The sequence below is a fragment of the Cydia amplana genome, chromosome 7, assembly GCF_948474715.1.
Source record: "Cydia amplana chromosome 7, ilCydAmpl1.1, whole genome shotgun sequence".
Classification (NCBI taxonomy): Eukaryota; Metazoa; Arthropoda; class Insecta; order Lepidoptera; family Tortricidae; genus Cydia; species Cydia amplana.
In genome coordinates, this window is record NC_086075.1 from 20,416,187 (window position 1) to 20,488,275 (window position 72,089).

Below are 72,089 nucleotides of genomic sequence, written 5' to 3' on the forward strand. Positions count from 1 at the left end.
GAGATACTTCAACTAAACGGAATAAATCGCATATCAACCTTTTACTAATTTAATATTGATTATTCATCTTTTTGTTTGTTCTTTGGACGGTAAATATTTCAAAAGAGCAAACGGTTTAGGCCAGATGCAAAAGTCCCTTTACACTTTGAGCCTGCCATTATTTTAGTTTGCAACTTTGCAAGGTCATTCATTCAACTGGAGTTATATGCTCGACTAATCTGAACCTAATTAGAATATCTAGTGTTAAATATATCTGCTGAGGCTACTCATGGTCCGCTTTGTCAGGTAGCATGCGGCGAAATGGGGGTCTCTAAACTAAACGTGGACATCCTACATAGTTTAATACGAAGTTCTAGTAAGTATATGTAGTAAATTGAAATAGCATTCGTTGAAAATATATTTAGCATTTCAAAGATAATAGTTTCGTATTGTACTGTTTCATGAATATAATCTTTTCAAAAAGTATTTTGTCGTGAACTGAAGATTTTTTCATGTAGGTACATACTTTTGCTGCCGATTGTACATGTTTCAAAACCATCACTCATCAGACTCATCATAACTAGGGTTGCCAGATGGTAGGAATTTGGCGGGATTCTCCCGATTTTTAGCACGTGTTCCCGATTCCCGACAAAGTGAAAATTGTCCCGAAAAACAGCATCACGTTATAAAACAATAATTTCAAGTTCCGAACTGTAGTTGAGCGGGCCAGCGACCGCGTCGAGCCCGTCAGCGCGCGCGCGTGGCGCGCGTGGCGAGATTGGGCAGATTAGCTGACGTAGTGCATTGGCACTACGTATGTACGATATTTTACATTATTGAATGTAAAATATCGTTGTCTTTAATAAAATTAATTTAATTTGAATGGTTCATTTTCCCAACTTAAGGCCCAAAATCCCGAAAAATTGATTTTTTTTCCCGATAATAGCGCCTTTCGATATGGCAACCCTAATCATAACTGTGCCCATATTTCCAAACAAACAATTGAATGAGAATCTTTCGTTTATCAATTTCTTAGGTAAACATTTTTAAGACCGAACAAATCAAAAGGACGTAACTTACATGTAGATTTTTTACAGGTATAAATAAACTGTACCGTCGCCATCAAAAATATCCGTGACTAATATAATGTTGTTCACTATCTTGTTCGATACCTAATACCCGAACATGACATGTAACTAACCTACTTCTACCCCCTTTTTAATTTAAGCACGTCGCTCATCTGTTGGCTCCTTATTACATTATAATTATATCCTCGAACTGAAAGAGCAATTATATTAAGGCCCCAGTACACAATGGCCCAGCGTGGGCCATTCTGGGGGACGCATTTATGCGTTAGAGGGAGCAAGAGATATTGCTATCTCATTCTACCGCACGGCTGCGTCCCTTGGACTGGCCGGCGATGGCCCATTGTGTACAGGGGCCTTTACAACGGTCACGGTGGGGTCGTGTTTATGCAACAGCTCGCTCGTGGTGTTCAGAAGCGCAGCTCGGCGTCGCCGCTGCCGGCGGCGAGCGCGTCCTCGTCGTCGGCGGGCGCGCCGCGCGCGTCGTGCTCGGCGCGCTCGTGCTCGGCGCGCTCGCGCTCGGCGCCGTCGTGCGCGTGCTCGTGCTTGTCGCGTGCTCGCTCCTGCGCTTCTTGCGCGTCTTCGCCCGTCTCGTTGCTCAAGCTGATAGCGTTCGCTGACAGCTTTTCGCCTGGAATAATTCATGCCGTAAGGTTTCATTTATCGTAGTTATATTAGCTAAGTAATACTTAGTTAATTTAACTTTAGTTTTTAGGGTAGGTAATTCGAATCAAAGGTCACAATCGGTCCAACAAGTTAATGTAATATAGCTAATAAAAAGCGGCCAAGTGCGAGTCGGACTCGCCCATAAAGGGTTCCGTATTTAGGCGATTTATGACGTATTAAAAAAAACTACTTACTAGATCTCGTTCAAACCAATTTTCGGTGGAAGTTTACATGGTAATGTACATCATATATTTTTTTTAGTTTTATCATTCTCTTATTTTAGAAGTTACAGGGGGGGGGGGGACACACATTTTACCACTTTGGAAGTGTCTCTCGCGCAAACTATTCAGTTTAGAAAAAAATTATATTAGAAACCTCAATATCATTTTTGAAGACCTATCCATAGATACACCACACGTATGGGTTTGATGAAAAAAAAATTTTTGAGTTTCAGTTTGAAGTATGGGGAACCCCAAAAAATTTTTGTTTTTTTTCTATTTTTGTGTGAAAATCTTAATGCGGTTCACAGAATACATCTACTTACCAAGTTTCAACAGTATAGTTCTTATAGTTTCGGAGAAAAGTGGCTGTGACATACGGACGGACAGACAGACAGACATGACGAATCTATAAGGGTTTCGTTTTTTGCCATTTGGCTACGGAACCCTAAAAAATAGCGTATATTCTTATTATTCTTAGGTAATTTATGTTACACAGTGGCCATCTTTATTTTGAAACAAACACCAATTATTTGAAATTTACGTGCAAATAAAAGGAGTCTTCTCCAAAGCATTGGACTAGGACATTTATGTATTAAGATTATTAGGAAGCACAGGTAAAAGTGGTCGTTGACTGACCAGGACACGTGGGCGCGCCCTTGCCTCTAGACCCGGGCAGCTCCTGCCCGTGCGCGTCCACGCACCAGCACACGCCCAGCGCGGCGTGGCACTGCCTGGAATATATTAATACAAATAGGTAGGTAGGTATGCAATTTTGTTCAGCACATCTCGCCAGTAAGTAAGTAAACGGTATCCCATCAAAAACATTACATGTAAAAAGGTGCAAGTCTCGCAACGCTTTTACTACAAAAAAGTTTTGAGATGTAATGTGAAACCAAGTCGGTTATTTTAATCAGTGCCAGGGGTTGTTAAAACCGTATCAATAAGATATCTTTAATCTATACATATAATAAAGCTGAAGAGGGTCGAAAGTCTGTACATGGAAGATATTCGAAAAAAAGTTGGTTGGGGATACTTAGAATCGATAACAGAACACGTTCTAACAGTTTTTAGAATTTTTGTCTGTTTGTCTGTTTGTCTGTTTATCTGTTTATCTGTTTGTCTGTTTATTTGACCGCGCATCACGTGAAAACGGCTGAACGGATTTTGATGCAAACTTTACTAATCTGTCAAGAAACTGCCTGGCCCTATTTTAGGCTAGAAAAATTCAACCCCTAAAAGGGGGGGTGGCCACTACACTCAATTAAGTTATGTTTGCACCTGAATCTTATGGCGCTAACTTAAGAAAGTGGTGCACACTTTTTTTTTGTGAATGTACTTTGTAAAAAAAACAACATTTTTCTTAGTCAATGTCAAACGTCTTTGCAAATACATATTAAATCACATTTATAGACGGGTCTATCGCGGGTTTATTGACAATAATTAACATTATGTGAAGTGGGTGGTTTGAAAATATGATGTCTACCCCAAACTTTTTCATACACTTTTCGTCGGGTAGTTGCACAAATCTCTGTTTTGAAATTTTGTTGGGACATCAGTTAGCCGCGACCATGACCAGTGAAACCTGTGTCGAAACGTCGGTAAATAAAGGTAATAAAATAAATTTCGAGATAGGCCCGTCTATAAATGTGAGTTAATATATATGTGTTCGAAACGCGAAAGTTTTTAAATAGGTATTAAGTAATTGTAAATGTCAAACAATTTGGGACTTGCATTTTAAACGCGTTACCATACCTATCCGAAAAAAACGAATTTTTCGCGAAATTCTCGCAACGTATTGAGGTTACAAGGTAGCACGGTCTCAGGAATCTGAGGAAGAATCGGAGACGTTCACGCAGTGCGAAGAACGGTTGACCGCTCAGCGGATTCGCACGACAGACGCGCTCGACGGTAAGTACTGCGGTGCATCAGCGGGTACTGGAGAGTCCAGCACACACATTAACCTACATTAATACTATTGTTCTGTGTTTAAGCACTGACAGCCTGGACGCTTCGGGCCTTCCTCCCTACGCGGAGCTCGGCCTTCGGCCTTCGCACTTAGACAGTTATACTATTGTTCTGTGATTAAGCACTGACATCCAGGACGCTTCGGGCCTTCGGCCCTACGCGGAGCTCGGCCTTCGGCTTTCGCATTAGATATCCACACCAAAATTCAACCATTGCGGCGGTGTCCCTGACATAGCCTCTCTCAATTTTTTCCATCAAAAAAATTCGCGCTCGCTACGCTCGCGTTTTTAACTTTTAAGGTTAAGCCTACTTTGATAAAGGTGGCATTCTGGGCATCCTACCGAGCGACTACTACTACGACGGACACTTCGGGCCTTCGGCTCTAAGCGGAGCTCGGCCTTCGGCTTTCGCATTTAGACACTGATACCATTGTTCTGTGATTAAGCACTGACATCCTGGACGCTTCGGGCCTTCGGCCCTACATGGAGCTCGGCCTTCGGCTTTCGCATTAGATATCCACACCAAAATTTCACGTAAACCACTGCGACTATGTCCCTGACATAGCCTCTCTAATTTTTTTTCTATCAAAAAAAATTCGCGCTCGCTTCGCTCGCGTTTTTAATACAATTTTAAAGGTTAAGCCTAATCTGATAAAGATGGCATTCTGGGCACCCTACCGAGCGACTACTACTACGACTTAAGCACTGACATCCTGGACGCTTCGGGCCTTTGGCCCTACGCGGAGCTCGGCCTTCGGCTTTCGCATTAGATATCCACACCAAAATTTCACGTAAACCACTGCGGCTATGTCCCTGACATAGCCTCTCTAATTTTTTTTCTATCAAAAAAAATTCGCGCTCGCTACGCTCGCGTTTTTAATACGATTTTAAAGGTTAAGCCTAATTTGATAAAGGTGGCATTCTGGGCACCCTATCGAGCGACTACTACTACGACTTAAACACTTACATCCTGGACGCTTCGGGCCTTTGGCCCTACGTGGAGCTCGGCCTTCGGCCTTCGCATTTAGACACTGATACTATTGTTCTGTGCTTAAGTACTGACAGCCTGGACGCTTCGGGCCTTCGGCCCTACATGGAGCTCGGCCTTCGGCTTTCGCATTAGATATCCACACCAACGTTTCACGTAAACCATTGCGGCTGTGTCCCTGACAACATTACTCCCATCTCTCAATTTTTTTTCTATAAAAAAAAATTCGCGCTCGCTGCGCTCGCGTTTTTAATACGATTTTAAGGGTTAAGCCCTACTTTAATAAAGATGGCATTCTGGGCACCCTACCAAGCGACTACGACTTAGGCCAATTTATAATTACATTTTTTTACACTGTTAAAAGTAATCCCCGGTACATACATATATGTAGATACTAGCTGTTGCCCGCGACTTCGTACGCGTGGATTTGTATATTGGTGGTTATATATGGCTGCTATTTAACTTATCACCAGATTTAGTAAAATTTAATACCAAAAAAATTTATTTTACCACCCTAAAATAATAAATGATCATTAAAATTATAACTCCATTTTAATGTGAAATGATTACCAATTTTATTACATTTTACTATCCTATTAAAGGAAATGACACCAAACTAATCATTATTAACCCAAAAATAGTAAATGATTACCAAATTTCAAATCCCATTTTAATGTGAAATGATAACCAAATTTTTACATCTTGCTATCTTATTAAAGAAAATGACATCAAAATAATCATTGTAAATCCAAAAATATTAAATGACCACCAAAATTAGAACCCCATTTTAATGTAAAATTATAACCAAATTTTTAAATCTTGGTATCCTATTAAAGCAAATGACTCCGAAATAATCATTTTAAACCCAAAAATAGTAAATGGCCACCAAAATTGTAACCACATTTTAATTAAAAATGTGCAAATATTTAATATATATTATCGTTATCCTAATAAATTAATTAATCCACTTCGTCACCTTTTTCTAGTAGCATTTTATTTCTGTAACAGTCGTAGTTCTAACAACCTAACCTAACCCACTTTTCTAGTAGCATTTCGTTTCTGTAAGGGTAACAGTTCAAACCTAACCTAACCCACTTTTCTAGTAGCATTTCTTTTCTGCTAGGGTCGCAGTTCAAACCTAACCTAACCAACTTTTCTAGTATCATTTCTTTTCTGTATGGGTCGCAGTTCAAACCTAACCTAACTCACTTTTCTAGTATCATTTCTTTTCTGTAAGGGTCGCAGTTCAAACCTAACCTAACCCACTTTTCTAGTAGCATTTCTTTTCTGTAAGGGTCGCAGTTCAAACCTAACCTAACCCACTTTTCTAGTAGCATTTCTTTTCTGTATGGGTCGCAGTTCAAACCTAACCTAACCCACTTTTCTAGTAGCATTTCTTTTCTGTAAGACCAAGACAGACAGACAGGGGCTAGTAATTTTGGCATCATTTTACTTTATTTGGTAATATGTATACATTTTTTGGTACCTAATCATAGTGGTTTAATTAGGTGAAAATATCGCATTAATTTGGTCTTCAAGATTTGGTGATCATTCAATATTTTAGGTAATCGTTCAATATATTTGGTATTTGAATACAATTTGAAGTGCAGTCGTAATTAAAACGGTGGTACTTTTGTAATTTTAGGCCTTATTTTTTTGGTGTTCAGTAATTTTTTTTGGTAAGCATGATTATTTTATTTAGGGTACCAAAGTATTTTTTGGTGGTCATTATATTTGTAGCCGTTAGCCGTTAGATATTCTACATTAGCTTAGAACATTATGCAGCAAAAGTTCGCAGTAGGACGGTTAATCATTTGTTAATTATTAATATTATACAACGCATGAGACTCTTTCACAACCTACGAAGTTTCAAGCCCCTAACTGAATAAAACTGTTCTCGATATAATCCCTCTCAACCCCCTTAGAAGATTTTCATGTCCTCTGTTTAATAAAACCTACTACCTAACTACCTGTTTACGAAGTTTGAAGTTCCTAGCTTTAGGTAAATAAAATTTGAACCCTATACAAACTTTCAACCCCTTTTTAACCATTTTAGGAGATGAATTTTTAAAAACGCTGAAATTACTTTTCTTGTATTCTAATACTAATATGCCTTTATACAACGATTCAAGTCCCGCACTCAAATAAATGTTTGACCTCCATACAAATTTTCAATCCCTTTTTCACCACCATGGGGATGAATTATCAAAAACTCTGAAATTAGTTTTCTTCTCTTTTGATAAAATACCTTTTTACGAAGTTTCAAGTTTGTAGCTTTAAATAAAATTTGAACCCTTTACAAACTTTGAACCCCCTTTCGACCCTTTAAGAGATGAATTTTAAAAACGCTGAATTTACTTTTCTCGTATTTTAATAATATGCCATTTTACAAAGATTAAAGCCCCGCACTCACAAAAATGTTTGATCTCCATACAAACTTTTAATCCTTTTTCACCACCTTGAGGGATGAATTTTAAAAAACGCTGAAATTAGTTTTCTTCTCTTTTAATAAAATACCTTTTTACGAAGTCTCGAGTTCCTAACTTAAAATAAAATTAGAACCCCATACAAACTTTCAACCCCTTTTTAACCCTTTTAAGGGATTCATTTTTAAAAACGCTGAAATTACTTTTCTTTTTCGAATAATATGCCTCTGTACAAAAATTCAAGCCCCGCACTCACAAAAATGTTTGATCTCCATACAAATTTTCAACCCCTTTTTTACCATCTTGAGATATGAATTTTCAAAAACGCTGAAATTAGTTTTCTTGTATTTTAATTTAATATCTTTTTGCAAAAGTTTCAAGTTCCTAGCTTAAAATAAAATTTGAACCCCATACTAACTTTGAACCCCTTTTTAACCCTGTTAGGGGATGAATTTTACAAAACGCTGAAATTACTTTTCCGTTCTTATAATAATATCCCCAAATACAAAGATTCAAGTCCCGCGCTCGAAAAAATGTTTGATATCCATACAAACTTTCAACCCTTTTTCACCACCTTAGGAGATGAATTTTCAAAAACGCTGAAATTAGTTTTCTTGTATTTTAATTTAATATATTTTTGCAAAGTTTCAAGTTCCTAGCTTAAAATAAAATTTTAACCCTATACGTTCTTTCCACCCCCCTTTTTAACCCTGTTAGGGGATGAATTTTACAAAACGCTGAAATTATTTATCCTGTCTTCTAATAATATCCCCAAATACAAAGATTCAAGCCCTGTGCTCGAAAAAATGTTTGATATCCATACAAACTTTCAACCTCTTTTTCACCACCTTAGGGGATGAATTTTCAAAAACGCTGAAATTAGTTTTCTTGTATTTTAATAATATATTTTTTTACCAAGTTTCAAGTTCCTAGCTTAAAATAAAATTTGAACCCTATACGAAACCTCAACCCCTTTTTAAACCTGTTAGGGGATGAATTTTACAAAACGCTGAAATTACTTTTCCCGTCTTCTAATAATATCCCCAAATACAAAGAATCAAGTCCCGTGCTCGAAAAAATGTTTGATATCCATACAAATTTTAAACCCCTTTTTCACCACCTTAGGGGGTGAATTTTCAAAAACGCAAAAATTACTTTTCTTGTATTTTAATTTAATACCTTTTTGCAAAGTTTCAAGTTCCTAGCTTAAAATAAAATTTGCATCCCAAGACGAACTTTCATCCCCTTTTTAACCCCCTTAGGGGTTGAATTTCCAAAAACGTTGCAATTACTTTTCTTGTAATCGGCTATTATGCCTTTCTAAGAAGTTTCAAAGCATTTGTAATGGATTCAAACTTTCAACCCCTTTTTAACCCTGTTAGGGGATGAATTTTCAAAAACGCTGAAATTACTTTTCCCATCTTATAATAATATCCCTATATACAAAGTTTCAAGTCCAACACTCACAAAAATATTTGATCTCCATACAAACTTTCAACCCTTTTTTCACCACCTTGGGGGACGAATTTTCGAAAACGCAGAAATTAGTTTTCTTGTTTTTTAATATAGTACATTTTTACAAAGTTTCAAATTCCTAGCTTAAAATAAAACTTGCACCCCATACAACTTTTCATCCCCTTTTTAACCCCCTTAGGGGTTGAATTTTTCAAAATCGCTTCTTATCTCTTGTACACTTTATAAATTCAACCTAGTGTACAAATTTCAACTTTCTAGCTTTTGTAGTTTCGGCTCTGCGTTGATGAATCAGTCAGTCAGTCAGTCAGTCAGGACACTTGCATTTATATATATAGATTTAGTTGTGCATACATAAACATAACTGTAAATAAAGTGTAAATACTCGGCCTCAAGTTTTTGATATTTATAATATTCTCCTTTCCTGTAATCTTACTTCTAACTAATATAATATTAGACCTAAATTCGAAAGTTTGTTAGGAAGTATGGATTTCTATGTGTATAAATCTTAATTTTTCATGCTCAGAATGATTTGACTGGAGGACAGAATTGGATGATATTTGCTATGGACATGTTTTGGATAGGTACACTCAAGAACGTAAAAATACAAAAGTAGTACTGTATTGTCCGTTATACACCTTTTTTTTTTTTTTTTAAGAGGGGAAATGCTTTAAGCATACCACCCGGCGCGGGGACGGGCCGGGATGGTTATGTGGGACTCCCTGTTGTGAGCTAATGAGACCCCAGGTTTACCCACTAAAACCCCTCTGTTGCCGCCTCGCTGCTATAAGGCGAGGTCCCAGGAACGCCGAAGTACTCTTCCGCAACCTCACCAGCGGCCGTCCGGACTCGGACCCGACTCTTGGGGAAATCACCCCTTCACCTCATTGGGCGCGTTGGCTACACATCGCGCCCGCCCACGCAGGGGTCCGTTATACACCTACTATAACTCTGTGTCGTTTAAATCACGTCTAATATTGGAATAAGGGCGAAAAAAACTATTGGTTTTGGAGTGTAGTTTTGTTTAGTGGTAAGTACCTACCTAATTGTAAAATATTTTATCTGGACTTCAGTCCGCTAATCGTATCCATCTGTCAACTTTACTTCAAGTTCCGCCTCCAGGGGAGAGAAAGAGAAATTAGGGATGAATTAGCTTACTGACACAGACCGAATTCCACGCGGGCGGAGCCGCGGGCACAGCTAGTTTGTAATACGTATAATGATTTGGCATTTAGCGGAGCCATGGGGAGTTTAATATCTACAGTTCAAAGACGCTAAGTGTTACCTGCTGGGCCTTGGCCGTGTGTGCTCTAGCCAGAGCGAGACAGGGTCGCGCGGCGCGGCGCAGACAGCCGCACCAGCCTGTATAGTATGTTACCTGGGTCGGTAGTAGCCGGCCGCGTCGCATGCGGGCACGTATCCGCCCGCCGCCCTGGCCGCGTGTGCTCTAGCCAGAGCGAGACAGGGTCGCGCGGCGCGGCGCAGACAGCCGCACCAGCCTGTATAGTATGTTACCTGGGTCGGTAGTAGCCGGCCGCGTCGCATGCGGGCACGTATCCGCCCGCCGCCCTGGCCGCGTGTGCTCTAGCCAGAGCGAGACAGGGTCGCGCGGCGCGGCGCAGACAGCCGCACCAGCCTGTATAGGGTAACGGCACCAGTGGCCAGCCAGGTACCAGTGGTCAGCCTTTTGAGTCGTTTATTGGTCATAAATATCTGGTATATTCGTTTAAACAAATCGCGAGTACTCAAATAGGAGCTTTGATCCCTTATTGGTTAATACGTCACACGACAGGCGCGGTGAGGCAACGGGGGGAAGAAATATACTCGTTCATACAGGTGCTGTTTGTCGACCAGTGCAATAGTGTCATGTCCGCCATATTTTTTACTGCACGTGGTGTTCTCTTAACAGGTAAGAAAAACTATGTTTTAATGTTAAAAGTTATTGTTTTTGTTAATGATTGGTTTATTTATTAGTTTATCTAATAAATTTCATTATATTTGAATGAAAATATCAATATTTCACTTATAAATTGAGGGGGCTGGCCACTGGATAACACTTTTTTCCAAAGAATCCAGTTCCCAGCCCCCCACGGCTGACCTTTGGGTGATTCGTTTATTTTATTATTTTCGAGCCAATGCGACCGTCAGGACCGTTAAATTTACATTTTCAAATTTAGTTAGGCATGCCCTAGTCAATTTAAAGTAAAACCCAGTAGTCAGCCGCATTTGAAATAACGTCTTAATGTGGCTGAGTACTGGGTTTCGCGGATCCAGTACTCAGCCATTGACCTTGCTTGGTACGTCGCCGCTAAAAATATGTCCACATTTTTAAACTCTATCTCATTGAAATAAGGTTCAAAAGTGTATACATATTTTTGACGTTAACTATAGACAGCTATCATTTTGTTTTTTCCTGGTCAGTATATGACTTTGTTTATTAATTATAATTAGATCTGCATAGACTCAATTAATTATTGTTTACCGAATACCTACTAGGAACATAATTATATATTACCTGATTTACCTCGTTAATTTTGGACGGATTAATTATCAGAAAATAAATATTGCGATTCTTAACACTGATTTAAACTTTCACGATTTTTACACATTATTAAATTATACAACGGGACTTAATCGCGTATCTAAGTTTTAAGATTTACCTCCGACGTTTCGAGGACGGCGTTGTCCCCGTGGTCTCGGAGAAGACTGGCTTAAGTTGACATCAGCATCGTCTAACCGCGCGAGTTTTTCGAACTACCCGCACTTGGTCTTGTTTATCCGCTTGAACGTTTTGCGCACTAGGGATGTCACTCTGAAATCGAATATCGTTAGTGTTGTGTGTCGACAGAGTGACATCCCTAGTGCGCAAAACGTTCAAGCGGATAAACAAGACCAAGTGCGGGTAGTTCGAAAAACTCGCGCGGTTAGACGATGCTGATGTCAACTTAAGCCAGTCTTCTCCGAGACCACGGGGACAACGCCGTCCTCGAAACGTCGGAGGTAAATCTTAAAACTTAGATACGCGATTAAGTCCCGTTGTATAATTTAATATTGCGATTCTTAGTTTGCAAGAATAGTGTTAGTTAATTAAGTACCTATGGCCAACAAATTTCGTGTCATAAGAATTGTATGTACCCATAAGAATATTTTTTTATTAAATAAGTAACATCGTTGATTTTGATATATGCAAAAAATTATAAACTAAAATTAAAAACTACAACTAACTACAATAACGATAACAAAAATTATAAAGAAAAAAAATATTATAATATCGTTGATTTGATATAAATATTAGTGATTTTGATCTACTTATTATGAATAGCTTATATAGGCTGAGTACTGGGTACACAGAGGCTGCTTACTGGATTTTGGAGGCTGACCACTGGAGAAAAGTGCCACTTTTTGTTTAAACTTAATTAGAGATATTATAAAGAGGTTTGTTATTTTTTTTAATACTTTGTTTTAAAACTATGATAAACAATTGATCTAACCATGTCATTTGTTTAATTATCCGACTAATTTTGTAGAAATGCCAAACGTTCAAACTTAAAAAAGTCGTTATAAGGCTGACTACTGGTGCCTTTACCCTAGTATGTTACCTGGGTCGGTAGTAGCCGGCCGCGTCGCATGCGGGCACGTATCCGCCCGCCGCCCTGGCCGCGTGTGCTCTAGCCAGAGCGAGACAGGGTCGCGCGGCGCGGCGCAGACAGCCGCACCAGCCTGTATAGTATGTTACCTGGGTCGGTAGTAGCCGGCCGCGTCGCATGCGGGCACGTATCCGCCCGCCGCCCTGGCCGCGTGTGCTCTAGCCAGAGCGAGACAGGGTCGCGCGGCGCGGCGCAGACAGCCGCACCAGCCTGTATAGTATGTTACCTGGGTCGGTAGTAGCCGGCCGCGTCGCATGCGGGCACGTATCCGCCCGCCGCCCTGGCCGCGTGTGCTCTAGCCAGAGCGAGACAGGGTCGCGCGGCGCGGCGCAGACAGCCGCACCAGCCTGTATAGTATGTTACCTGGGTCGGTAGTAGCCGGCCGCGTCGCATGCGGGCACGTATCCGCCCGCCGCCCTGGCCGCGTGTGCTCTAGCCAGAGCGAGACAGGGTCGCGCGGCGCGGCGCAGACAGCCGCACCAGCCTGTATAGTATGTTACCTGGGTCGGTAGTAGCCGGCCGCGTCGCATGCGGGCACGTATCCGCCCGCCGCCCTGGCCGCGTGTGCTCTAGCCAGAGCGAGACAGGGTCGCGCGGCGCGGCGCAGACAGCCGCACCAGCCTGTATAGTATGTTACCTGGGTCGGTAGTAGCCGGCCGCGTCGCATGCGGGCACGTATCCGCCCGCCGCCCTGGCCGCGTGTGCTCTAGCCAGAGCGAGACAGGGTCGCGCGGCGCGGCGCAGACAGTCGCACCAGCCTGTATAGTATGTTACCTGGGTCGGTAGTAGCCGGCCGCGTCGCATGCGGGCACGTATCCGCCCGCCGCCCTGGCCGCGTGTGCTCTAGCCAGAGCGAGACAGGGTCGCGCGGCGCGGCGCAGACAGCCGCACCAGCCTGTATAGTATGTTACCTGGGTCGGTAGTAGCCGGCCGCGTCGCATGCGGGCACGTATCCGCCCGCCGCCCTGGCCGCGTGTGCTCTAGCCAGAGCGAGACAGGGTCGCGCGGCGCGGCGCAGACAGCCGCACCAGCCTGTATAGTATGTTACCTGGGTCGGTAGTAGCCGGCCGCGTCGCATGCGGGCACGTATCCGCCCGCCGCCCTGGCCGCGTGTGCTCTAGCCAGAGCGAGACAGGGTCGCGCGGCGCGGCGCAGACAGCCGCACCAGCCTGTATAGTATGTTACCTGGGTCGGTAGTAGCCGGCCGCGTCGCATGCGGGCACGTATCCGCCCGCCGCCCTGGCCGCGTGTGCTCTAGCCAGAGCGAGACAGGGTCGCGCGGCGCGGCGCAGACAGCCGCACCAGCCTGTATAGTATGTTACCTGGGTCGGTAGTAGCCGGCCGCGTCGCATGCGGGCACGTATCCGCCCGCCGCCCTGGCCGCGTGTGCTCTAGCCAGAGCGAGACAGGGTCGCGCGGCGCGGCGCAGACAGCCGCACCAGCCTGTATAGTATGTTACCTGGGTCGGTAGTAGCCGGCCGCGTCGCATGCGGGCACGTATCCGCCCGCCGCCCTGGCCGCGTGTGCTCTAGCCAGAGCGAGACAGGGTCGCGCGGCGCGGCGCAGACAGCCGCACCAGCCTGTATAGTATGTTACCTGGGTCGGTAGTAGCCGGCCGCGTCGCATGCGGGCACGTATCCGCCCGCCGCCCTGGCCGCGTGTGCTCTAGCCAGAGCGAGACAGGGTCGCGCGGCGCGGCGCAGACAGCCGCACCAGCCTGTATAGTATGTTACCTGGGTCGGTAGTAGCCGGCCGCGTCGCATGCGGGCACGTATCCGCCCGCCGCCCTGGCCGCGTGTGCTCTAGCCAGAGCGAGACAGGGTCGCGCGGCGCGGCGCAGACAGCCGCACCAGCCTGTATAGTATGTTACCTGGGTCGGTAGTAGCCGGCCGCGTCGCATGCGGGCACGTATCCGCCCGCCGCCCTGGCCGCGTGTGCTCTAGCCAGAGCGAGACAGGGTCGCGCGGCGCGGCGCAGACAGCCGCACCAGCCTGTATAGTATGTTACCTGGGTCGGTAGTAGCCAGCCGCGTCGCATGCGGGCACGTATCCGCCCGCCGCCCTGGCCGCGTGTGCTCTAGCCAGAGCGAGACAGGGTCGCGCGGCGCGGCGCAGACAGCCGCACCAGCCTGTATAGTATGTTACCTGGGTCGGTAGTAGCCGGCCGCGTCGCATGCGGGCACGTATCCGCCCGCCGCCCTGGCCGCGTGTGCTCTAGCCAGAGCGAGACAGGGTCGCGCGGCGCGGCGCAGACAGCCGCACCAGCCTGTATAGTATGTTACCTGGGTCGGTAGTAGCCGGCCGCGTCGCATGCGGGCACGTATCCGCCCGCCGCCCTGGCCGCGTGTGCTCTAGCCAGAGCGAGACAGGGTCGCGCGGCGCGGCGCAGACAGCCGCACCAGCCTGTATAGTATGTTACCTGGGTCGGTAGTAGCCGGCCGCGTCGCATGCGGGCACGTATCCGCCCGCCGCCCTGGCCGCGTGTGCTCTAGCCAGAGCGAGACTGGGTCGCGCGGCGCGGCGCAGACAGCCGCACCAGCCTGTATAGTATGTTACCTGGGTCGGTAGTAGCCGGCCGCGTCGCATGCGGGCACGTATCCGCCCGCCGCCCTGGCCGCGTGTGCTCTAGCCAGAGCGAGACAGGGTCGCGCGGCGCGGCGCAGACAGCCGCACCAGCCTGTATAGTATGTTACCTGGGTCGGTAGTAGCCGGCCGCGTCGCATGCGGGCACGTATCCGCCCGCCGCCCTGGCCGCGTGTGCTCTAGCCAGAGCGAGACAGGGTCGCGCGGCGCGGCGCAGACAGCCGCACCAGCCTGTATAGTATGTTACCTGGGTCGGTAGTAGCCGGCCGCGTCGCATGCGGGCACGTATCCGCCCGCCGCCCTGGCCGCGTGTGCTCTAGCCAGAGCGAGACAGGGTCGCGCGGCGCGGCGCAGACAGCCGCACCAGCCTGTATAGTATGTTACCTGGGTCGGTAGTAGCCGGCCGCGTCGCATGCGGGCACGTATCCGCCCGCCGCCCTGGCCGCGTGTGCTCTAGCCAGAGCGAGACAGGGTCGCGCGGCGCGGCGCAGACAGCCGCACCAGCCTGTATAGTATGTTACCTGGGTCGGTAGTAGCCGGCCGCGTCGCATGCGGGCACGTATCCGCCCGCCGCCCTGGCCGCGTGTGCTCTAGCCAGAGCGAGACAGGGTCGCGCGGCGCGGCGCAGACAGCCGCACCAGCCCGCGCGCGGCACCAGCCCGGCGCCCGCGCCGCAGCCCGACAGGAACGGCCGCAGGCAGCGCTCGCGCGCGTCGTGCCCTGGACACATTGGTAACATTTAGGGATAGCTCCTTCATTATCTACCCCTTCGCAATGAACTGAATTAATATAATACTCACGAAGCGCATACAGTTCGGTCGACGACAACATCCCATCCCCGTCGGTGTCGAGGTGCGCGAACATCCAGCGCGTCTCCGGCTTACAGTCGCGAGGGAACCCTGCACAAAGTATAATCTTTCAGTTAGTAGTTCAAACAATATTACCTAATGACCATTAGGTGAGTTGAGCGCGAAAGCCGCCCGTTTGACATACGTACCACGTCGGTCGGGCGGCGACTCGCCAGCCTCGTCCATGAGCACGGAGAACCAGTCGAGCAGCCGGTCGGCCATCTTGTCGGGCGCGCAGCCCTCGGCGGCGGGCGGGGCGGGGCGCTCGCGGCGCCGCGCCGGCGGGGCGTCGTCGCGCGCGGCGGGCCGCCGGCCCCGGCGCCGGCCGCGGCGGGGCCACTCCTGGGTATAGCGACACACATAACACGGCAAGCCTCAGCTATTACGAGTCAAACTTTAACTCCTCGAGCTGTGCCTCGAGTCCCAGGCGGTTGCCGGCCATAAACGACCTTGAACTGGTTTTTTAGAATACATTTTTTTATTGCCACCGCTGACCCAGTAGGTATACTATACGCGTATTTCGGGCACACGGGCCTGCGAGCGAGCATTCAGGTTTTTGGGCGCATAACAGCTAGGCGTGGGAATTCGAATTACATACCTATATAATAGGGGGTTTGATAACTTTAACGATTAATAAATTAAAACTAAATTAAAAAAAATTAAATTTAAAAAATAATAATAATTAAAGAATTGTAATACTCACGTCATGTTCAGATGAGTCCTTTGCGCGGTGGCGGCAGGGGCAGAACCCGCGGCATGCGAGCGCCACGGGCGGCGCGGGCCGGCGCACGCAGTTGTGCAAGTCGAGGCGGCAGAGGGATGAGTATGTTCGGTTGTCGGAGCCGCATAGGAACTGCACACAAAACAAAATAGACACAAGTTGCACTATAATATGCATAATTGGATAGAAACACTTGCGTCACAGTCCAAACCAAAAGGTTGTCCGAACGCTGACGCGGTCAACATTGCACATGTTTGTTTTCTCCAACGGCAGTGGACCGTTAATTGTGACTATAGGTAGGTATACCTAGTCGGAGAGGGTGTAATGCTAGGCGCATTCAGCAGCAGAAAATAATCAAATTATCAATATCGTCACTCTTAATATTTTCCTAAAACAAAAGTATACCCAGGATCATTTTGAACACTTCGGTTGCTTACTTAATAAGTTTTGACACCCGCTTATTACTTCTTGGTACATGCAGTAGGTATACCTGTGCCCTTGGCACGGAGCCGCAGCCGACGCAGCGCTGGTCGCCGGCGCCGCCGCCCGCGCCGCCGCCGCCGCCTGCGGGTGCGGACGACTCATAGAACACGTCGTCCTCGCGGGCCGCTTCGGAGTCCGCGTTCACCACCACATCTCTGCAACATCGGAGATGGCAGTCACCTCGCCTCGCCAGTAAACAAAGGAACCTAGATCATTAAAGGTACCCGCCAGTGCCGCATGGCACATCGCACACAGTAGACTCAGTAGAAAGTACCTAATATGTAAGTGCACTTACATAGGACTCTTCTACTGAGTCTACTGACTCTACTGTGTGCGTTACTTGGGTACATAAACAAAGAGGCTGCTATTCCTTGAATTCCAAAGTGTAAAGTGAGTGCATAATACTGTTTATCAATTACAACGTAGGTAATAAAATGCTGGTAATCGTCGACACAATTTACTGACCAATCGTAAATCTTGTTGTAAAAGAAATAAGGTCTATCAGTGGCCAGCTATGTATGTTGATGTTAGTAGAGTAGAGTCACACCAAGATAGCAACGCAGACTTGGCAAGCGACGGAGTGTGAAGGTGCGTAAACATTAAATGACTATGAAAATTAAGATTACCTATGACGTTAATTTTACGAATCCGGGTATTACAATCAATCAATCGATCAATTGCCGCCAGGTAGCAAAAGTCGCATGTGTGATATCGACGAGTAAGGCTCATTAAACAGAGTCTATTAGACTTTGGTTGGTACATGTACATACCCGTTGCGCAGGAGGCGCGCGCGGTCTGCGCAGAGCGCGGTGCGCTCGTCGCGCAGCACGCACTGCTCGCGGCGCGCGCACACCAGTGCGTGGCACAGCGGGCCTGCAACCACACAACAATTGGTATTTAACATGCTCATTTCGATTTCAATTTTGACAGTAATATTTGCATGAATAAATGCACAAATCACCTTTCATTTAATCGAGTAAGTAAGATATCGTTCGTTGATGTCTTTTGTTCCAGTTCCTCCCTTTGGTTTTAATGAATACGTTTTTCAATTGTATCTTAAGTCTGAACCAAAATAGATAGTAGATCTAGTATTCTAGATCCACTTTACTTATATACTTGTATACGTACTGTTCGGGTCATACAGGTACCGCCGCGGGCGCCGCGCCGTTCCCTCCTGCAACACAACCTGCACCGTCAACTCAAGATCACCTCTGCTTCATTTGTTACCTATTTAATTTATTTATATTTTATTTCACCACACCAGCTGGTAAGACGAGCTATCTTGGTTGTTCAAAAACGGATGAGAAAGTGGTATTTTGTAACATCCACATTGGTTTCGCTTGCTCATCAATATTAGCTACTTAGAGAGATTAAAGAACAACTTAGCCCCCTTCTAAAACAACAACTATTGTTTTTATTTCTCAAACTCGATGGATGGCCCATATGAATGATGATATAGTTCAACCGACTATCGACTCTAATATTTATACCTAATATAAAAGAGTCGATAATCGGTGGAACTATTAAAATAGTTGTACCTAACGACTTATTTCCAACTTATTGCATTGGTTTCTTTAAGTGTGATTTAACCCATGACAGAATTAATTAGTTTTTGGTCTAGACTCCTTGAGCGGTTACGGTTACCTACGTACGAGCTCGTTTTGCTACTCATTTTAGTGAGTAGGAGTGAGTTTTTGCCAGCGGGTCGAAAACGACCCATTCGGGAATCTAGGTACCTATGGGTTAACTGAATTACCCAAAACAGAATACCGCTAGCTACTTCTGCTGCGGACTGTACATAATATAATAGCTACCAACAGGCCCAACCCAAGGGACGCATTGGCCTCGCATAACTCACGCTCCATCAACTAAACTATAGGCTCTATAGTCCACGTGCATACAGAATCAACGTGGAAGGAACATCTCGCGACGCGTTCATATGTTCATAATTGACGAACGAGCGAAGCGGTCGGTCCCGAATTTATTCTCTTTAGCGAAAATACGAAGGCTGAGCCCGTAATCCTCCGGGTCACGTACAAAGGCGCGCTAATTAGCGCTCGTATTTACCACAAACACTTCAACATATAAATACCTGCAGCAATACGTTTATGTAGGTATGTAATGCGCAAAATTGGTTTCGTGAAAGTCGTGAAACATTTTTGCCCTGGACGGGTTTTGCTTATTGAGAAATGAACACAATCTAAGTAGATACAGAGCGGATAAAAAGGACAGTTCTAGGATTTTAATTCGTAGATTACCTACTATTTATTTACTCTACAACCCACTTTTGATAGATGTTTATCTGGTATCATTTACTAAGTATCCTCTATTCTCCAGGGCAAAGATTGTTCGTTTCACGGTTTTCCTCTTAACGATTTTTGCCTTTAACCGGTTACGATCCCAATTCACAGAGCATTATTGAAGGACAGGGGCGCCCCCGGCCGCCATTAGCTGTAATTGATTCGACCCTGAACTAGAGGTAAGGTTGCTACCACATCGTCGTCGAACTCGAAGTCCTGGTCGACACGGCGCGCGGCGGCGGGCAGGCCCAGCGCGACGGCGCCCAGCAGCGCGAGTAGCACACCGCGCATGGCTGCTGTGTGAGACGGTCGGTCGGCGTGGAGGCGCGCCGCACACTGCGGCTCGCGCACCCACCGCCAATCTAAGGAAGGTTGGAAGGATACCCACCGTAAACTGACCGCGGGATCGCTGGCGAGTAAGCGTGGGCGAGGTCGAGTTAAGCTGGCCAGCTCACAGCGCAACCTTTTTGGTGAATAGCAATGAAGGCTGCGCACCTCTTGTGCGTTGCCTTCAGGTTGCCTTCATGAACGCCGCCTCCTAGAGACTGTTTTCGCAACTATACCTAAAAACTTCTACACATTTTATTTGTGCTTGTACCTTAGACTCTAGAGAGACTAGCTAGAGAATGCCATGAGCAGCCATGAGCCATTAATTTAAAACTTATAAAAATATTTGTTTACTTATCGTGTTAATTAAGCTTTATTTTAGCAAACTGAAGCTTAAACACGAAAAATATTGGCCATCATTTGATTACTTTCCCTTTCATTTCTATCCTTCAAAAAGCTTAATGCCCACTAACTTTGTTTTCTAGTAGCAGTTGGTTCTGTGCATGAAGGTCGCGATTCTAACCTAAACTAGTCTACTTGTCTCTTGAAGGATATAATCAAAGTTTAGTTGTATCCTCCAAGACTTGTCTAGTAGCAGTTGGTTTCTATGAAGGTCACAGTTCTAACCTAACCCACTTTTCTAGTAGCAGTTAGTTTCTGTGAAAGTCACAGTTCTAATAAATTAACCTAACCCACTTGCCAGATTTTTTTTTGTATGCTTTCCAAATGATTTAATGGCTTATTTATTGCAATCCGTTTTAAAAACGGCTCATCATTCAATTACTTCCCAAAAATATCAGTGCGCACTTGCGCAGTATTTCCTAAATTTTCTACACGGCCGTTTCAGACCTATTAAATAAGTAAATAATAGTTATTTACGATACAAGTGCGGAAAAGAGGAAATTCGAAACGAGTGGCTAATTACCTATTCGCACCTCATTCGCACGCGTATCGTACAACGTTTTACAGTACATATGCCCCTTTGAATATTTGGCATAGCAACGAAATATGCTTATTTACGCACTAGTGCGGGAAAGTAGCACCATTATGTACTGTAAAATATGTTTTAAAATAAGGTAATATAAAATAAAAACATATAACAAAATATGTACATACATTAATGACATAAATAATTTCAAGAATGATTTTATTATAATTGAACCTATAATAGTCTCTGTGATACTAGGTATTGTAATTTCTGGATATATGTAGCGCTGTTGGTTTTCCATGTACTAAAATAAAATAAAATTATTTACGTCATTCCTGTAAGTATGTATGTATGTTGTAATCGTTGTAATATGTTAATTCCCTATTCTAAGCGTCGTCTACGGTAGAGTCGCAATCGAACCCATAATGAAACAGTAGGTACCCCACTAAACTTATACTATACCACTTATAGGTCCATGATACCACTTATACATAAAGTGTCTTATCTACGCGCGCTCTACTCCCGCTCGTCCCAAGGCATCCAGTTTTCCCTCCCTCCCCCTGCACACTCCCCCGCCCCCCTCGCGAGCCGCCATCCCGCTGCACCGCGACTCCAGTCACGACTCCGCCGGGGCCGCGCAAAACAATCGATGTCTGATGATGCCGCAGAGGAATTAAACCGGATTAACTTGCAGATGCGTGTGTGAACTACTACAAATCTTACAGATCACTATATTGGTAGCCTTTGAATATGCGTCTGTTAGGATTGCAGAGATCAGGTTGTGCTGGTTGGTGCGTATTTGCGATTACGGGCGGCGCGGCGAGCCGCCACGGCGCCGCGCGATCGATCCGCGGCACGCAGCCGCCGCGTACGTCACTGTTGCGTACGGATCAGGGATGTTGCGGATGCAGATTTTTTGACATCCGCGGATGCGGATATTTAAAGGCTCACATCCGCGGATGCGGATGCGGATGTCAAAATTAGGTACTTAGAAAACGTCAAATATTACATTTTTAGTATATTTTTATTTAAAAAAAAAACGAAATTTTAGTTTTTGAGCAAGAATATAGGTGCCCTATATTTAATAAACAGGCCGCGTAGCCAACATGCCCATCGCTTTCGCTCCGTAGCGATCGAAACGCAACTATCACTGTCGCACTAATATGAAAGAGTGATAGAGAGACACAAAGCGTTTCGTTATCGAAGCGATAGCGATTGTCACCTTGGCTAGGCCGGCAGTAAGTTGGCAGACTTTTCTGGATCTAGACGATTTCGTTATAGGTAATGACGAAATTACCTAGCACTTACGCCGCTGCTAAGACGTTCCTGTACCGACTTGTTCGACATCCGCATCCGCATAAGCTCCGCATCGATTTTATGCGGATGCGGATGTTGAAAATAATGCGGAAGTTCCGCGGTTGCGGATGCGGATGTTCGCAACATCCCTGGTACGGATTGCAATCTAATTCTGCGGCGGTAGCACGGTCGCATTTTTATCGCTTGTTACCACGCCAGTCACGTTCTAACAAGTATATTATGTCAGTGCGAAAGTGACGGGCATAGTGATAGGTGATAAAAATGGAACCATGCTGCGCCCGCTGTATTGGATCCGGGTTGTTTTGAACCTGGATTCGGGCTCTCCCAATAAATCCCTCTTCTCTTCACCTTAGTCCATTGCAATAAGGTGAAAAAATGTATATAGGTACCTACATAATTTATGAACTCGACTGTACAGCCCTTGTAAATAAGGCCTCGTAGATTTGCATTTTTTTTTCATTGCGGCTTGGCCGTTTCGTTACTACAAAAACTTTATTTACTGTATATTAAAAATAATTAATGTAATATTTTTTTCACCTTACGCCCATGTGACGGTAGCGAAACGGCCAAGCCACATATTTTGACTAAGGTGTAGAGTTTGTGAAGTTAGCGCTTGTAGAGTTAGAAGCTTATATATTGCTGGCTCTACAAAACATCTGATAACTTTTTGACAGCCTTATTATGGGTTCGTCTTGGCAACATTTTACATGAAAATGTTTTTGGTGGGATTACTTTTTAACATTATACATCCTCATATTTACAGTCACTTGGTAATCTTGGTATGTATTTTGGAATAATCTATTCAGTCATTTTCAATTTAGAGCAGTACAAGTCAACGTGGATTGTGAAATTTTTGAACGTTTTCTAATAATTTGTTAGACCAAGTAGTGAAAACGTTACAAAATGTTATATATTTGTGATCTACTTACAAACCTCTTCCATTTGGTACCCCACATCACATGGTATGCTTAAAAGAAAATAGTTATTTGTACAACAAGAGATCAAAGTTTGATATTCCTTCGAGTGCTTATTTTGAGTCCCGTGCAAGCGAAAGATTCTATAATAGATTCACGAGCGTAGCGAGTGAATCTAATTTAGAATCTTGAGCGTAGTAAGGGACTCAAAAGCGCACGAGATGTAAATAACTTTGATCTCGTGTAGTACACAACATTTCTCACCTCAGCAGTGAGAACATATTAGAGAACCCGAAAAATGTATTCCTTCTTCATCACTTACCTCTATTCACTCATGTTTTCTTAAGATATACCAACAATTAAATTTTCACCTCAGCAGCTCGAACAAGGGTACTTTGCTACTTAAAAACAGTGAGCAAAATCGCATTTTGCTCATTTTGTTTCACTCAGTGAGCAAAATGCGATTTTGCTCACTGTTTTAAAGTAGCAAAGTACCCTTGTTCGAGCTGCTGAGGTGAAAAAGTTTTTACTGCCGACTTTATTACGTCACAGCAACTACCCCCACCATGCACTTTCGCGCTTGTCATCTCATATATTTGAGTTTAGGGCATTACACTGAATGCATCAATACAATTTACCCATATCTGAGATTCGAGTTCTAGAAGACTTCGTGAACGGGCCGGGCCTCTATAACGGCTCGGCCACGACATTGAGCGACTTGTGACGGCGGCAGCGACAACCATAGGTGAGAACGACCTATTACTTACATTCGCTGCAGGGCTATAACCGCGAAAATCGAAGTTCGCAAATTGCGGGCTTTTTTCTCTGTTACTCTAATTATGCCTGTAATTGGAGTAAAAGAGAAAGATCCCCGCAATTTGCGAAAAACGGTTTTCGCGGTAGCCCCTCAGACACGTTTGACTGAAGCTGAGCCAATCGTCTTAATATAAGATAAGATTGTCAGATTTTTTGCGCAATTTTTAATTTGTTTTTGCAGGTGATTTGTATTTGTTGTAACTTGATAAATAGACGCAAACTCGGACAAGGCAGTGGCGTCTCCACGCCGTCTACAAAATAACCCCATTACAATAAATGTACCACTAGTAATAATAAGTTAGTGCCGCCGCCCCGCCGGCGCCGCGCCCGGCACCGGCGACCGGCGGCACCACAGACAAGACATCCTCTAGACTGAGCATAGTAACACTACCCCCTCTGCCACTTATACGGTAGTTTTACTCCATCTTCGAGTCAATCCGGTGCCGTGATTGGTCCGTGTCGATGACGGCACGGGATTCGCTCACCTCGTCCTCCCGCACCCCCGTATTTTTGGCAGCATTGGTTTCATGAAATAATTGCTTTAAACTCCGTCTAGAGGATTCCTAGTCTATGGGCGGCACACACGCGCCGCATAAACAAACAGGGATGCCCGAACTCGTCCGCTATGTCTTTGTCTACATATTATTATTGTGGCAGAATAAATAGAGGTGTTTGTTATAGATAAGTTAGTATGTGGCGCACCGTCAACCCCCTCTGTTTAGGTTCCTTTGATAATGGTTTTGTTAAAACGAAACAGGAGCTGAGATTTAAATATTTTAGTTAAATATACCCGTCTCGCTAACGGAAGCGGCTCCTAAAACTAGTGCGATGAGGACAAGGCGAAAAATCCTGCGTAAAAATCTCAAAAATCGAAGTTTCGTACTCGACTGTTTCCTCCTCCAAAACTTAAGCAATCGTAACCAAATTTGGAAATCTAAATTATTATGAAATTATCTGTGTCGGACCGTTTTGCTTTTTTGATTAATTGATATCAGTTTTGAATACCACGCCTCTCATTGCGGCATAGTCAAATAGGCCATTTTTGAAGGGCTAAAGCGCCTTAAAAAACAAAAATATCAAAAAAAGCAAAACGGTCCGACGCAGATATTGACAATATTAATCTGTGTTGAAAAAATCATTGCTCTAGCTTCAAAACCCAGGGAGGAAACAGTCGAGTACGTTTGTATGGAGAAATGACCACTCCTGTTGCCTCTTAATATTTTAGCTATACAGGGTGTCCCAAGAAGTAGTGATATACTGAAGCTGGGAGGTAGAGGACCTAGAGGACAACTTCAAGGGCGCTTAAAAAAATAAAACATACTGGGTAATTTTATCTTTCTTGGCATTATTTTTCTTTTAATTCCATTCAAAGATTTAACGATAGTAAATGTTACCATTCTGAATTGGCCTATGTATCAGCTTAGCACACAAAAAAAATCAAGCATCTACCGCAATAATTCACGTCACCATAAATAAAAATCTCATCGTACTCGGCGATAGGTGAAAAATTAAAAAAAATCATAACTCCGAAAATACGATAAATCGCGGAACATACATGGGGGTGATTCAGATAGCCCTCTAGGTCCTCTACCTCCCAGCTTCAGTATATCACTACTTCTTGGGACACCCTGTATTATGTATGGTAGAAATGTGTCACGGGTAGGTCACGGGTTATTTAAAATAGACTGAAATGATGGGGGTTTTAAATTGTTTGAAAACGTATCCCTTTTGTATGTTTTCCATAAGAAAACGAATATTAAAATCACCCTCGCACCAGTCACGTCGCCAAGCGTAACCTTTGTATCGGAGCATCGTTAAACAAGTCGCTCATGTCGCTCGCAACAAAGTACATATACCTACGCTGCTCTGCCTGCCTCTCTGTACAAGTTAAACCTAGTAAAGGCAGTGGTCAATTAAATATGTTCCTATCATAACATATCGTACCGTGACATTTCTAGTCAAATTACTTAATAAGCTTTGAAATAAATTAAAAGTGGAAAAATTCACTGTCTCGGGTGGAACTTGGTCGTTCGCAGACGTTTCTATAAAATTAAATTACTTAATAATTAGTATTTGTATTGGACCTAGAGAACACACACGTGACTTGGTTTTAATATCAGAAAGGAAACACCACATCCAAAATATTTTGATTAATTATAATAAATACGCATTAACAACACCCTACCATTTGCACTTAAACAATAAGATAATCACAACTCGACGGTCCCGTCACCGGACTCTCGCGGCTCCGTAACATACGAGCTCCTGCAGGCTCCGACGGGAGTCTACAGGCTCCGACGGGAGTCTACAGGCTCCGACGGGAGTCTACAGGCTCCGACGGGAGTCTACAGGCTCCGACGGGAGTCTACAGGCTCCGACGGGAGTCTACAGGCTCCGACGGGAGTCTACAGGCTCCGACGGGAGTCTACAGGCTCCGACGGGAGTCTACAGGCTCCGACGGGAGTCTACAGGCTCCGACGGGAGTCTACAGGCTCCGACGGGAGTCTACAGGCTCCGACGGGAGTCTACAGGCTCCGACGGGAGTCTACAGGCTCCGACGGGAGTCTACAGGCTCCGACGGGAGTCTACAGGCTCCGACGGGAGTCTACAGGCTCCGACGGGAGTCTACAGGCACCGACGGGAGTCTACAGGCTCCGACGGGAGTCTACAGGCTCCGACGGGAGTCTACAGGCTCCGACGGGAGTCTACAGGCTCCGACGGGAGTCTACAGGCTCCGACGGGAGTCTACAGGCTCCCACAGGCTCCAACAGGATCCCACAGGCTGCTACAGGTTGGCGAGGAAGTGCCACTTGTCCACTGTAACAAATAAATACAGATAACTAGCTGGAAATCATAAGTTCAGAGGGTCTACCGCGAAAATCGAAATTTCGTTATCTGCCTCTCAATCGCTGGAATATGCAAGAGTGATAGAGAGGAGAGAATCTTCGCGGTAGGCCCTCAGGTGAGTCAGGACTTAGTAGGTACTTTAGCTATTAAAAACTTACTTTGTTTTACAATTTATTTTATTGACATTCAAAATGTTGTGATTTGCCCCGGTTGCCCGATTACGTTCCTAAAATGTACAGAATAGATTTTGAGCTCCCATTTCCGATCAAAATGTTGACCACTAGTTAGCGAGACCGGGAACATAGATGGGTGCGAGTGTTCGACAACATGGCGACGGGTCTCCGAGACGAGGCGACAGGAGAAAATATCTAAATGGCGCCCAAATTTGAAGATGGTCCTATGTAGTCCGAACGCGGCGAAGCTATACTTGCGGATTCCAGATGTCCAAGCATAAAATAGTATTTTGTTAAAACTCAAGAAGGCGGCGGTTTTAGCCCGGGAGAGCTGAAAGCATGGCGAGCGCGTAACTATCTCGCCGCGAGCGCGCAATCACTCGCAAATGGCCGGTGTTATTGAGGCTCTTATGTGTAAATCAAGAAATCGATTGCGCGCTGTACTCACCGCCGGGCGGGACGGACTGCGGCAGGGAACGTGGCGGCGCCTTGGCCAGCACGGCGGCCGCCTCCGACCGCTCCACCTGCCCCGGGGGTCCGACTTGCGCGCTGTACTCACCGCCGGGCGGGACGGACTGCGGCAGGGAACGTGGCGGCGCCTTGGCCAGCACGGCGGCCGCCTCCGACCGCTCCACCTGCCCCGGGGGTCCGACTTGCGCGCTGTACTCACCGCCGGGCGGGACGGACTGCGGCAGGGAACGTGGCGGCGCCTTGGCCAGCACGGCGGCCGCCTCCGACCGCTCCACCTGCCCCGGGGGTCCGACTTGCGCGCTGTACTCACCGCCGGGCGGGACGGACTGCGGCAGGGAACGTGGCGGCGCCTTGGCCAGCACGGCGGCCGCCTCCGACCGCTCCACCTGCCCCGGGGGTCCGACTTGCGCGCTGTACTCACCGCCGGGCGGGACGGACTGCGGCAGGGAACGTGGCGGCGCCTTGGCCAGCACGGCGGCCGCCTCCGACCGCTCCACCTGCCCCGGGGGTCCGACTTGCGCGCTGTACTCACCGCCGGGCGGGACGGACTGCGGCAGGGAACGTGGCGGCGCCTTGGCCAGCACGGCGGCCGCCTCCGACCGCTCCACCTGCCCCGGGGGTCCGACTTGCGCGCTGTACTCACCGCCGGGCGGGACGGACTGCGGCAGGGAACGTGGCGGCGCCTTGGCCAGCACGGCGGCCGCCTCCGACCGCTCCACCTGCCCCGGGGGTCCGACTTGCGCGCTGTACTCACCGCCGGGCGGGACGGACTGCGGCAGGGAACGTGGCGGCGCCTTGGCCAGCACGGCGGCCGCCTCCGACCGCTCCACCTGCCCCGGGGGTCCGACTTGCGCGCTGTACTCACCGCCGGGCGGGACGGACTGCGGCAGGGAACGTGGCGGCGCCTTGGCCAGCACGGCGGCCGCCTCCGACCGCTCCACCTGCCCCGGGCTTCCCGCAACTGACACGTTCATTCTGCACATACAACCAAACTTTTCTCGAATATTTATAATAAATTAGACAAGTATATTATACCTATGCAGTGTTGGCAAAAAATCAATTCGAATTGACGATTGATGATTGAGGATTGACCGATCAATTCGAATTGACGATTGACGAAACTAATTCTAAATCTACTGATTGAAGATTGAAGATTACTAATCGTTAATTCGAATTGATCGGTCAATCCTCAATCATCAATTCGGATTGACGATTACTTTGTATGTACCTGCCTAATGTCCTTTTTATTTAGGCCATTTTTCGAAACTGACCAAATGCGTTCAAAAGCGGTGTCTGAGTTTACCAAAGGTTCCGAAACATGTTTCCGACGGCAATATGAAGGATGTCGTTTTTGGAACATTTTCGGGACTTTCCTTGAAATTAACCGATAGCGTTCAAAATCGATATCTGAGGTGCCCAAAGGTTTCGAAACTTGTTTCCGAGGGAAATATTGAGATGTACATTTTAGTGACATTCTTTGAAAGTGACTGCTTGCATTCAAAATCGATATCTGAGGTGCAAAACACGGTTTCAACGGCAATATTTAGATTCTACACTTTAGCCGCGTACTTACTTTACTACCTGCATTACGCCACCCTGCTGATAACAAGATGCGGTCTAAGAACGTACGAGTGCGAAAGAGATAGCATGATTCTAATCCTTTTATTGTTCTAGTGGTGTCCAGTTTGAGTCCAGAGAGAGAGATAAGACATTCGGTCTTCAACCCTTGTCAATCGGTTAATTTCTAGAAACGTCCTAAAATGTCCCAAAAAAGGTCATTTCTCGGTATTACCGTCAGAAACATGTTTCGAAACCTTTGGGCACCTCAGATATCGATTTTGAACGCAATCGATTAATTTTAAGAAATGTCCCATAAATGTGCAAAAAAAAAGGAAACTCCCGTCTGTATTGCCGTCGGAAACATGTCACGGAACCTTTGGAAATCTCAGATATCGTTTTAAAGTGCCAACGATCAATGGTCAATCTAGATTGAGAATTGATTTAATCCGAATTGAGGATTGATGCGTTAATTCCAATCAATTCAATCGGATTGACGCGTCAATCAGAATTGAATCAATTCGAATTGATCAATTCGGATTGATCAATTCGGATTGACGCGTCAATTCGATTGATCAATCCGGATTGATTCGTTCAGATTGATGCCAACACTGTACCTATGTTTATCTAATACTCGTCCATGATAACTATCTTTATGATTACTGGATACGGGCCATATCAGCTGTCATAACTGCCTGCCTGATTATTAAATAATAACATTTTACCTCCACAAAACATATAACCCATTCTTCTTATTTCTCAAATGACCTCTGAACAGTTCTCCTTGACCCACGCCACGACTGTTATCGTATGCGGCGCGTCATCGTGAACCTTGTCGGCGTGCACACGGGTCGTAGGCGCCATTGGTCTGTAGCCGCGCGCGTCAGTAACGTCTCGCGAACCTGTGGGTACCGAGCTACTGACTTGTGACACGTGCAGCGCGCGTCTCTGTAAAGCTCGAGTTGTGTCGCGTTACATTACACCGAAACGTTACAAGTCAGTCGCCCCCTGTTGGCAGTCAAGCAGGCAGTTGAGTGTTTCTGAAGATGAGCGGGGAACGACTTACTTGTTGATGTCGGTGGCGTCGCCCACGTGGCCGGCCACCAGCTCGCGCCAGAACTCGTGCACCTGCGCACCACACAAGCGCCTACTGTTCAGACACTCAAACACGCACAAGGAATCAAATCTTCTGGTTATCGCATGTATTTTAGCGCATTTTACACACTTTTATTTAGTCTCACTGCCTATTATGTATACCTACCTATCCTCTTTGTATGGTGCTTCAAATCTTGTAACTAAAATTTGAACCACTTCTTGGTATCTGGTTCGGTTGAAATTTGGAGTACTATCGTAATTCCGATGACGATGCGATAATAATTATGCTAACATGGAGGTGATCTGATAAAATGGTCATGTAAAAACACAAACACGTCGACCTTACTCATTACGAATGTCTCAAGGAGTTCTGGATAGGGTTATGTAGCATAATTTCGAAAATCAAATATCCTAAGTACGAAATTCCTAAAGATAGAACATCGAAAATCAAATTGTCTAATGTACGAAATTCCTAAAGATGCATGTCCTAATCCACTTTTAATCTTTTTTTTTAATTCTGTTGTACAAGATGCCTAATGACAATACTTCGAAAGTCAATATGTCTAGTGCTCAAAATAGCTACGTATAAAAAGCCTAATGACAGTACTTTGAAACTCAATATTTCCGAGAACATTTTCTTCTTACCCCGAGTCAACGGAGCCCCTTTCGAGAGCTACGCGGGGCACCTTTTTCTGGGCGTTTTGCCCTTCGGGCATCTGAAGTTACCTAACGAACCTAACCTACCTATTGATTTACAGCCTTATTCGAACTTTAAGATACGTCAAATATTAGATATAGAAACGATATGGATCGGATATGTCAGTGTCAAACAATGTCAAAAGTGACGTTTCTTCAAACAATAACGTCACTTTTGTCATTTGTTTTACACTGACATATCCCACCCATACAAGTGTCAAAAGTGATGTTTCTTCAAACAAAAACGTCATTTTTATCACTTGTTTGACACTGACATATCCCATCCATACAAGTGTCAAAAGTGACGTTTTTGTTTGAAGAAACGTCACTTTGGACATTTCATGAACGACCAAAAGTCGTGATATTAAATAAAATTATCAGTTCTGTACGGAAGACTTATTTAAACTTAGATCAGCTAAACGTAGCACACATGTCGTTAGAAATTTCGCAATTTATACATTTTAAACTTAGGTCAATTGGACGTAGGAAAAAAGGTCGTTAGTATTTTCGTGCACTAGCAGTATTGTACTTTAGACATTTAAAACATAGGTTTATTAACCGTAGGACATGCATCTTTAGGAATTTCGTACATTAGACGATTTGTTTTTCGATGTTCCGTCTTTAGGAATTTCGTACTTAGGATTTTTGATTTTCGCAATTATGCTACATAACCCTGGATAGACATACAAATGAGAAGAAGTACAGTCAGCAATAAAAGTGTGTTATTGACAGTTATTTTGGTTTATTTCATCCACAAATAAGTATTTTTTCTACCTTCAGCTCAAATTGAACAAGCAAACTGGGCCTTGTCACGAGATATAGACTAGGAATCCTCTAGACGGAGTTTAGAGCAATTATTTCACGAAACCGATGCTGCCAAAAATACTGGGGTGCGGGGGACGAGGTGAGCGAGTCCCGTGCCGTGATCGGTCCGTTCAAAGACACGGACGTCACACAGACACTTTGACTCGAAGATGGAGTAAAACTACCGTATATTTGTGGCAGAGGGGGTAGCGCCACTATGCTCAGTCTAGAGGACGTCTCGTCCGTGTCACGAGATGGTATCGATCGCTCGCGAACGTCCAGACTCCGGACGAATCTCCCCGGAGCGAGTGCCCTCTCACCTCGTCGATGAGCTTGTAGGCGAACTCCCCGTCCTTGGGCTCGGCGTCGAAGGCGAACCGGTTCTGCGGCTTGCCGTCGGGCACCTTGTACAGGCGGAACCACTCCACCGTGGCCTTCAGCAGCCCGGGGAACGCCCGCTCCACGTCGCCCGCGTCGCGCAGGGACGCGGCCAGCGGGTCCCGGGAGTCTACGACGATTATATCGAGGTTTAACATCGCGGAACTACCTAGCGAGCTCGTTGTGGAGGGTCGCGACAGTTGTCCAGGGTAATAGCGCGGGGCGGGTCACCCATACGTTGGGGCGACCCGATTAAAATTCCACTCTACGAATGATCGAGAAGAGTATCTAGGTATAGGCATAGGAGAAATGGTGGTGTGAAGCGTGAAACGGCCCCGACCGCTCTGCAAATAGAGTGACAGCGACTTCTTTGTGATGCATTTATACACACAACATAAACATCAAATGTTATGCATTATTAAACAAATTCTATTTGTTCTTGTATATTATTTCAATAGTAAAACTAATACATTTTCCGAATTATTACATAAATTTACGCAGTATTTTAATTTATAAAAGTTACATTTGTTTATAGACGAAATGTCGGAAAACTTGAAAAAACCTGGAAGTTAATGATTTTTAGTATGTGATTTTGGGCAGATTTTTCGGGGTTTGTAATTATTTTATACTAGCTGTTGCCCGCGACTTCGTACGCGTGGATTTGTATATTGGTGGTTATGGTTATATATTCTACATTAGCTTAGAACATTATGCAGCAAGAGATTGCGGTAGGACGGTTAATCATTTGTTAATTATTAATATTATACAACGCATGAGACTTGTCTTTCACAACGTACGAAGTTTCAAGCCCCTAACTGAATAAAATTGTCCTCGATATAATCCCTCTAAACCCCCGTAGAAGATTTTCATGTCCTCTATTTAATAAAACCTACTACCTAACTACCTATTTACGAAGTTTGAAGTTCTTAGCTTTAAATAAAATTTGAACCCTATACAAACTTTCAACCCCTTTTTAACCATTTTAGGGGATGAATTTTTTAAAAGCTGAAATTATTTTTCTTGTATTCTAATAATATGCCTTTATACAACGATTCAAGTCCCGCACTCACAAAAATGTTTGATCTCCATACAAACTTTCAACTCCTTTTTCACCACTTTGAGATATGAATTTTCAAAAACGCTGAAATTAGTTTATTGCCCGTTTAAAATAATTCCTTTTTACGAAGTTTCAAGTTCCAAGCTTAAAATAAAATTTGAACCCCATACAAACTTACAACCTCTTTTTAACCCTGTTAGGGGACGAATTTTACAAAACGCTGAAATAACTTTTCCTGTCTTCTAATAATATCCCCAAATAGAAAGATTCAAGTCGCGCGTTCGAAAAAATGTTTGATATCCATACAAACTTTCAACACCTTTTTCACCACCTTAGGGGATGAATTTTCAAAAACGCTGAAATTATACTGGGTCAACCAAATCTTGTCAGTAAATAGGAACAAAAAAACTATACTCATCCTTTTCTTTCGGGTGCTAGTACTAGTGTTAGACAAAGATAGTATGATTCTCTCTGTCTATGTTTGAAATCAAACAGACCTTTGACACACTATAGTTTTCTTGTATCTTAGTTTCATACCTTTTTGCAAACTTTTAAGTTCCTAGCTTAAAATAAAATTTGCACATAAGACGAAATTTTATCCCCTTTTTAACCCCCTTAGGGGTTTAATTTCCAAAAACGTTGCAATTACTTTTTTTTGTAATCGGCTATTATGCCTTCCTAAGAAGTTTCAAAGCATTTGTAATGGATTCAAACTTCAAACTTTCAACCCCTTTTTAACAGTGGCGTAGCTAGAGGATATGGCGCCCGGGGCAGGCACCAAATTTTTTGCCCCCCCCCCCCCCCGCCCCTCCAAACGAAATGAACTAACGAAAGGGTTACTTTTTACTTGTTAAAGTTTACTTTTGATTTAGACAAATAAGTGTTTTTTTAGTCCATCGGTGGCTAACAAGCTTACGACTCACCTGATGGTAAGCGGTCACCACATCCTGTGGACGTCTACACTCCAGGGGCGTTACATGCGCGTTGCCGATCATTTTAAAGCTTATACACTTCTTTTTTGGAGATTTCCTTAGACTTGAAGATTCAATATCGCTTGTAAGTTTGGGATCATAGACTATTCATAGCGCGCCTTTGGACTGATTTGAAGGGACCAAGGTGGCATCTAGGTGCTCCTGCCCAAAGGTGACAGCAGTACTCTTTATATGGGATCTGTCCATGGTCGTACGCAGCATTTTTAAGGGGTGGGGCAGAAGTAGGGGAGGCTGGGGACGTTGTAACAGGGTATGGTTGAAACAGAGATTCTTAGCTTATGGTCAGAGACCAGGGTGGGACAACTGCCCCACCTTGCCCCACCGTGGGTACGCCTATGGATCTGTCTGCCCCAGAGTAAAGTATCGCCTCCCTTTATTGAGCACACCGAGTTTTTTGGATACGAGCGCAGCCTACCCAGCAAGGTGGCTACGAAATTATTGGACGCCACTGATGGAGATGTCAACACCGAGGCTCCCAATACTCCCTGACATGGGATGGGTTGTGCCTTGAAAAATGAGGTTTTCATAGCGGTAAACGCGCAAAATTGAGCCTTGGTGGGATTGAATTGGACTAAATTCTCCTGATCCCACACCGAAACTCTGGATAGAATGCTCGCAATACCTGACACAGATTTTTCACGGCATTCTAGTATCACAGAACGAGATGTTGACACGGCATGTGTTATACAGGTTGGTCCAAACCTTGCCGTCCAAAAATTTTTTTTAGATTCCTCACGCTGTGGGCTATCAGAATATGTATGTTAGCCGACTTTTCGTAGTTTTCCAATTATGATTTTTATTGTTATTACTTTTAACTTTTGTTCAGAAATTCCGGGGTGAAGCAATTATTTATTTAAAAAAAACTATTGAACTTTTTGAATTTTTCTTTTTGTAACAAACGGCGCAGTTGCTAAAAAAAATCAGCATCCTCACTTGGCTGAGTTGGGAAAAAAAGACAAACTTTTACGTTCAAGCATGTCAAGCTTAGATGTTGCCCTTACGTAAATAAATAAAAAAGCGGCCAAGTGCGAGTCGGACTCGCCCATGAAGGGTTCCGTATTTAGGGGATTTATGACGTATTAAAAAAAAATACTACTTACTAGATCTTGTTCAAACCAATTTTCGGTGGAAGTTTGCATGGTAATGTACATCATAATTTTTTTTTAGTTTTATCATTATCTTATTTTAGAAGTTACAAGGGGGGGAGGGGGACACATTTTACCAATTTGGAAGTGTCTCTCGCGCAAACTATTCAGTTTAAAAAAAAATGATATTAGAAACCTCAATATCATTTTTGAAGACCTATCCATAGATACCCCACACGTATGGGTTTGATGAAAAAATTTTTTGAGTTTCAGTTCTAAGTATGGGGAACCCCCAAAAAAATTTTTTTTTTCTATTTTTGTGTGAAAATCTTAATGCGGTTCACAGAATACATCTACTTACCAAGTTTCAACAGTATAGTTCTTATAGTTTCGGAAAAAAGTGGCTGTGACATACGGACGGACAGACGGACAGACAGACAGACAGACGGACATGACGAATCTATAAGGGTTCCGTTTTTTGCCATTTGACTACGGAACCCTAAAAATACAAGCGATTTCAAGGACTTTTGGTTATTTTAGAAACTACTAGACCCTACGTTTTTTTAAAAGGTCAAAAAAGTGATACTTAATAGTCATAATTTGTCAGAGTCGCCGGCCAAAGGAACTGAGGTAGAAAGCTTCCAAATTAGTAATTCATTACAAAAATACTCTTTTGTTATTTCTACTATTATTTTATGGGGTCACTTCCCCATCGCTATTTAATGTTATCAGTGCAAATACCACGAACAATTATTAGAAGGCATAAAAGCAACGCAAAGCTTCACCCCGGAAACTCGAAAACTACGAATAATCGGCTAACTTACATGGGGTATATTCTGATAACCAACGACGAGGATTCAAAAAAAATTTTTTTGACGTCAAGGTTTGGACCATCCTGTATACAGGGTCTAAAAAATAACTGCATTTCCGTTGCCAAGGAGATTTTGGGATTATACTGAGCAATTTTTACTATGACGCACCAACCCCTAAGTCGCGAAAAAAAAATTTGACTGTTTCCTACATTTTGGCTGGTCCATTTTCTATGGGAGGTCTTTTGCCCATTTTGGCGCCCCCCCCTTGGACGGCGCCCGGGGCACGTGCCCCCCCCAGCCCCCCCCTAGTTACGCCACTGCTTTTTAACCCTGTTGGGGGATGAATTTTACAAAACGTTGAAATTACTTTTCCTGTATTTAAATAATATCCCGAAATACAAAGATTCAAGTCCCGCGTTCGAAAAAATGTTTGATATCCATACAAACTTTCAACCCCTTTTTCACCACCTTAGGGGATGAATTTTCAAAAACGCTGAAATTAGTTTTCTTGTATCTTAGTTTGATACCTTTTTGCAAACTTTTAAGTTCCTAGCTTAAAATAAAATTGGCACATAAGACGAACTTTCATCCCCTTTATAACCCCCTTAGGGGTTGAATTTCCAAAAACGTTGCAATTACTTTTTTTTGTAATCGGCTATTATGCCTTCCTAAGAAGTTTCAAAGCATTTGTAATGGATTCAAACTTCAAACTTTCAACCCCTTTTTAACCCTGTTAGGGGATGAATTTTACAAAACGCTAAAATAACTTTTCCTGTCTTCTAATAATATCCCCAAATACAAAGATTCAAGTCGCGCACTCTCAAAAATATTTGATCTCCGTACAAACTTTCAACCCGCTTTTTCACCACCTCAGGGGATGAATTTTTAAAAACGCTGAACTTAGTTTTCTGATTTTTTAATTTAGTACCTTTTTACGAAGTTTCAAGGTCCTAGCTTGAAATAAAATTTGCACCCCAGGACAAAGTTTCATCCCCTTTTTTACCCCCTTAGGGGTTGAATTACCTAAAACGTCGCAATTATTTTTTTTGTCATCGGCTATTATGCCTTTCTAAGAAGTTTCAAAGCATTTGTAATGGATTCAAACTTTCAACCCCTTTTTAACCGTGTTAGGGGATGAATTTTCAAAAACGCTGAAATTACTTTTCCCGTCTTATAATAATATCCCCATATACAAAGTTTCAAGTCTAACACTCACAAAAATATCTGATCTCCATACAAACTTTCAACCCCTTTTTCACCACCTTGGGGGATGAATTTTCGAAAACGCAGAAATTAGTTTTCTTGTTTTTTAATATAGTACCGTTTTACAAAGTTTCAAATTCCTAGCTTAAAATAAAACTTGCACCCCATACAACCTTTCATCCCCTTTTTAACCCCCTTAGGGGTTGAATTTTTCAAAATCGTTTCTTATCTCTTGTACACTTTATAAATTCAACCTAGTGTGCAAATTTCAACTTTCTAGCTTTTGTAGTTTCGGCTCTGCGTTGATGAATCAGTCAGTCAGTCAGGACACTTGCATTTATATATATAGATTTACAAATTTTATCATAGGAACATCACAAATAGTGTACCTTTCTGTTGGCAGTTAAGATTTTTCCTATACCCCTTACTAATAGCTATATATTTCCAAAAACATGATTTAGACTATGCAACTTTTAACACTGATTTCCCAGTGAAAATCGATGATATATTTTTTTTACTATTTTTCCTAGAAACGGCAAACAATTATGTGATATATATATTAATTTCGGGCAAAACGAAAAAATCATGTATTTAAGGGTTAAGTCTGCCGAGCTGACGCGATCACAGTTTTTGGAATAAAAAAAATATATAATTCACACTGAGCCTTCCTTTGCTCAAATTGCCAAAGATCCCGGAATAGGCTCGCGAGTTTCAGTCTCATCTGACGTCATGTTTATTTTGCATTATTTTATTTTAGAAATTATTGTTCCGTCAACGGTCAACGCTTTGTTAACTTTGTTTTCTATTTTTGGTAGAACTTTTGTGCTATACCTGATACCTATAACATCATATAACGATGTAACATATAACTCTAGATGCAACAATAGGCCTCTATTTCTGCGTCCGCGTCCGCGTGCTGCGAGTTTTCGTTGCGGGTGTCGCATTTGTTTACGACGAGCGCGGGTAAAAGAATTAGACGAGGCCGGTGTATAGTTGTATACCGATAGCGATCAGCTTCCAGTCGGTCTCGCCCTCGTCGATGAGCGCCAGCGTGCCGAGGATCTTGACGGGCACGACGTCGCCGCGACCCGCCACGCGGGTGCCGATCTCGATCACGTCGATGGGGTCGTTGTCTCCGCGCGCCTGCGTCGCGGGGTCCACGTGCGACGGGTTCTCCCACGTCTATCCGAAAACACTATATTATTCATAAGATACTATTTTGATATGATATTATTTTGTTAAAATTTTATTGACAAATAATGAAAAAATGTACCTATTACTAGAGCCGAGATGCTTACACATCAATGAGAGATGCTCACAAAAATCGACTTAACGTCTGTACATGAGTCGAGTTGGATCGCGCCATTACTAATATAATGTCATTGATTTTTAATGCTGTAACTTTCTAATCACCCCCGACCCGGGTCACCGGTAAACTCGAAGACGCCTTTCCCTTCAAGGTATACATATGTTTGCCATAATATGAAATAATGAAATATCAATATCGTGCCAAAAGTCTGGACGGCACCATAGAAATACTGACATAAGCCAAGTATAAACGGAGAGTACCTGCGGTAGGGCTCCGTAGTTCCAGATGTAGCCGTGGTGCGGGAACACGTTGGCCACGAAGCGCAGCGCGCCCTTCTTCACGTCCTGCTTGATGGGGTTGAGCGCCTCGCCCAGCGACAACTCCATCTTGGCGTTGCTCCAGCGCGGGACCTGCCAACGATGCACATTTATAACCGGCTCTGCATAACATTATAAAAGCCCTTATAATTAGTTTGTCCTTATCGGTCATTCTAACATTTGTGGTTGTTAGAAAGAGACAATATTTAACAGAGATATGCTAGTATGTTACTAAGTATAGGTAATGATTTTCAGGTTCAAATCATTTCTACTTTGTCTAAGTGTGTATCATAGACAAAGGGACCTTGACAAATAAAATAACATTGCGATTTTTCTAAAACCCAAAGGATATTTCATCATTTCATAAATGTTTCATAACATTCAACTTTTCACATTTGTATAATCTCTATGTTATTAAGCATTTTAAATTAAATATCATACATGTATAGTTTTTCTTTCTACACTTCTCTGAACTCATCACCTTAAAATGCAAAGAGTAATAATACATTATGAATATTCTATAACACCACTTATTTGAGCTTATGTCATTTACTTTAGAGTTGTTACACCTTTGCTTTTGGCCTTCACGGCTAAGCTCCCTGCCTCCATCGACATAGGGCACAGCAACAGTTTTGAATTGAACCACGGTTAGTTTCACTAGACATATTGTTCAACAAGATGCATGTAATCGGGAGCTTGAAAACGATACAAAAGGTAAGTAATCACAGTTCATATCCCGGTTGATATAAGTATAAGGCACAGCGTAAGATAGAAGGGCTAGCTCTACTCACCTCCACAACCATGTTGACGAGGCGTTCGGCCTTGTTGGCCCACAGTGGGATGTCGTGCAGCGGGGAGATGGGGCCGCTTTCATCACCTGACAAACATTTTAGTCATTCTAGGAAAAGTCCAGGTTAATTCTTTTGTGCTAAGCTTTCTGACCAAATGTATAAATACAATGTATCTACTAGGAAGCTTCAACAAGGTAAAGAAAATGTCGGGGGTAGGGTGTCAAGTGAAAGTTGTTTGTGTGGTGACATACTTAATGCATCTCAGCCATAATAATTATGTGTTCTTAGTTTTAATAACCTTGTGGTTAAGGTATTTATCTTCTAGGGGCCAAAGTTATAATTTTTGTGTTAAAATTAAAAACTTACATAAAATATGCACTAACTGGGCATTTTTGTGACTTCCAGATTTGTTTTTCAATTAAAAGACACATCAAGATTGTTTACCTTATTTCTAATGCTAAAAAAAAACAAACTATAGTGAATGCTTTCAGGCATTAAGTCCGCCATTTGTACTTTTCATGTATTGTGCAATAAAGTTTAAATAAATAAATAAAAATTTTGAGCTTAGAGAAGATGGCTTATATCAGTTTTCTTTATAATTTTTATTGCCTTATTATTTAAACAGCATTAATAAACACACTTATCCTCACTGTAATAACTATAATAGTCAATATTTTTTATAATGGTTTAAATTCTAGAATAGAATTCACTAATTATTACAATCAAGAAATAAATTACCACGTTATTGCAAATACATACTTCATCATCAGTCAGTTAATAACAGATTATTATCAGATCATTGATAAATGCTTGTTAATCAGAGCTAGGTATAATTTCATCATTAAAAAAGCGTTTCAAGGTGAACATACATAACACTAACACATTATCTATTTTAATCTAATTCAATCACAAAAAAAGGTCATCTTTTTAAAGAAATCTTATTTCCAACAGCTGTTAGGAGAAATTTATAGTCCTATAGAGTTTAAAATGATGTCACAGTATAGGCTATAGTATAGGCAAAGCCCCACAGGTAGCCAAGGGTGATTCATGGATCAATAGTAATGCGCTAAAATAGCTGTAGCCTATTCATCAGTCATCAGTAACCCGCGTTTACTGACGTCAGCACTGGTATCCCTTTGCGATCAAGGTCGAGCATGGGATGCACCAGGTAATATTCTGCAGCACTAACTTCCTCATATGCAATAATTCTCAATGAATGCGAAGAGTTAAGTCAATGTCAAGTCGACCCGGAACAAGGAACCACTTCCACGTGGGCACTCGAGATAAGTATCGTTATCGGACATCGCCGGGCGGGTGACGGGCAGTAGGGTACGGGCACACTCACGGAAGAAGACCCGGTAGTCGGGCGCGTACGCGGAGCCGCGCTCCTCGGCGGTGAACATGTTGGGGAGCGCGCACGGGGCCGCGGCGCTGCAGAACTGAGCGGGAACGGACGCACTGACGCGGCGCAGAGTCGCAACTCCGACCCCCGGTGCGAGCAGCTGGGCTACGAATGACAGGAGCCGCGGCCCGCGACCCACCGCCACCGCGCAACGTGCCAGTGACATTTTGCCGATACTGGCTAATCCTACGTGGCGCGCGTTTCGTTACACTCACGTCACGCGATATGTTATGTAAGCTCATCTACAGTAAATCTACAGTCCGACAAGAAATTGTAGAAATTAAAAAGTGGCACCATTGTAGTGTCGTCCTTTTCAAATCAATCTAAGAAAACGGGATGACACTACAATGTTATTACTTTTTACACGACTGCCCAAACAAAAAGAGTCTAAGGTCACTGCGGGCAAGACCGTCTACATCTACAAGGCAAGTCCGTCTACAGTGTCTACACGTTATAACTTTTGAATCTGAAGGCGTATGCCGCTTTGGAGTCTAGTCGATTAATCAGTTTTGCGCGTTAGTTCCCTCACTCTAAAACAGATGGCGCTGTGACAATCAATTTCAGAGCAATCCGCCTAAAGTGCGCCTAAATAAGTCATTTCGTGTTTTGAACTCGAAGTCATAGTTCGACATCCGTTCGAAAAAAAATTGTTAAAAATAGTTTTTGAAAAGATTGTGCATCATAAAGTACCTGCGTAAGTAGCATAAGAACCAGTTATCTTTATTCTGTGTTTAAAATATCAGAAATTGGCTTCGTTTTGTAATTATACGTTCCACCATTTATCACATTAAAATTTGACTAAGTTCGAAGGTCCGTCTATTATGTACAAGGCAAGTCCGTCATATGCCGGACTTTCGTTAAATCAGAGATTACCAACTGTTTTTGCGACTTTAATTTATAACGATTGGATAAGGTATCGACAAATCCTCCTGACATTGCGCATGATGTTAGTTTCCTAAATTTTCATCTTAGTTAATTTAAAAGAAACGAATAAAGTACATTTTAAAATTTCTATTGGTCTTTTATTTCGGATATCCAAAAAATAATTACGTGTAATTATTAGCCAAAAAAGGTTTACTACCCCATTTTCGTAGTATATCGAATCTGGACCCTATATTATTAACAAGTTGAAAGTACACTTTTCATTGTCTTGATTCATTCTTTTCAGAAATTCGACTACGAACATATACGCACCGCACCGAGTGCGGCGCACCCATAGATTGGCTGATATCATTACTAGACGGACTTTTCCCTTAAACTACAAGGGAAGTCCGTCTACTCGCCGATTTTTTGGGTTCCGTAGCCAAATGGCAAAAAACGGAACCCTTATAGATTCGTCATGTCTGTCTGTCTGTCTGTCTGTCCGTCTGTCCGTCTGTCTGTCCGTCCGTATGTCACAGCCACTTTTCTCCGAAACTATTAGAACTATACTGTTGAAACTTGGTAAGTAGATGTATTCTGTGAACCGCATTAAGATTTTCACACAAAAATAGAAAAAACAACAATAAATTTTTGGGGTTCCCCATACTTCGAACTGAAACTCAAAAAGTTTTTTTTCATCAAACCCATACGTGTGGGATATCTATGGATAGGTCTTCAAAAATGATATTGAGGTTTCTAATATCATTTTTACATTATCCGAAAAATTTTAATCAAAAATATATTTTTTAATGTATCATACAAATTGATACAATTCATCAAGTAAACATGTTACATCCATAAATGTCTCTGAAGAAACCCCTACATATTAAAAAATAAATAAAATTCATTTATTTCGGACCATATATTACATATTTCATTTATTTCATATTAAAAATTATAAAAAAATCAAAAGCATCATATATGTAAAAAACATAATTAATAAAAATATCTTTGTATTTAACGCCATGTATTTATTATGTGAGAGCGTTTGTTCTTACAGTGTAATGTATAGTGGGAGATACCATGGTATAAAAACTTTATAATGCTGTATCTCCTAAAGTGTCCTAAACCGTACGTCGTAGCGCAAAAGTAATCAAACTTTCGTTCCCCTTTAGGAAACCCTTTAATAACATTTAAAAAACACAAGAAAAGAAAAAAACTAATAAATAGAAGAAAAAAAGGAAAGAAAAATCTTTATAGGGCTGGATCTCCTAAACCGTGCCTCGTAGCGCAAAATTAATAAAAATTTCGTTCCCCTTCAGAACAACACGCCGAACAACCTATCACATTAGGACATTATTATTATTTCACATTGCATGTAATAATGTCTCAAATAAGAATTTAAGTTTCACCATTCTAGATTAACATAAAGAATAATGACATAAGACTATGAACTCTAACTACTAGAATTAAAGTTTAGTTTTACTAACGTACCTACATAATTATCTTTAATCGAATTTAATTGAATCATTTTTACAAGCAAGCAGTAACATCAATAAATAGGTGTCTCATTTAATATAATCCGACTAAATTACATTTCAGCAACACCTCTATATTTCACAAAATAAATCAAGACATTATCCAACCTATATAATCTTGACGTATATTATATCAAAGACGCCTGTACCTAATATAAACCGACCAAGTAACGAATTAGCTATACCATCATATTTAACAAAGTAATTTATGACGTTTTGCAACCTTCTTATTTTGGCAAATATATTCCGACACAGCCGGGTGGTATTCTATCTGTCCAATCTCGGTCCAATCTGTATTTGCGTCTCACATTTTGCTTAATGAGAGAGTGAGACGCAATGCATATTGGACAAAGATCTTAAACAAGTAGAATAACACCTCTTTCATTTGATAAACATAAAGAATAATGACAAAAGACTATGAACTCTAACTACTAGAATTAAAGTTGAGTTTTATTAACGTACATAATTATCTTTAAAGTATTTTGACTGATTCTATTTCAATTTGACAGAAGCCCTGCCGTATTTATGGTCAATAAGGTCTACTGGCCTTAAAATTGTGTATGAAATTACAAGCAAATATCAGCTTAAAGAATGATAGTGTTAACGTTAGTTTCGTAACGTTAGTTTATAATGTGAATTGGGTAACGTTAACAAGCCCTGCAATAAAAAGTAAAATTACCGGTAAAATTAACGTTAACTAGCTAACATACATACATACATACATATAATCACGCCTATTTCCCGGAGGGGTAGGCAGAGACCACGGATTTCCACTTGCTACGATCCTGACATACCTCTTTCGCTTCCGTTACTTTCATAATATTCCTCATACACGCTCGCCGGTTTAGGGTGCTCTTGACCTGGCCTTTCTTCAGGATTTCCCCGATCTGATCGAAGAAAGTCCGCCGAGGTCTGCCCCTTCCAACTCCCTCTTCTACTTCTCCCTTATACACTCTCTTTGTCAGCCTTCTTTCACTCATTCTTTCCATGTGTCCAAACCATCTCAACCATTTCCACTGCATTCACTTGGCTCTGATGCCTCTTCTGCCATACCCAACTTTCGCTACCATACATGAGTGTAGGCACCAACACCCCTCTATGCACAGCCAACCGTGCTTTTTGCGACACCTTTTGGCTGCTCATAAAAGCGTTAAGTGCCCCATTCACGCGATTTCCAGCATTCACTCTCCTTTCAATGTCCTTATCATGCTTACCGTCCCTAGTGAACAAGGTTCCCAGATACACAAACTCTTTCACTTGTTGCACTCTTTCTTGACCAATCAAAATCTCACAGTTAGTCATATTTTCTTCCTTTTCAAATACCATTACTTTCGTCTTGCTTACATTAATTTTCATTCCTTTCCTTTCAAAAGACCCATGCATTCTAGTAACCATATCCTGCAACTCCTCGCCCGATGACGCTAGTAGTAGGTCATCAGCGTAAAGAAGACATTTGACGGGTAACCCACTCATTTTCAGCCCACATTCATCATTTCTCAAATCCTGCAAACTACTGTCCATGAACAGATTAAACAGCCACGGTGACGCTACACATCCCTGCCTAACACCCTTTTCGATGCTAAACCATTCAGTGTACGATCCGTTTACTCTCACACAAGCACTGGAATCCTCATAGAGCGATTTCAGTGCCTGAATGAGACGGCCGCCCAATCCATACACAGACAGTACCGACCAAAGTTCATTCCTCACCACTCTGTCATAAGCCTTTTCCAAATCCACGAAAGCGCAATAGACCTTTTGACCTTTGGCCAAATACTTCTCGGCTATGCATCGCAAGGAAAAGACTTGATCCGTACATCCCATACCCTTTCGGAATCCCGCTTGTGCATCCCATACTTGCTCATCGGTTTCTTTCACTACTCTTTCAATCAATATCTTTGCATACAATTTGCCGACGACGCTGAGTAAGCTAATGCCTCTGTAGTTTTTGCAATCCAGTTGTGATCCCTTTCCTTTGTAAAGAGGTACAATGATATGGTACAATGAATGACGTTATAATAATGTTAAGTTATCAAGTATCGTTAACATTTACTACCGGTAATAAGGTATTTTTATGATTTTAACGTTAAGTAACGTTACTTTATAATGTGAATTGGTAACGTTAACAAGCCCTGAGAAGGGCCTTTGAAGTTACAGGGGACACACACATTTTACGACTTTGGAAGTGTCTCTCGCGCAAACTATTCAGTTTAGAAAAAAATGATATTAGAAACCTCAATATCATTTTTGAATACCTATCCATAGATACCCCACACGTATGGGTTTGATGACAATTTTTTTTTTTTTTTTTTTTTTTTGTTGACTCGTAGAAAAAGTTAGGTTAGAAAAAGTTTTGAGTTAGGTTAGGTTTTGAGTTAGGTTAGGTTTTGAGTTAGGTTAGGTTTTGAGTTAGGTTGGGGCGCTAGGTCGGGTAACCTCCACGAGGGTCTGGGCCATTCCAATCTCGGTTGATCCTCGCGGATCCGCAGAGAAGGGAATGTCTTATGGCTGGTGCGCCCTGGGAGCAACGGTAAATGATCTCCTACGTGGGATTGCTTACCGGTGCTGCCAATAACCCGACACCCGGGGTTATCCCGGGGGGGGGAGGGTGTTCTTGAAGTGTCTCTGTGATCTCCTAGGCTATACCGGACAGGGCTACCCATACCGGTCAGGCGAAGAGTGAGGGACACTACCAAGAACAGGACGGGTTTGCCCGCTTTCAGTAGAAACCGGGTGGACAGGCTCCGGCCACCGTCCACAAACTCGTTATCCCAAATGATAAGGTGTCGTTGTCATGTCTAGCAGCCTTTGATGGGACCGAGGGCCTTGCCTTGGTCGGCCGGGCTAAGAGGAGATAACCTCAATAAAAAACCACAATTCACCGCATGGCGGTTCACCGTGCGGGGGTGCTCTTTTTAGAGCGGCTGGGGTGTGCATCAGCCACTAGTGACCAATCCTGTGACACCGCCCGACCTCACAGAGTATATAGGGCCACAGCTTGGGTACAGGGATCTCTGCCCCTGTGGAGCTTTATTTCTCCCGTTCTCGTGGGAATTGAATGGCTAATCTAAATAAAACAAATAAAACAAATGTTGAAGATATGGTGGGTGCTTCTGGCACCGAAAATGAGAGGGACGGCGTCGTTTCAGAACTTAACACGACGCCAGCACAGCTACGGCTGCGGGGCTGCCGAGAGTCGCTACGTCTAGACGAAGCAACGATGGACTCAAATGCAAATAGCAGGGATCGGAGCCCATACGAAAGAGGAGAGGGACCAGGGACCAACTCAAATATGGCTGACAGTCAGAGGGAATTCAGGACTGAACGGTCAGAGAGGATGCGCCGACTGTCTGATGCGACGGACTCCGACGACCTTCCAGAGGTTATCCTTACAGGTAAGGCTGGAGAGAAATCAGTGGAAAAACAGCTGGCCCAAAAACGGTACCATACTGGATCGGATGAGGATACGTGGCTGGGGACCTTGCCAAAAGTCAATACAGCACGTAGAGGCGGGAAAAACGGAAAGGGCAAGACTAGTGGAGCGAGCACGGGTATTTCCAAGTACAAGCCCCGTGGGGCATACGTGGGAATCGCCAAGACCAAAACTTTGCTGAAAAGAAGGCTCGACACGGCTACTAGTGAAAAAGATACGGATAAAGATACCGGAAATGCGTCCCAATCTCGCGGACCAGCCTCCCGCTGGATGAAGGACCAAACATCCGAACAGGCCATATCTGATGAGGAGCTGGAAATGGAGTACAGCCTGGTGCCGGAAGGCTCTCAGTCTCCAGCTGCTGACGAAGACGAGGCGGATGTGGCCCGCAAGGCAGCCAAGAGGGTGCTGGCAGAAGTCAGCAAATGTATGAATATAAAAGGAACAATCCGCGGCCGCATTAACAATGCGTGCCGCGAGATAGTAACGGCCATGGATAACATGGACTCAAGAGAGGAAAATGAAGAGGTCCATGTCCTTCGGGCGAACAACAAAAGACTGAAGGAAGAGCTAGCTCATGCGACGACTGAGATGAAAGCGCTTAGAAGGGCCTTCTCCGAACGGAATAAGGAGACTCCAGCAGACAGTGCAAGGCCTAGCCAGATTCTGGGGTCAGTAACGGATGCCTTGTCTGGGTTTAGGGAGGAGCTAGAGGCGAGCCTATTCAAGTCGATTGGGGATATGGTTAATGCCCGCTTAGACGACATAAAGAGCCGCCTCCCTCCGGCGCCGGTCGTCCGCCCGCCATTGGCGGCGGACCGAAGAAGGGCATCTGAGGCTGCCGATGCGACAGTTTCTCCATCAGCCCCCGTGGTTGATTTGCCGGATGATCCCTGGACCCCGTTACCTGCCCCTGCCCCTGTTCCTGCCCCAAGGCCCAGGAAAACGGCAGATAAAACTGTAGCATCGTCGGGGTCAACGCTGATGCCCCCTGCCAGAACTGCACCAGGGCCAAAAGTGCCGCGGAACAGACAAGCGGCAACCAAACAGGTACCCCGGGCGGCACTTCCCCTTTCTGCGGAAAGGTCGAGAAAACCCACCCCCGCTCCCCGAGCGAAGAGGGTCCCTCAGACGGGGCCGCCACCACCACCGACGACTGCTTCTCTGACGTGGACGGAAGTAGTAGGCCGTAAGGCAAAGAGGAAAGCTAAGAAACCAACAGCTACAGCAGGCCAACCGGCTATTAAACCAAAGCCGAAGCCGCGGAAACTAGTGGCTCCATCGACGGCAGGCATAGTAGTGGCTCTCAAACCAGAATCTGAGGCTACTTATGCGGGGATCTTCACCAAGATGACGACTTCGGTTGGTCTAGCTGAGGTGGGGATAGACCATGTTAAAGTAAGGAAAACGGCTGACGGGGCGCGTATCATCGAGGTTTCTGGTACCGACAATGGTAGGGCAGCCGACCTTCTGCGCGACAAACTGGAGGGACTTATCGGCAACGACGCGAGGGTATACCGGCCAATTAAAATGGCCGGCCTGAGAGTATCAGGACTCATGGAATCTGCAACCACGCAGGCAGTAGCCGAAGCAATATCAGCGAAGGGTGGTTGCAGACTTGACGATGTGAAGGTTGGTGCAATCCGTACCGGATTTAATGGGGTAGGATCGACCCTCATTAAATGCCCGGTGACGGCCGCGAGCAAGATAGTAGAGGGAGGGCGCTTGCTTGTGGGATGGGCGAGTGCACAAGTACACATACTAGACCCAGCACCGTTCCGCTGTTATAAGTGTATGGGGACAGGACACACACGCGCTACTTGCCCTTCACAAGTAGAGAGAGGGAACACGTGCTTCCGGTGCAGCAAGCCGGGACATAAGGCGTCCGGCTGTACCGAGGCGCCATTCTGCGCGGTGTGCCATCAGGCCAAAAAACCAGCCGGACACTACATGGGAGGCCAAGCGTGTTGCCCCCCACCGACTAAGGGTAGACAAGACCCCACCCGGCCCCAGGGGCCCGATCAGAGATCCGCCCATAGGGCTGACGAGGGACAAGACAGCATGGAATCGTAATGTCATCACGCCCTTACGAACTCCTACAGACTAACTTGAACCACTGCGCCCGTGCCCAAGACCTGCTCATGCAGGTAATAGCGGAGTGGGGCATAGGTGTGGCTGTGGCAGCGGAACCGTACTGTGTTCCTCCTCAGCCCAACTGGGTAGGAGCAACTGACCGGACAGTGGCTTTAGTAGTACCGGCTATTGGGGACCATCCTCCCCTGATTGCCGTTCATAAAGGTCCTGGAATAGCGGCAGCCAAACGGGGAAACCTTTTATTAATCGGCACTTATTTTTCCCCCAATAGGCCACTATGGGAATTCGAGGGTTACTTGGATGATCTAGGGAGGCTAATTAGGAGGTCAGCACCAACCCCGGTACTCGTAATGGGGGACCTCAACGCTAAAAGCGCAGCCTGGGGTTCCCCCGTTACCGATGTGAGGGGCGAAACCCTCAGGGATTGGGCGTTGGCGATGGGGCTTGCTGTTTTAAACCGGGGTAACGCCTACACATGTGTACGACAGCGGGGCGGGTCCATTGTTGACGTTACTCTTGCAACCCCTATTGTTGCCAATCGAATTGCGGACTGGCGTGTCCTAGAGGATGTGGAGACCCTCTCCGACCACCGTTATATACGAATGAGGGTCCACAATGCGCCGGTAGCCCCACCGATGCCCGGCCGAAGAAGAAATGGTTTCCCTAAGTGGACCATATCAAAGCTGGACCGTGAGATGGCGGACGAAGCCGCAATGGTTGAGGCGTGGAATAACCCTCCTCCAATAGCGCTAGGAGTGGATGAGCGTGCCTCACGCCTCCGCGAAAGTCTGCAATCAATATGTGACGCAGCAATGCCACGCGCCAGACGACCATCAGCAAAGAGGAGGGTGTACTGGTGGTCGGAGGAAATCGCGGCCCTCCGTATCACCAGTAACGCGTGCCGCCGCACATTCAATCGATGCCGACGGAGGAGGCATACTGAGGAAGAGGAAGAGGCAGCATACCAGGCCCTCAAAACGGCAAAAGAGGCTCTCAACCGGGCAATTGCCAAAAGAAAGGATGAGGCGCGAGAGGAGTTTCTGGCCACACTAGACCGGGATCCATGGGGGCGACCGTACAAGCTCGTACGCAACAAGATGAAGCATGCCCCCCCCATGGACGCCCTGGAGCCGGAACTCCTCACGCGAATAGTGGAGGGCCTCTTCCCGCCGGCACCCGACTTTGCGCCGCCGGTAATGTCTGTCCCCTCAGCGGAACCGGAGGAACCGATGGAGATCCCCGGGGTCTCTGATATCGAGATGACGAGGGTAGACTTCCGCGTAAGGGGATGTAAAAAGGCTCCTGGGCCTGATGGAGTACCTGGGAAGGTCCTCCCTATCGTGCTAAAGCATCTCGAAGACCGGATTAGGGAACTCTTTGATGATTGCCTGAAAGAGGGAAGGTTTCCAAAATGCTGGAAAGAGGGTAGGCTATGCCTCCTCAGGAAAGAGGGCCGCCCGCCGGACAGTCCCTCCGGATATCGGCCTATAGTACTCCTTGACGAGGTCGGGAAGATGTTGGAGCGCATCCTGGCTGGCCGCATTCTCCAACACCTCAGGAACACCGGACCGAACGTCAGTGACAGGCAGTTCGGGTTTCGGGCGGGGCTGTCCACAATGGACGCACTTACCTCTCTGAGGCAATTTAGTGAAGATGCGGCGGGAAGAGGAGAGGGTGTCGTGGCAGTGTCACTTGACATTGCCAATGCCTTCGGCACCCTCCCGTACACTGTGATTAAAGAGGCACTTCAGTACCACGAAGTGCCTCCATACCTGAGGATGATTGTGGAGCACTACCTATCTGACAGAGTAGTGCTCTACGAAATGAGAGCGGGTCGTCGCGAGCGCGAAATGGCCTGCGGTGTTCCGCAGGGGTCAGTCTTAGGACCTCTCCTGTGGAACATCGGCTATGATTGGGTGATAAGGGGGGCACAGCTTCCCCGCATGTCCACCATATGTTACGCGGACGACACAATGGTGGCTGTGCGGGGAAGAGAATTGGGGGAGACCCTGAGTGTTAAGATATTATTTTATGCTGGCAATACTATATTGTCTATATCCAATACTATATTTGAATTTAATCTGAGAAAAATAAACTAACATGTCAATACGCTAATCTTATTTCGTATTTCAATAATATATTAAATCTACCTAAATATCTAATCATAAAAGGTTATGGGCATTAAATAAACAATTAAAGTAAATATGCTATATAAATAAAAAGCCCAGAGCCAAAAATTAAATAAGGTAAGTACCTATAATTACAAATTTTTCAGCCACAACGGCGAAAAATAAAAGATGGCTACGTCAAATCACAATGTAATTCCACAACTGGATGATAAACAGAATTTTTCCAACTGGAAATTTAGAATAAAAATATTACTGGAAGAGAAAGGCATAGCAAAGGTATTATGCGATAATCCGCCCACCGAGGCAAAAGAAAAAGAGAAATTTCAACAAAGTGACGCAAAAGGAAAATCAACAATAGTACAATACGTATCCGATAAATACTTAGATATCATTAAAAAAGCTACAAGTAGCAAAGAAATGATAACGAAGTTGGAAGAAATATTCGAAAGAAAAAGCGTTTTCAACAAATTATATTTAAAAAAGAAACTATTGACCTTAAAATGTAACGGGAACCTACAAGACCACTTTTTGAAATTCGACACAATTATAAGCGAACTGGAAGCCGCAGGCTGTAAACTAGATGAAAGTGATAAAGTCGCTCACTTATTACTTACTTTACCAGATTCATATGAAACCGTCATTACAACATTAGAAACTATGAGCGTAGATAAAGAATTAACTGAAGAATTTGTAAAGAGCCGACTATTAGACGCCGAACTAAAGAATAATGGTAAACAATCATCATCGCAACCCGAAGTGACATTTGTAGCATGTTTCAAATGTGGAAAACGAGGTCATAGAACAACTGATTGCTACTCCAATAATTTTAATCAACAAAGAGGTCGAACTCCTAATCGCGGCACAAGCTCTTATAGAGGGCAGAGCAATTATAGAGGTAGATCATATCGAAGTGCACCAAGAGGCACAAGAGGTTTATACAGAGGACAAAGTCCGCATTATTTGACAGACAAAGTAGCATTTATAGCAATGGCTGCAATAGAAGATACAGATAACTTTATCTTGGACTCAGGAGCGTCAAACCATATGTTAAAAAAAGAATGTGAAAAATATGTGACTAAAACTAAAGAAATGCCAATACCAATTAAAATAGAAATCGCCAATGGAGAATACTTGATAGCACGAAAGAAGGGAATTGTAAACGCCAAGTATGAAAATTTAGAAATTGAAATTGAAGTGCTGATGGTTGACGGATTGAAACATAATTTATTATCGATTAATAAACTTACTGAAAAAGACTTTGAAATCACCTTCAAGAAAACAAATGTAGAATTACAAAAAGGCGATATTAACATAAAAGGAAATAAAACCAACAACTTATACTTACTGAAACTAGAACTCATTGAACTCGAAAACATTGAAAATGCAAATCTCACAACCGAAAATAATGACCTATGGCACAAAAGACTTGGTCATATTAATTATAATGATTTAAAAAGATTAAACCTACCAGTACCAAGCAAGATCTGCGATACATGTGTCGAAGGTAAGAGTACACGAAGAAGTTTCTACTATCAGAAAAGCAACACAAGAGAAATTGGAGATCTAATTCACTCTGATGTTTGTGGACCAATAGATCCGATTGGTTTATATGGGCACAAATATTTTCAGGTTCTGATTGACGACTTTTCACACTACCTTGTAGTAAGATTATTAAAATCTAAAGATGAAGCAGAAAATAATATAATAAATTTCATTAAATTTATAAAAACCCAATTTGGACTAAAAACGAAACGGCTAAGAGTAGATAATGGAGGTGAGTTCAGTTCAAATAAATTTAAACAATACTGTGACAACAAAGGCATTCAAATCGAATATACTACTCCTTATACGCCGCAACAGAATGGGACATCAGAGAGAATGAACAGAAATATTCTAAATAAGGTACGAACCAAATTAGCAGAAACAAAGTTACCAAATGTCTTTGGAGTGAAGCAGTTACAGCATCAGCTTACGAAATAAATAGAAGTCCAACCGCAGCGCTAGATGGGGAAGCACCAGCAACGATATGGTTTGGTAATAATAATCTAACAAAACTAAGAGTCTTTGGCAGCCAAGCATGGGCTGTAACCTTACCCAGACCAGCAAAGATAGAACCAAGAGCTAAGAAATATATAATGGTTGGATATAGTGGCTCGGGATACAGACTTTATGATCCTAAAGAAAATAAAGTAATAATATCCACAGATGTTAAGTTCAACGAAAATGAAACTACATTTAAAAAAGAGAAAAGACAAGATAATCAGCATAATTTTATACCATACATAAATGATGATGATGAAGAAGATGAAATCGAAATAAATGATGAAAATATAATAGTCAATAATGAAGTAGACGAACCAATAAACGAGCCAATAGATGAAGATATGGAAATTGAAACAAATATCGAAAATACAACAATATATGATACTGCAGAAGATAATAATAATGAAAGTAATACAGATATAGAAATAGAAGATAATAATGTCTCTGACATGAGCATGCAAGAACAGATACATGAAACTACAAGATCAGGAAGAAAAGTAAATAAACCAAGTCATTTGAATGATTACGAAACTTATATGGCATACTGTTTTACAAGTTGTGAAGATCCAGATAAATACGAAGAAGCAATTAAAGATAAAGAATGGAAAGAAGCTATCGAAAAAGAAATAAATTCATTAAACAAGTTGAATACTTGGGAAGAAGTAGAAGCTAAAGGCAAAAAAGCGATAGATACAAAATGGGTCTTTAGGACCAAAGAAAGTGGCTTAAAGAAAGCTAGATTAGTAGCAAAAGGATTTCAGCAGAAAGACAGCTATTTCGGGAACAATTATTCACCAGTAGCAAGAATGAACACAATCAGAATGTTTTTAGTAAACGCCGTACAAAATGATTATAAAATATGTCAAATGGACATACCAACAGCTTTCCTGAATGGAGTGTTGGAAAATGAAGTATATATAAAAGTACCCGAAGGCGTTAAAGTTGGTAAAAACAAAGTACTAAAATTAAAGAGAAGTTTATATGGATTAAAAGAAAGCCCAAAATGCTGGAACGAAAGACTGAACAACTTTATCACAAATGATATAGGACTAAAGCGGTCCCAACATGATTTTTGCCTGTACTACAACAACAAAGTTTGGATGTTAGTATTTGTTGACGACATATTAATAACAGGAGAAGAGGAAGAGATAAAGAGAGTAAAGATGGAATTGTTTAAAGAATTCCAGGCCAAAGATTTAGGCTCTATCAATACATTCCTTGGTATAGAAATTACTAGATCAGATGAAGGAATGAAGCTTACTCAAAGCAAACAAGTAACAAAATTACTTGATAAATTTAAAATGACAGAATGTAATGGTGTTAAAACACCGATGGAAAAAGATTGCCAAACTAAAACGACCAAAGATGTCAATAATGTAATAGATGTTCCCTATAGGGAGATAATAGGAAGCCTTATGTTTTTGGCAACAGTAACTAGACCAGACATCAGTTATGCTGTGTCATATTTAAGCCAATTTCTGGACAAACCAGATATACAATGTTGGAAGCAAGCAAAGAGAATCCTAAGGTACCTAAAAGAAACAAAAGATTTCGGACTGAATTACACGAAGAAAAATAATAATATTGAAGCATATTCAGATGCCGACTGGGCAGGCCAGAAAAATGATAGAAAAAGTACGAGTGGAAGTGTAATCATGTACAATGGCAATGTTATCGGATGGCACTCGAGAAAACAACACTGTGTCTCCTTGTCAACGGCAGAGGCAGAGTACGTCGCGCTGGCCACCACATGCACAGAGGTAGTAAATATAAAAGGATTAGCGAAGGATTTCGGTAAGTGCTTAACCCCTACCATTTACGTAGACAACATGGGAGCCATCGCTATGTCAAATAGCTACGAAAACAGCAAACGTGCAAAGCACATTGACATCAAATACCATTTCGTCAAAGACTTAGTGAAGAACAAAACCATAACGGTGTATCACGTAGACTCATACAATAATGCTGCTGATATGTTTACAAAAATACTGTCCGCAGATAAATTTACTCACAATAGAGACTTGCTAAATATTTATTAATATAAACATAGTGTTTAGTGTTCTCTGTTTTCAGTGTTTCTATAAAGTGATATTTATATTATAGAGTGTTCAAAGTTATGTGTTAATGATAAACACTATTTAAGTTAGCGTAACTAGGAAATGTTACTTTTATTGTTTACTTATTTACTTGTTCATTTAAAATACGATTATAAATGTTTAAACTTTTGCCACATTTATAATCGAGGAGGTGTGTTAAGATATTATTTTATGCTGGCAATACTATATTGTCTATATCCAATACTATATTTGAATTTAATCTGAGAAAAATAAACTAACATGTCAATACGCTAATCTTATTTCGTATTTCAATAATATATTAAATCTACCTAAATATCTAATCATAAAACTGAGGAGGGCGGCGGTCGCCACAGAACTGACGATCGGCCGCATACGCCTGCTTGGGTTAAAGGTGGCCCTCCCGAAGACAGAAGCGATAGTCTTTGGGGGAAGAAGATGGCGCCTACCCGCCGGCTTGACGATCCAGGTGGAGAGAGAACCTGTCCAGGTCAAGGCCAACATCAAATATCTTGGCCTTGTCCTGGACAGAAAGTGGGACTTTAGGGAACATTTCACCCGACTTGCTCCCAGAATTGTAGGCACGGCCTCTGCCCTAGGTAGGCTGCTGCCCAACGTGGGAGGACCGAGAGCCCCATGCCGCCGCCTCTTTGCGGGGGTTGTAAGAAGTATGGCCCTATACGGGGCCCCGATTTGGGCGGACCGGTTGTCGAGGGGGAACAAATCCCTACTCCGGCGGCCGCAAAGGGTGGTGCCCCTAAGAATAATTAGGGCCTACTCAACGGTCTCCCATGCAGCGGCGTGTCTCCTTGCTTGCACCCCTCCATGGGAGCTCGACGCCCAGGTCCTTGCGGAGAGATACGTGTTGAGGGCGGAGGCCAGGGTACGAGGAGAGCGCTTGGACCCAGAAGCGGCAGAGCGGGCAGACCGAGAGGCTGAGGTTAGGCTCCAAGAGCGTTGGGAGGCCAGCCTGGAGGACTCCCCTTATGGAACACACACCATAGGGGCAGTCCTCCCTCATATGGAGGAGTGGTTGAAGAGGAAACACGGGGCCCTATCATATAGGGCAACGCAGGTGATGACCGGACACGGCTGCTTCGGTCATTACCTTCACAGCATAGGGAGGGAATTAGGGCCCCAGTGTCATGAGTGCGGCGACCCTGAGGACACGCCCCAACACACTTTAGAGGTATGCAGTCATTGGCAGGAGAAACGCCGCGCTCTAACGGCGGCAATAGGAACGACGGATCTCTCGCTGCACAGCGTCGTTGCGGCCATGCTGGGCAGCGAGAGAAAATGGAAGACAGTAGTCTCCTTCTGCGAGGAGGTCATCTCGCAGAAGGAGGCAGCGGAGCGGGAGCGCGAAAACGCGATGGACGCGCCCCCGATTCGTCAAAGACGACGAGGGAGGAGACGCGCGCAGTACGCTGCGGCAAACCGCGTCCTTCCTCAGTAGGGCCAGTGGGTTGGGGCTCACATTGCACGGCCCTACACGTTTGGGGGGAGAATCAGAAGCGTCCCTGATTCTCCCCTCCTTTTGTGCGGGTTCCCCGGCTTAATGCCGGGAAAAGACGGGGGGCATGGTGGAAGAATGAATGCGCGACCCCATGATGCCCCCAAAAACAACGTCTGAGAGGGTGAGACGCCGGAGTGGGGTTTAGTGGGTATTCTCTTTCACTCCCTCTCGCTAGGAGAGGGGGCTGAAAAGAGGGAGTCCCACATACCCCCCCAATTATGGCCTTCCCCACGGCCGGGGGGGATGCGTAAAAGCATTCCCCACTCCGACAAAAAAAAAAAAAAAAAAAAAAAAAAAAAAAAAAAAAAAAAAAAAAAAAAAAAAGGTTTTGAGTTAAGTTAGGTTTTGAGTTAGGTTACAGGGGTCGGTTCTGGGGCCCCTGCTCTGGAACATCGGATTCGACTGGGCAATACGAGGAGAGCAGCTTCCCCGCATGGTCACCATTTGTTATGCCGATGACACAATGGTGGCCGTGAGGGGAAAACAGTTCCAGGAAACCTTGAGGAGAGCCGCTGTTGCAACCGAACTCACGGTGGGACGCATCAACCTCCTAGGGCTTGCCGTGTCCCTCAATAAGACTGACGCCGTGGTCTTCAAAAGAAGAGGCTGGAGACTGAGGCCCAACGATGTGATCCCAGTAGGGGGTGAGGCGGTCCCCCTGAGGGCCCACATCAAATACTTGGGCCTAGTCTTGGATAGCAAGTGGGAGTTCGAGGAACATTTTACCAATCTGGTTCCTCGGCTCGTTGGTGCCGCTTCGGCGCTGAGCCGGCTATTGCCCAATGTAGGAGGCCCCCAAGCTCCATGTCGACGCCTATATGCGAACGTGGTTCGCAGCATGGCACTATACGGGGCACCTATATGGGCCGGGAGGCTTAATAGCAAAACGAGGGCCCTACTCCGAAGGCCGCAGAGAGTGATTGCGCAACGCATCATAAGAGGGTACAAAACCATAGGGCATGCAGCCGCTTGCGCCCTCGCCGGCACAATACCGTGGGACCTTGACGCCCAACTCCTGGCTGGGAGGTACCATCGGCGGACGGAGTTACGCATCGCCGATGAGCGTCTGGCTCCCAGAGAGTTGAAGGCTCGGCTTGATGCGGAAAAGAAGAGAGCAAGAGATCGTTGGAAAAGCCAGCTGGAGGACGACCCCTATGGTACGTACACCATAGCGGCGCTCCTCACATCTTTTGACAGCTGGCTAGACCGAAAAAGTGGTACTCTTACGTACAGACAAGTGCAGGTAATGACTGGACACGGCTGCTTCGGTCATTACCTGTACACAATAAGGAGGGAACCTTCGCCGGTTTGTCACCATTGCGGGTACGAAGACGACACTGCCTATCACACGATGGTGGAATGCCCAACCTGGGCCCCTGAGAGATGGGAACTGGAAATGGCCCTGAACGTGGATGATCTCTCGCTGCACAATATAGTAGCAAAAATTCTAGTCACCGAGAGATCTTGGGCGGCGTTCCATAACTTCTGCGAGAAAGTTATGAGAAGGAAAGAGGAAGCGGAGCGGGCGCGCGAGGCCAGAGCCGATGCGCATCCGCTACGACAAAGACGGAGGGGAATCAGGCGGCGGCAATTCGTCAATGCCTTGATTCCCCAGTAGAGCTGCGGGCTGGGGACCCGCAAATGAGGCTCTACACGCTCGAGGAGGGGGTGTAGCGTTACACAATCCCTCCTCCTTTATTCTGAGGGTGCCTCCGGTGAACAGCCGGGGAGGCCGGGGGAGCATCGTGGTAGAATATTAGTGACCTCACGATGCTCCCCTATAACGGCAGAGAGGGTAACGCCGCAGGGGTTTTAGTGGGTATTCTCCTCCCCTCCCTCTGATTAGCAGAGGGAGTTACGGGAGGAGCGAGTCCCACATACCACCCATAATGGGAATCTCCAGCCCGGGGTGGATGCGTAAATGCATTTCCCCTGCGACAAAAAAAAAAAAAAAAAAAAAAAAAAAAAGTTTTGAGTTAGGTTAGGTTTTGAGTTAGGTTAGGTTTTGAGTTAGGTTAGGTTTTGAGTTAGGTTAGGTTTTGAGTTAGGTTCCCCTTCGAATTGCTGTCACCTTGCCGTGGTGAAGGGGCTTGCGTGCCCCAGTGACCCTCAGGGCTATGCCGGATAGGGCCTCCCAAGCCGGACAGGCCTGAGGAGAGGGGCCAGACTAAGAACAGCACACGGGGGGCGGCTCCGCGTGTCCCTCTGAAACCAGCAGAGGGCACAGTGCGAGACGCCCGGTTGGGCGGAGTTGGAGCTCCATGCAAGAGCTGCCATAGGTGGCTTGTCCACCAGGCGCGATGTTGTGGCTACGGCCACCGTCGGGCAACTCGTAACCCGCACTGAGCGGACCGAGGACCTTCCTCACTGAGCGGAAGGTCACGTGGAGTTAACCACTATAAAAAATCCCCAATCCTAAGGTGTGACTGGCGTGCCGATGGGATGCATGGCTGGGGGGAGCCCAGTCCCTAACGTCAGAAGGGGGGCAAACCCCTTAAAAATAGCAAAAAATGAGTGGCCAGAAAATGAGAAAACTACCCCAGGAGGTTCCAATCCTCCGTGTCACCACAGAACGGGCAAGTGCCCGCGCTGTGGTGACATGCCGCCCACCGTATTCTGGGGGGGCACACCACTCTAGGACGGAAACCAACGACCATAGCGAATGTTTACTTGACATCGATGCATGCGAATTAGTTTTAAGGTTGCGCGGAGGAGGGGACGAGGATGGTGCGAGAAGGGCTGCTGCGGCAACATCTCCAAGCCCCCCACCGATGGAGTTCCGCCCTGTCCGGGACAACCGAGGGCGCTTTGTAAGCCATGCCATCCCCGATGGCAGGGACGGAGAGGAGCAGGCACCCGTGGTACCGCAAGAATACGTGCGGTCACCCACGCCAATCCCCACGAGGGTGTTTTGTGGGAGAAGGGCTCGCGGCGGGCTGGAAATGTTCCCGTCAGGTAACGAGGAATTCTTTTCCCCCAGAAAAGTAGACATGCGCGACCTGCCTGGTGGGGACGTTTACTGGTCGCCGCTGCAAACTGACACCGAAAGCGAGACGGGCGACTGCGACGGCTCGCTGCATGGTCCCACCTCCGGCCAACCCGGGGAAGTGCGGAAGCGGCTGTTGAGCGAGGAAGACGGGTCGGGGGCATCTGATGGTGATGCTTCCGTCTCCGGAGCAAGGCCCGGGTACGGGCCAAATAAGAGAGGACGAGGAATCTATGTGGGTGCGGCCCGGGCCAAAGCTAAATACTCGAAGCCGGAGCAACCACTCGAGACCACCCCACAACCCACGGAGGTCATGGCGGGGCCCCCGATTACAGCTGCCCCCCCGCGGAGAAAATCTCTCCCGGACTTACGGGTGGTTCTGACCCGCTGCGATCGTGAGCTTGTGGCCCAGGCACTTTCTCACGAGAGCGGTGAATTGAGGTCAGAGATGGCGACCCCTAATGCAAAAGAACGGGAAGCCCGCGTTGCCGAAAAAGAGGTGGATTGCATATCCGCTGTGAAGAGCGTGGCATTGAGCTCTGAACCAGCTCACGGTAACGAGCATCGTGATAGACGGGCTGAGGTGGACTGCAGCTCATTGAGTGACAGTGACCACGGACAACTCTGGCAAGGTTGTCTGTCACAAGAGTCGCAGGGATCGGACTCGGAGGGGGTCCTCAAGAGGCAAGTCCAGTCCAAGTCTAAGCGAGGACGCAGTCGGCCCTCTTCCTCAGGCTTTGGACTGGCCTCGCAAATGCTGGATGATTTCCGCCGCAAAGAGGCAGACAAAGCTAAAGCTGACGCGGAATTAGAAGACATGACCATCCGCATGCGGCCAATGGAAAAGCATGGAGACTCATATGGCTCTGACATAGAAGACCGGCTCATGTCAGCACTAAACACACAAGTGCTCGACAGCGTGGCAGTTGTAAAAAAAGTTATTGCCACGTCAAAGAACCTGAAAGGTACCCATCAGAGGAAGCTGAAGGACGCTGCCGCTGCCATCACGGATTTTGCCCAGGTGATGCTGGCCCGCACCACCACGGATGAGACCAAAATGCTACAGCGGACTGTCTCCCGTCTGCAAACACAAATAGCGGACCTTCAAAAGGAACATGAAGAACTCAGAAATGAGCTGCGACTCGCTAGAGCAGCCCCGCCTCCGATGACACCGGCCTCACAGCAGTCGCTTGTGGCACCATCCAACGTGTCCCAAGAGGAAGCCGAGCGCACGATGATGATGAGAGTGGGCACAATGGTGAACTCCCGCCTGGAAGCCTTAGAGGACAGGCTCCTTCCAGCTAAGACTGTACGGCCACCGCTGGCCGCAGACAAAACAAAAAAGACGGCCCAACCTGCATCTCAGGAGGGCAACAGGCAGGCTACAACACCTCGCCCAGCTCCGACGGTACAACCTACCGCTGGACCTAGTGTGCTAAAAAAGTCAAAGGCACCCAATGCTCCGCAACCATCTTCTACTCCTGGGAATGAGGGGAAGAAAACGGCAGCAAAAAAGGGAAAGAAGAAGAAGGGAAAGACGGCTCAGCCTGCAGAAGCACCGCGCGAGCCTCGCCCATTACCGCCTGCTCCGGCTAACGTGGACGAGCCATGGACAAAGGTGGTTAAAAAGGGCACAAAGAAGAAGGCAACCAGTCCTCCAACGCAGCAAGCAGCCCCCAAGAAGGCACGTAAACTACGCCCTCCTCGCTCAGCGGCGATTGTCCTCACGCTGAAGCCGGAAGCTGAGGGAGGTAAAACGACCTACGGGGACATCCTTAAGGAGGCTAGATCAAAAATCGACCTAAAGGAACTACAGATCGAGGGAGTCCGGTTCAAACGAGCAGTTACAGGGGCTACCATTATTGAGGTCCCCGGAGCAACCAGCGGCGAGAAAGCAGATGCTCTCGCTGCTAAATTGAGGGAGAAATTAAATAATGAGGTTGTCCAAGTCTCCAGGCCTACAAAAACCGCTGAAGTCCGCATCTCAGGGCTAGATGACTCTGTCACGCCTGATGATGTGAAAAAAGCCGTGGTCGAAGTGGGCGGGTGTCACTTGGACCAAATAAAGTGTGGCGAAATCCGCCAGGACTTCTCAGGCCTAGGTTCCATTTGGGTCCGCTGCCCAATTACGGTGGCTAAAAAGTTGACTGATAGCGGTCGATTGATTGTAGGATGGGTATCGGCAAGGGTCCAACTGCTGGATCAAAAACCTATGCGCTGTTTCCGCTGCCTTGAAGCAGGCCATGTCCGCGCGCAGTGTCAGGCTCAAGAGGACCGCAGCGACCTGTGCTACCGCTGCGGCCAGCCCGGCCATAAGGCGGCCACGTGCTCTGCCACACCGCACTGCGCTGTTTGCGCGGCAGCCAAAAAACCGGCAGGACACACAGTTGGGAGCAAGACGTGCACTGCTGCCAAAAACAACAAGAAGGGGAAGAAGAATGGCGATGGCTCCCGAGCCCCCTCGCAATCCGTCCACCAACCCGCCACTGATGCGGCCGAGGGTGAGCAGGCAGCGCCAATGGAAACCTCATAATAATGGCGTTAAAATTTGTGCAGGTGAATCTCAACCACTGCCTCGATGCTCAGGATCTCTTGTTTCAGAGCATGGCGCAGTGGTTGGCACATGTGGCTATACTCTCCGAGCCATACCACATCCCCCAAAGGGATAATTGGGTTGGGGACCACGATGGCACGGCGGCGATTATAACTCAAACAGCTACTGGTTCACCGCCCTTCGAAAAGGTGGAAAAAGGGAAGGGATTTGTGGCCGCGCTCCTTGGTGGCATCACAGTAGTCAGTGTTTATTTCTCGCCCAATAGGAGTGTGGCCGAATTTGAAGCCTTTCTAGTAGAAGTAGGAGCGGTTATTGGCCGCTGTAATCCGCGGCCCGTGATTGTCGCGGGCGATTTTAACGCCAAGTCTGTCGCATGGGGATCCCCAGCAACGGATGTACGTGGGCGGGAACTAGAGGAGTGGGCGGCTGCGGCTGGTCTGGTGGTTGTCAATCAGGGTCCTGTCGATACATGTGTTCGAGAACAAGGTGGTTCCATTGTCGATGTAACCTTTGTTAATGCTGCCTTGGCCCATCGTATTCAGGGTTGGGAGGTGCTTGAGAGTGTAGAGTCCTTATCCGACCATCGCTACATACAGTTCAGGGTCTCTGCACTCCCAGGTACTCTGAGCGGTCCAATTAGTCAGTCACTGCCAGGCGACGGTCCAAGATGGGCACTAAAACGCCTAGACAGAGAGGCATTGGTTCTTGCTGCTGAGGTCCAGGCATGGAACCCGTCTCCGGCGGATTCAATAGATGTAGACGAGGAGGCGAAATGGCTTGGCGAAGCAATGTCGAAAATTTGCGATGCAGCGATGCCCCGAGCCAAGCCTCTTCCTCCTAAACGTCAGGTCTACTGGTGGTCTCCGGAGCTCGCGCAACTCCGAGACTCATGTGTTGCGGCGAGGCGCCTCTATAGTCATCAGCGAAGGCGCAGGCTCCGAGATCATGCTCGGGAGACAGAACTATATGCAACATATAGAGAGCGTGCAAAAAGCCTGAAGATCGCTATTAAGCAGGCAAAGGAGGGTTCATATCGGGAAATGCTCGAAATGTTAAATAATGATCCTTGGGGGCGACCATATAAAATGGTCCGAAACAAACTTCGCCCTTGGGCTCCCCCCCTAACTCGAAGTCTGGAGCCGAATTTATTGCGAAATGTGGTGGAAGCGCTGTTCCCGCCATGCGATAACTTCGCACCGCCGGCAATGGCGCCCCCCACTGAAATTGAAGGTGACGAGGAGGAGATACCTGACGTGACTGGTGATGAACTTGGAGCAGCTGTGCTAAGACTTAAGGCCAAAAACAAAGCCCCTGGGCCTGACGGCATACCGGGTCGCGCCTGGGTCTTGGCCAGCAATGCTCTGGAATCACGAATGCTGCAAATGTTCTCAGCTTGCTTACATCAAGCCAGGTTTCCACGGCAGTGGAAGACAGGCAAGCTGGTTCTCATAAGAAAGGAAGGACGCCCGGCAGACTCTCCATCGGCCTACCGCCCAATAGTGCTGCTTGATGAGATTGCGAAGCTCCTGGAGCGCATAATAGCCAGCCGTCTCATCAAGCACCTCGCTCGTGTCGGACCTGATGTGGCAGATTGCCAGTTTGGTTTCCGCAGCGGCCGTTCAACGGTGGGCGCCATTCAGCGCGTTAAGGCTCTTGCTGACGAGGCGGTGTCCCGAGGCGAGGTAGTCTTGGCAGTGTCCCTGGACATTACCAATGCCTTTAACTCGTTGCCTTGGGGCTGCGTTAAAGAGGCGCTGCGGTACCACCAGGTACCAGAATACCTAAGACGGACAGTTGACGCCTACCTCTCGGACAGGTACGTCACTTACCCAGGACGGGAAGAGTGGGCAAGATACCCAATGTCTTGCGGTGTTCCACAGGGGTCGGTCCTAGGGCCACTCTTGTGGAATATTGGATATGATTGGGTCCTGCGAGGCGCAAACCTGCGAGGCATAAACCTCACTTGCTACGCCGATGACACTTTAGTGACAGCTCGCGGGAAAACCTTTAGGGAGGCCGCCATACTGTCAACGGCAGGAGTCGCTCACGTCGTCGGTCGAATCAGGCGATTGGGACTCAAGGTGGCCCTACAAAAATCGGAAGCTTTATGCTTCCACGGGCCCCGCAATAGGCCACCGCCGGATGCGCACTTAATGGTGGGCGGAACCCGGATCGGCGTCGAGTCCACAATGAAATACTTGGGCCTCACACTCGACAGCCGGTGGAATTTCCGCGCCCACTTTCAGCGCCTGATGCCGAAGCTGCTGGGAGCTGCTGGCGCTCTAGGGCGTATACTCCCAAACACGGGGGGGCCCAAAGCGTCTAGTCGACGGCTGTACATGGGGGTCGTCAGATCCATGGCCCTGTACGGAGCCCCAGTCTGGGCAGACATTTTAAAGAGGGAGGAGATAGCTCTACTAAGGGCGCCTCAAAGGGCAATTACAACTAGAGCCATTAGAGGGTACCGCTCGATCTCTTTTGAAGCGGTATGTGTGCTGGCAGGGACTTTACCATGGGATTTAGATGCGAGAGCCCTCGCAGCGGTTTACCGCTGGCGCGAGGAGGCGCATCACAATGGAGACTTGCCAGCACCGAGAGAAACTCTAGGACGACGAGACGCCTTTCGACAAGAAATGGTGGAGGTTTGGGAGCAGAGGCTGGCGCACCCTAGCGCAGGCCGTCTGACCATTGAAGCGGTTCGCCCGGTTCTTAAAAAGTGGCTAGACCGGACACATGGCGTCTTAACTTTCCGACTGACTCAGATCCTCTCGGGACATGGATGTTTCGGGAGGTATCTTAAGGACAGAGCCAGAAGGGAAATGACCGCAGTATGCCACCACTGCGACTGTCCGGAGGACACTGCCCAGCACACACTAGAAGTGTGCCCAGCCTGGGAAGAAGAGCGCCGCACTTTAAGCGCTGTGGTGGGACAAGACCTCTCGCTGCCCTCCGTGGTCCGGAACATGGTGGACAGCGACAGATCGTGGAAGGCTGTGCTGGACTTCTGCGAGGCGGTCATGACGCAGAAAGAGATGGCGGAGCGCCGTAGGGAAGACGATCCAGCTTCCCAGCCGATGCGTCGCAAGCGCGTGGGGCGGCGGCGGCTCGCATATGACCGCCGACTTCCCCCTTAAGGGTTCCTGTGGGCGATAGGCTCGGGGACGTCTATCGCCTACACAAGGGTCCCTGGGGTGGCAAGCACGCCGTAATAATGGCGCGCAATTAGGGAGGTAGGGGGAATACTATATTCCTCCAGAGTCGTGTCCGGAGTCCGGACGGCCGCTGGCGAGGTTGCGGAAGAGTGCCGCAGTGTCCCTGTGACCTCGCCATATTGCGTTGAGCCGGCCAAGAGGGGTTTTAGTGGGTATACCGTGGGCCTCATTAGCCTATACGGGAGTCCCACATAACCACCCAGGCCCGTCCCCGCGCCTGGGTGGTATGCGTAACGCATTTCCCCTCTATAAAAAAAAAAAAAAAAAAAAAAAAAAGGTTTTGAGTTAGGTTAGGTTTTTGAGTTAGGTTCGGGCTGGGGACCCGCAAATGAGGCTCTACACGCTCGAGGAGGGGGTGTAGCGTTACACAATCCCTCCTCCTTTATTCTGAGGGTGCCTCCGGTGAACAGCCGGGGAGGCCGGGGGAGCATCGTGGTAGAATATTAGTGACCTCACGATGCTCCCCTATAACGGCAGAGAGGGTAACGCCGCAGGGGTTTTAGTGGGTATTCTCCTCCCCTCCCTCTGATTAGCAGAGCTGATTAGTTACGGGAGGAGCGAGTCCCACATACCACCCATAATGGGAATCTCCAGCCCGGGGTGGATGCGTAAATGCATTTCCCCTGCGACAAAAAAAAAAAAAAAAAAAAAAAAAAGGTTTTTGAGTTAGGTTAGGTTTTGAGTTAGGTTGGGGCGCTAGGTCGGGTAACCTCCACGAGGGTCTGGGCCATTCCAATCTCGGTTAATCCTTGCGGATTCGCAGAGAAGGGAATGGCTTATGGCTGGTGCGCCCTGGGGGCAACGGTAAATGATCTCCCACGTGGGATTGCTTACCGGTGCTGCCAATAACCCGACACCCGGGGTTATCCCGGGGGGGGGGGGAGGGTGTTCTTGAAGTGTCTCTGTGATCTCCTAGGCTATACCGGACAGGGCTACCCATACCGGGCAGGCGAAGAGTGAGGGACACTACCAAGAACAGGACGGGTTTGTCCGCTTTCAGTAGAAACCGGGTGGACAGGCTCCGGCCACCGTCCACAAACTCGTTATCCCAAATGATAAGGTGTCGTTGTCATGTCTAGCAGCCTTTGATGGGACCGAGGGCCTTGCCTTGGTCGGCCGGGCTAAGAGGAGATAACCTCAATAAAAAACCACAATCCCTCGCATGGCGGTTCACCGTGCGGGGGTGCTCTCTTTAGAGCGGCTGGGGTGTGCATCAGCCACTAGTGACCAACCCTGTGACACCGCCCGACCTCACAGAGTATATAGGGCCACAGCTTGGGTACAGGGATCTCTGCCCCTGTGGAGCTTTATTTCTCCCGTTCTCGTGGGAATTGAATGGCTAATCTAAATAAAACAAATAAAACAAATGTTGAAGATATGGTGGGTGCTTCTGGCGCCGAAAATGAGAGGGACGGCGTCGTTTCAGAACTTAACACGACGCCAGCACAGCTACGGCTGCGGGGCTGCCGAGAGTCGCTACGTCTAGACAAAGCAGCGATGGACTCAAATGCAAATAGCAGGGATCGGAGCCCATACGAAAGAGGAGAGGGACCAGGGACCAAATCAAATATGGCTGACAGTCAGAGGGAATTCAGGACTGAACGGTCAGAGAGGATGCGCCGACTGTCTGATGCGACGGACTCCGACGACCTTCCAGAGGTTATCCTTACAGGTAAGGCTGGAGAGAAATCAGTGGAAAAACAGCTGGCCCAAAAACGGTACCATACTGGATCGGATGAGGATACGTGGCTGGGGACCTTGCCAAAAGTCAATACAGCACGTAGAGGCGGGAAAAACGGAAAGGGCAAGACTAGTGGAGCGAGCACGGGTATTTCCAAGTACAAGCCCCGTGGGGCATACGTGGGAATCGCCAAGACCAAAACTTTGATGAAAAGAAGGCTCGACACGGCTACTAGTGAAAAAGATACGGATAAAGATACCGGAAATGCGTCCCAATCTCGCGGACCAGCCTCCCGCTGGATGAAGGACCAAACATCCGAACAGGCCATATCTGATGAGGAGCTGGAAATGGAGTACAGCCTGGTGCCGGAAGGCTCTCAGTCTCCAGCTGCTGACGAAGACGAGGCGGATGTGGCCCGCAAGGCAGCCAAGAGGGTGCTGGCGGAAGTCAGCAAATGTATGAATATAAAAGGAACAATCCGCGGCCGCATTAACAATGCGTGCCGCGAGATAGTAACGGCCATGGATAACATGGACTCAAGAGAGGAAAATGAAGAGGTCCATGTCCTTCGGGCGAACAACAAAAGACTGAAGGAAGAGCTAGCTCATGCGACGACTGAGATGAAAGCGCTTAGAAGGGCCTTCTCCGAACGGAATAAGGAGACTCCAGCAGACAGTGCAAGGCCTAGCCAGATTCTGGGGTCAGTAACGGATGCCTTGTCTGGGTTTAGGGAGGAGCTAGAGGCGAGCCTATTCAAGTCGATTGGGGATATGGTTAATGCCCGCTTAGACGACATAAAGAGCCGCCTCCCTCCGGCGCCGGTCGTCCGCCCGCCATTGGCGGCGGACCGAAGAAGGGCATCTGAGGCTGCCGATGCGACAGTTTCTCCATCAGCCCCCGTGGTTGATTTGCCGGATGATCCCTGGACCCCGTTGCCTGCCCCTGCCCCTGTTCCTGCCCCAAGGCCCAGGAAAACGGCAGATAAAACTGTAGCATCGTCGGGGTCAACGCTGATGCCCCCTGCCAGAACTGCACCAGGGCCAAAAGTGCCGCGGAACAGACAAGCGGCAACCAAACAGGTACCCCGGGCGGCACTTCCCCTTTCTGCGGAAAGGTCGAAAAAACCCACCCCCGCTCCCCGAGCGAAGAGGGTCCCTCAAACGGGGCCGCCACCACCACCGACGACTGCTTCTCTGACGTGGACGGAAGTAGTAGGCCGTAAGGCAAAGAGGAAAGCTAAGAAACCAACAGCTACAGCAGGCCAACCGGCTGTTAAACCAAAGCCGAAGCCGCGGAAACTAGTGGCTCCATCGACGGCAGGCATAGTAGTGGCTCTCAAACCAGAATCTGAGGCTACTTATGCGGGGATCTTCACCAAGATGACGACTTCGGTTGGTCTAGCTGAGGTGGGGATAGACCATGTTAAAGTAAGGAAAACGGCTGACGGGGCGCGTATCATCGAGGTTTCTGGTACCGACAATGGTAGGGCAGCCGACCTTCTGCGCGACAAACTGGAGGGACTTATCGGCAACGACGCGAGGGTATACCGGCCAATTAAAATGGCCGGCCTGAGAGTATCAGGACTCATGGAATCTGCAACCACGCAGGCAGTAGCCGAAGCAATATCAGCGAAGGGTGGTTGCAGACTTGACGATGTGAAGGTTGGTGCAATCCGTACCGGATTTAATGGGGTAGGATCGACCCTCATTAAATGCCCGGTGACGGCCGCCAGCAAGATAGTAGAGGGAGGGCGCTTGCTTGTGGGATGGGCGAGTGCACAAGTACACATACTAGACCCAGCACCGTTCCGCTGTTATAAGTGTATGGGGACAGGACACACACGCGCTACTTGCCCTTCACAAGTAGAGAGAGGGAACACGTGCTTCCGGTGCAGCAAGCCGGGACATAAGGCGTCCGGCTGTACCGAGGCGCCATTCTGCGCGGTGTGCCATCAGGCCAAAAAACCAGCCGGACACTACATGGGAGGCCAAGCGTGTTGCCCCCCACCGACTAAGGGTAGACAAGACCCCACCCGGCCCCAGGGGCCCGATCAGAGATCCGCCCATAGGGCTGACGAGGGACAAGACAGCATGGAATCGTAATGTCATCACGCCCTTACGAACTCCTACAGACTAACTTGAACCACTGCGCCCGTGCCCAAGACCTGCTCATGCAGGTAATAGCGGAGTGGGGCATAGGTGTGGCTGTGGCAGCGGAACCGTACTGTGTTCCTCCTCAGCCCAACTGGGTAGGAGCAACTGACCGGACAGTGGCTTTAGTAGTACCGGCTATTGGGGACCATCCTCCCCTGATTGCCGTTCATAAAGGTCCTGGAATAGCGGCAGCCAAACGGGGAAACCTTTTATTAATCGGCACTTATTTTTCCCCCAATAGGCCACTATGGGAATTCGAGGGTTACTTGGATGATCTAGGGAGGCTAATTAGGAGGTCAGCACCAACCCCGGTACTCGTAATGGGGGACCTCAACGCTAAAAGCGCAGCCTGGGGTTCCCCCGTTACCGATGTGAGGGGCGAAACCCTCAGGGATTGGGCGTTGGCGATGGGGCTTGCTGTTTTAAACCGGGGTAACGCCTACACATGTGTACGACAGCGGGGCGGGTCCATTGTTGACGTTACTCTTGCAACCCCTATTGTTGCCAATCGAATTGCGGACTGGCGTGTCCTAGAGGATGTGGAGACCCTCTCCGACCACCGTTATATACGAATGAGGGTCCACAATGCGCCGGTAGCCCCACCGATGCCCGGCCGAAGAAGAAATGGTTTCCCTAAGTGGACCATATCAAAGCTGGACCGTGAGATGGCGGACGAAGCCGCAATGGTTGAGGCGTGGAATAACCCTCCTCCAATAGCGCTAGGAGTGGATGAGCGTGCCTCACGCCTCCGCGAAAGTCTGCAATCAATATGTGACGCAGCAATGCCACGCGCCAGACGACCATCAGCAAAGAGGAGGGTGTACTGGTGGTCGGAGGAAATCGCGGCCCTCCGTATCACCAGTAACGCGTGCCGCCGCACATTCAATCGATGCCGACGGAGGAGGCATACTGAGGAAGAGGAAGAGGCAGCATACCAGGCCCTCAAAACGGCAAAAGAGGCTCTCAACCGGGCAATTGCCAAAAGAAAGGATGAGGCGCGAGAGGAGTTTCTGGCCACACTAGACCGGGATCCATGGGGGCGACCGTACAAGCTCGTACGCAACAAGATGAAGCATGCCCCCCCCATGGACGCCCTGGAGCCGGAACTCCTCACGCGAATAGTGGAGGGCCTCTTCCCGCCGGCACCCGACTTTGCGCCGCCGGTAATGTCTGTCCCCTCAGCGGAACCGGAGGAACCGATGGAGATCCCCGGGGTCTCTGATATCGAGATGACGAGGGTAGACTTCCGCCTAAGGGGATGTAAAAAGGCTCCTGGGCCTGATGGAGTACCTGGGAAGGTCCTCCCTATCGTGCTAAAGCATCTCGAAGACCGGATTAGGGAACTCTTTGATGATTGCCTGAAAGAGGGAAGGTTTCCAAAATGCTGGAAAGAGGGTAGGCTATGCCTCCTCAGGAAAGAGGGCCGCCCGCCGGACAGTCCCTCCGGATATCGGCCTATAGTACTCCTTGACGAGGTCGGGAAGATGTTGGAGCGCATCCTGGCTGGCCGCATTCTCCAACACCTCAGGAACACCGGACCGAACGTCAGTGACAGGCAGTTCGGGTTTCGGGCGGGGCTGTCCACAATGGACGCACTTACCTCTCTGAGGCAATTTAGTGAAGATGCGGCGGGAAGAGGAGAGGGTGTCGTGGCAGTGTCACTTGACATTGCCAATGCCTTCGGCACCCTCCCGTACACTGTGATTAAAGAGGCACTTCGGTACCACGAAGTGCCTCCATACCTGAGGATGATTGTGGAGCACTACCTATCTGACAGAGTAGTGCTCTACGAAATGAGAGCGGGTCGTCGCGAGCGCGAAATGGCCTGCGGTGTTCCGCAGGGGTCAGTCTTAGGACCTCTCCTGTGGAACATCGGCTATGATTGGGTGATAAGGGGGGCACAGCTTCCCCGCATGTCCACCATATGTTACGCGGACGACACAATGGTGGCTGTGCGGGGAAGAGAATTGGGGGAGACCCTGAGGAGGGCGGCGGTCGCCACAGAACTGACGATCGGCCGCATACGCCTGCTTGGGTTAAAGGTGGCCCTCCCGAAGACAGAAGCGATAGTCTTTGGGGGAAGAAGATGGCGCCTACCCGCCGGCTTGACGATCCAGGTGGAGAGAGAACCTGTCCAGGTCAAGGCCAACATCAAATATCTTGGCCTTGTCCTGGACAGAAAGTGGGACTTTAGGGAACATTTCACCCGACTTGCTCCCAGAATTGTAGGCACGGCCTCTGCCCTAGGTAGGCTGCTGCCCAACGTGGGAGGACCGAGAGCCCCATGCCGCCGCCTCTTTGCGGGGGTTGTAAGAAGTATGGCCCTATACGGGGCCCCGATTTGGGCGGACCGGTTGTCGAGGGGGAACAAATCCCTACTCCGGCGGCCGCAAAGGGTGGTGGCCCTAAGAATAATTAGGGCCTACTCAACGGTCTCCCATGCAGCGGCGTGTCTCCTTGCTTGCACCCCTCCATGGGAGCTCGACGCCCAGGTCCTTGCGGAGAGATACGTGTTGAGGGCGGAGGCCAGGGTACGAGGAGAGCGCTTGGACCCAGAAGCGGCAGAGCGGGCAGACCGAGAGGCTGAGGTTAGGCTCCAAGAGCGTTGGGAGGCCAGCCTGGAGGACTCCCCTTATGGAACACACACCATAGGGGCAGTCCTCCCTCATATGGAGGAGTGGTTGAAGAGGAAACACGGGGCCCTATCATATAGGGCAACGCAGGTGATGACCGGACACGGCTGCTTCGGTCATTACCTTCACAGCATAGGGAGGGAATTAGGGCCCCAGTGTCATGAGTGCGGCGACCCTGAGGACACGCCCCAACACACTTTAGAGGTATGCAGTCATTGGCAGGAGAAACGCCGCGCTCTAACGGCGGCAATAGGAACGACGGATCTCTCGCTGCACAGCGTCGTTGCGGCCATGCTGGGCAGCGAGAGAAAATGGAAGACAGTAGTCTCCTTCTGCGAGGAGGTCATCTCGCAGAAGGAGGCAGCGGAGCGGGAGCGCGAAAACGCGATGGACGCGCCCCCGATTCGTCAAAGACGACGAGGGAGGAGACGCGCGCAGTACGCTGCGGCAAACCGCGTCCTTCCTCAGTAGGGCCAGTGGGTTGGGGCTCACATTGCACGGCCCTAC

General features: G+C 46.7%; 2 protein-coding genes across 3 annotated transcripts; both read right to left on the reverse strand.

The window, feature by feature from the left end:
- Positions 1-1,440: 1,440 nt before the first annotated feature.
- LOC134649798 (proteoglycan Cow) lies at positions 1,441-23,511 on the reverse strand. Its single transcript, XM_063504625.1, has 14 exons — positions 23,508-23,511; positions 19,576-19,745; positions 18,212-18,257; positions 17,854-17,956; positions 17,091-17,238; positions 16,579-16,732; positions 16,029-16,253; positions 15,832-15,930; positions 15,553-15,751; positions 15,122-15,125; positions 14,457-14,577; positions 10,181-10,301; positions 2,588-2,682; positions 1,441-1,695 (listed from the first exon to the last, which is right to left on the reverse strand). Exons 1-14 carry the CDS (start codon positions 23,509-23,511, stop codon positions 1,475-1,477), a joined length of 1,710 nt encoding a protein of 569 aa, XP_063360695.1. The 3' UTR covers positions 1,441-1,474.
- A 2,311-nt stretch (positions 23,512-25,822) lies between these two features.
- LOC134649603 (uncharacterized) lies at positions 25,823-40,869 on the reverse strand. 2 transcript variants are annotated; one of them, XR_010096976.1, is made up of 9 exons: positions 40,618-40,869; positions 39,273-39,358; positions 38,425-38,574; positions 37,857-38,037; positions 31,649-31,836; positions 29,800-29,861; positions 28,042-28,151; positions 26,405-26,502; positions 25,823-25,947 (listed from the first exon to the last, which is right to left on the reverse strand). XR_010096976.1 is itself a non-coding variant. In XM_063504427.1 (9 exons), the coding sequence occupies exons 1-8, from the start codon at positions 40,838-40,840 to the stop codon at positions 26,471-26,473; spliced, it is 1,032 nt and encodes a 343-aa protein (XP_063360497.1). In that variant the 5' UTR covers positions 40,841-40,869; the 3' UTR covers positions 25,823-25,947; positions 26,435-26,470. The 2 variants fall into 2 exon arrangements, 1 of the variants encoding a protein (XP_063360497.1); XM_063504427.1 differs by having other exon boundaries at positions 26,435-26,502.
- Positions 40,870-72,089: the final 31,220 nt, after the last annotated feature.

What these genes read in the sequence shown, in the direction of transcription:
- LOC134649798 (XM_063504625.1), bottom strand. An exon ending in GCTCCGTGCCAAGGGCACAG is followed by an intron (nt 16,733 to 17,090) that starts GTATACCTACTG and finishes TTTTGTGTGCAG; the next exon opens with TTCCTATGCGGCTCCGACAA. An exon ending in CTCATCTGAACATGACGTGA is followed by an intron (nt 16,254 to 16,578) that starts GTATTACAATTC and finishes GTAATAGCTGAG; the next exon opens with GCTTGCCGTGTTATGTGTGT.
- LOC134649603 (XM_063504427.1), bottom strand. Translation starts at nt 40,840, where the DNA reads ATGTCACTGGCACGTTGCGCGGTGGCGGTGGGTCGCGGGCCGCGGCTC. An exon ending in CGACTACCGGGTCTTCTTCC is followed by an intron (nt 39,359 to 40,617) that starts GTGAGTGTGCCC and finishes AATGTTTGTCAG; the next exon opens with GTGATGAAAGCGGCCCCATC. An exon ending in ACTACGGAGCCCTACCGCAG is followed by an intron (nt 38,038 to 38,424) that starts GTACTCTCCGTT and finishes GTTTTCGGATAG; the next exon opens with ACGTGGGAGAACCCGTCGCA.